This window comes from Dendrobium catenatum, unplaced genomic scaffold (genome assembly GCF_001605985.2).
Source record: "Dendrobium catenatum unplaced genomic scaffold, ASM160598v2 fragScaff_scaffold_847, whole genome shotgun sequence".
In the NCBI taxonomy this organism is placed as follows: domain Eukaryota; kingdom Viridiplantae; phylum Streptophyta; class Magnoliopsida; order Asparagales; family Orchidaceae; genus Dendrobium; species Dendrobium catenatum.
The window spans coordinates 6,749,432-6,814,892 of record NW_021319309.1 but is presented as its reverse complement, the minus strand read 5'-3'; the positions used below and the strand labels follow the sequence as shown (position 1 = coordinate 6,814,892).

Genomic DNA, 65,461 nt, shown 5'->3' with positions numbered 1-65,461 from the left:
CGCGGCAGGCAGGCGTGGGCGGGCAGGCGCGGGCGGCAGCTCGGGCAGGCGCGGGAAATGCAAAAATTCAAATTTTTTTGAATTAAACGGGTTCGCGGGTTGACCCGGCAACCCGCCGGGTTGCCGGGTCAACCCGAACCCGACCCATTTTTTAAACGGGTCGAATTTGTGAACCCGAACCCGACCCGTTTATCAAACGGGTCGGGTCCAACCCGGATTTTCCGGGTCGGAACCTGATCGGGTTTTCGGGTCGTGTCAAAAGTTGACACCCCTACTCACCAAGATAATCTTGATATCTTTATTCTTCAATATGATGATTTGTTGGTATGATGTCATTGTCTCTATTGTAATGTTGTTGTCAAGCAATATTTGATTTTAGGGTTCAATGAGATACTTGTGGGGCCCGAAATCCTTTTTCCATGCTAGCTTGTCAATTTATTAAGGTGGTATAATATAAGCTTTGATCCTTGTTGTCATATGTCATCATAGTAGACCCAACAATTTATAAGAATGATGTATCAATGATAATGTTGTTGGGTTCATTTTGTTAAGAATATCAATTTGATTATATGACATCAGAGTTTAGATTATCATAAATTTAATTTTAGAAGTTTTTAATTTGGCCATGGTCTCAAGATTAATGCCAAATCAAATCAATTTTATATTATATATAGATTGCCCCAATTTTCTGATGTTGATTTATGTGTTATGCATCCCAAAATGTACATTAGATTTTTGAAAAAAATTATAATACAAAATTTTGATTTATAAAATAATTATTAGATGCGACAATTATTTTGGACGTCAGTTTAGATCTTCCATTGGAGCTTTGTACTAACTTAAGTATCCTCAATCACAGTTTCAACATTCATTAAGGGCATCTCCAACTGAAAGCTCATTTTTTACTCCATAATACAGTAAAACTGAAAAAATGCAGTAACTCATTTACAACCGAACTCTATTTCATAACATAAAAAAAAAGTTTTGGTTATCTTCTTTTTCATATCTTTTTTAACTCTAATTTTTTTATATTTAAAAAAAATGTTTATGAACAGTGCGACGCCAATATTTACATCACACTGTTCACCTAGCAAAAATGCTGCTGAATCTAGCATTCGGTTGGAGTTTGCAGCAGACGACAAACACTCGTTTGATATTCAATTAGAGATGGCCTAACGTTGGCGCATCAACTAGAGCAAAAATTGGCACATAGATATTGTTTCAAATTCTTTCAATTTTCTCAAAATTAGTTGTATAGGCTCCAATGAGTTTCAAAAATGAAATTAAGTTCAAAATTTCAAAAAACGATGCAATAGACATGTCAGACTCAAAATCATATACATATTGGGTCCAGCATGCCAGCAGCAGCGTGCGGGCGTACGAATTCATATAGTTTCTCGTAAAAGTATATAATTCTGAGTATGCAGAATTTTTATCTAAAATTAGAGCATAAAATTCTCGTTCTCTATCTCATAAATTTTATGACGCACAATAATAATTATATTTATTTTAAAATAAATTTAATTATTTTAAAGCTCATCATGATATAAATGTGATGAGAACATCTTAACATAAAATTTTTACCTCCGGCTCAACGGTCACATATAATGATATAACTCCAGTTCCGGTCCATAATGCCGACAGCTTACCCTATTATTATTATTTCCCAATTGGATAATTAATGGTCGACTCTCCATCGGGATTCGCTTTAAAGCCTAGATTACAATAAGCTCCAATAAACGCCTTTCATTTCAAAGGAATTACCGAATAAACCCAATTACAAATGCTTGAAAATAAGGGGACAGATGGCATATCCATTCGCGTTGCATTGCGGCAAGGCAACCTATCTCGGTGTGGAACTTTTATTCTATCCAGTGAACGTACGCAGAGGAAAGTTCGGTTTTAGGCAAAAAAGCGCCTGTACAGAGGTGTAAAGGCGCTTTTTTGCCTAAAACCGAACCTTCCTCTGCGTACGTTCACTGGATAGAATAAAAGTTTCTCGGTGCGAGAGTGACGCAGATGGAGCTTGAAAGTTTCTCATAATAATAATAATAATAATAATAATTATTATTATTATTATTATTTGAAAGTTTCTCATTATTTGTCTTCATGAAGGCATAATTTCTTTTAATTATTAATGATTATTTTTAAATGAGTAATTCGTATGTTTGGGTTACATTTGGCTAAACGAGAATGTACGCGAGTATCTCGACCACACTATGGCATATTTATTTGAGAAGTGATTGTACGTAGTCAATAAGATATGTTTTTTATCAGAGAAATACTGCATGTTTATTATATGTCAAGATAGTAGAATAACTGCCAATTACATGTTTAAATGATCATGATCTTGAACAAAGTGGATGTAAAACCCTTAAGTAAAAGAATCTAAACTCTTAAATATCGATGTGTCTTTTGATGTAATGGTTGAAATTTCATTAAGAAACTCCATAGTTAAGTGTGTTAATCTGAGGACAATTCTGAGATGATTGACCTACTGGAAAGTTACACAACATGATAAAATCGTGAGCCTCTTAGGCCAAAGCCGACAATCTCTCGATAATTAAGAATTTGGGTTTTTACAGTGGCCATCTCATCTATGATGTCAACAATGTCGAGGGTTAATTAATTCAATTAAACTAAGATTGTCGTAGGCACGAGTGAGAGCATGTTTGTGAGATAGTCTCAGGAGTTATAAGAGCGAGCAAAATAGAGTGACACTTATGGTGCATGAGAGGGGATGCTGACAGCCTGACACAATGAGTTGTGGGTGGGAGATCAAGCTAGCAAGCACTCAAAGCAAACAAGTGAATGTACAATCAAATAAGCGTAGCGAGGGTGCAAGCAATACAAGGGAGTTACGCAGAGATGCAAGTAGTTTTAGAGAGTTAGGTTAGCACTTGAGAAGGTTAGCACTTGAGAAGATGAGGAGAGGCATGGTAGTTAGGGTTAGTATGATTTCTTTATGATTAAAATGTTAGAACACTACAGGAAAACCTGTTATTACCGGCGGACGTAATCCGCCGGAAACAATGCACAATCCGACGGAACCGTTAGTTTCCGGCGCATGTTCCGGCGCAAATATCTCCGCCGGTTTATGGTGCGTCGATAATTTGTTCGGAAATTCCGACGGTAATCGCTTGTTTTCCCGTAGTGGAATTTGAAGGCCTTTAAATAGGCATGAATGTGACTGAAAAGATAGAAATAAATAGTCACAAAATAATATATAAATAAAAAACTATAGAAATGTATAATTTTTTTTGGGCATAATGAAAGCTTAAACTCTATTAATAAATACAGACGAAAAAATGGTTTGAATTACAACAAATCATTAAACAATTGATCTATCAGAACACTTATAATTTTTTTTACTTGTAGCTTAAAAATATTACCTAAAATGACTAAATAGACCGATTGAAAAAAAAAAAAAACACAAACAAGACAATAAATAAATAAATAAAGGGATGATCTCACGATTAAAACAAATAAAGCAATAGAATGTTGCAAATTAAAATTTAAAAACATTTATAACATAGCTCATAGCTACAACCAACTGGATAGTTATACAGTAGCCATTTAAGAAGGCTATAAAGACATCAGAAAGATTCATCATCCACAGCCCAAACAATTAGAACATCCAAAGAAGAGGCAATGTGAATTGAAATTTTGGATAGAAACTTTAATATCATACATTTTTAGCCCAATGTTTGTGGAGAAGGTTAGAATCAATGGAAGAGCTATAGTGGGGTTAGATTAAAAAAAAAAAAAAAGAAGAATGATCTGTTTTAATTTGTCGGAATCTCTAAATATCCATCAATACATAAATAAATCCAACAAAAGTAAATATATACTATACACATTAGCATTTTTACATATTCATTCTTACAAAATTTAATTTACAAAAGTCATGATATAACATCAAACATCAATCTACCTTTTTAAAGCTCGTGACTATAAATAAATAATCTAAAATATAGAAAAAAAAATTTAAAACAGTGATCAGCCTCACTCTAGAGGGGTCTGACCACTTCCCAAATATGAAATCAATAAAATCATATAATGAGCTTATAAATCTTTACAGGTTATTAAAATTCTTTCACTGCATTTAATGCAAGACAAATGAATCAATATGAATGCCTAATTTCAATCAATATCAAATAAAACAAACTATCAGTATGAATAATAAATAATATGTGCAATCAAGATCAATCAATAATAATAACTCAATATAATCAGTAAAATCATAGTGTCTTAATAAGCAAAAGGGAGTCTATCAATCTAGAAAAAAATCGAAAAAAAGTCTATAAATTAATAATTTGTGTTGTACAATGAAATAAATATCAATTATCTATTAATTATATTCATCATGATGATTATATTATATGTTTCTATCAATCACTATGTCATATATAGTTGTCTGCTAATATGTCATATTAGTATGCTATATCAATATGTTTATCAATGCATTTAATATCTAATTATATATTTATCATATGATATGCCATACTAAATCAATCTCAATATAATATGATATGTCATGCCTAGTGGGGATCATTCCCTTGAGCCTATACTTTAGCTCTGGTGTTAAAATATTTTTGTTATTTTATCATGCTCTATTTTGGTAGCCAATGAGGTGAGTTTATTCATGTTATTAGATGATTTAATGTATCTTTATTTTTTAACATTCATCTTCATTTGATGATAAATGATATAAAATATAAAATTTATTGATAATGAGATAAATATTGTGTTATTTATGTATGTTATATATTTGAATCCATGTTATTTATTTTCTACTTATGACAATAAATAAAGATAATTTATGCCCATATTAAAAAAAATCATGGCTCCATCACTAAGCTAGAATAGAATAAACGTTTAGGATAAAAAAAAATGTTAAGAAGGGTAGAGACAGATCTAAAAAAGTTTGATTACAAAATATTAGAAATAATATTTTTTTATTAGATTTAAATGAGAATTTAATTTTTAATAGGACACAATGGATTCCACGTATTAGGATAAAGATTTGATGTTGTTGTTGTAAGTATTAATCGTGAATAATTTTACGGGCTTTAGCAGAACAAATCGACGCACCTTTTTAATTAAATATCATTTTGAAATAATAATGCTAATATAATATTTGGTAAATAACTAAATATAGCAAAAATGATATTATTAATTTTCACGTCGGCTTAAATTATAAGGATTTTCTTACCAAATTCCGTTAAAGAAGAGGCCTTCGCGGAAAAGGGGCCACAGAAAAGGGGGAGAAAGACAGATCGGGCAGGAGATCTTTAGAATGTGAGGGGTTTGATTCTGCGAGGATTCTTGCCTTTGCTGCACAGATAGAGCAGATCACGAAATATCGGTGCGTATATTTATCATCACGCATTCCGCTTTTGTTTCTACTCTTATTCTTTATATATTCTTAGCCCTGATCAGAGCCATTTCTCCTTCTCACTCTTTATCTTCAACATGGATTCTTCTTCGTTCTCTTCTGCTTATGATCCCAAGGGAGAGGGTGATGCAGGTGAGCTTCATGTCTTGGCTGTTGATGATAGCGTCGTCGAGAGGCTGTTCTTGGAGAGAATGCTGAAGGATTCTGAATACAAAGGTATGGATTTCTTTTCATGCAATTAGTTTGAATGAATATGCTACCACTCTGAATATATATATTGATGATATGAAAGATTTCGTATTATTGTAGCTTTTATTTTTTGAAGGGATAACGGAGTGAGGGAGGAAGGAGGGATTCGTTGCAGATTGATTGTTCGTAGTTATTAGGAGTGATGCCTTTTTTTTTTAAATTTTTGTGTTTTTGTATCGAATTGATGATTCGGTACTTGAAATAATGGTAAAGAAATCACTTATGTAACATTGTAACTACTATAAAGACGTAGAAGATAATGGTACTTTGAGCTCGTTCTTTCTATCAGGAACTTATTAACTTATAAAAGAAAACTTAAAAAACAAAATTATATTCATCATAGAGGAGCTTCAATTTTGGAATTATAAAGAGGCGTATTGTTATAGCCTTGAGGGTTCAAAAGAAGACTGTTCTTTCTCCTCGTCTTTTAAAATCCTTCTTTCTTGTTTCTCTATTTTCTATACATTGTAGATTATTAAACATAATCATAAGTTGGATTGAAAAAACGGTCTACTAATTTTTCAAAACTACTATTTTTCTTCCATTTGGTGGGTTTCAGTAACCACAGCAGAAAATGGAGTGAGGGCACTGGAATACTTGGGTCTTCTTGGAGATGCAGGAGAAGGCGCCCAAAATAAAACAGTTAGTATTGACTTATCTTGCAACTCTGTTTCTTTTTCACTTACAGAATGGAATCATAATTAACATTGTAACACAATTTTATGCGAGAACTGTACTTGACAAATCCTTAGGGGTTATGTTTGGTTAAAAGTATTAGGAGTGTTCTATATTCCATCTGAATGCATTTTATACTTTTTGATGTTTGGATTAAAGCAAAAAAAATGTGAGTAAAATTTTTGAGTGATTTGAAATATCTCATACCCTTATTTTTGATGCTTTTGAAAATCTCTCGAATTAGCCTATTTACAAATCTCTTGTTTGTGCCTCCATGCTTATCGTTTCTATCGTCTTCCTCACTCTTGGCCTTGCTTGTCATTGTTGGCCTTGATTATGTTACTCCCTTCATCGTCAGTCTTGCCTGATTCCATCATCATTGTTATTAGTTGTGTCCTTTTTTTGTCACCTATCTCAATGGTTGTGCCCTTATCATCTGTCACCGTTGACCTCCTCCTAGCCCATTGCCTTCTCACCATCATCCTCCATGGAGTCCATCCATGTCAATCTTGGCCTCTTAATTTACCATCACCTGCCATGCTCATCCCACCCCATGCTGTCTTAGTCACCATCTTCATCAACCTCAGCTTCACCCATTGAATTCCTCTCGCGCGTCGCCACCATTGCCGCCTGTCTTGCCTGAGTTCTTCAGGGATAGAGAGAGTTATTTGAAATGTATGCTAACAAACAATAAAAAAAAATCATCTCAATTCATTTGATTCTGTATTCAACAAAATTATTCATAACATTTAAAATACAATGCATTTTTTTTTTCAATTCTGTGTTTATAAAATGCATTCATTTTAAACACATCCAATGTAATAATTCTGTTTTTCTATACAGACATTTCTTTGTGTAGAGTATTGACTAGATCAAATTGTACAAATAGTTATAGATATATACAAAGCTTTTCTTTTTCTAAAAATATAGCCGTTAACTTGTTTATCGTTTTCTACAAGTGAGCTAGAATACCCAAGTGATTGTAGCTCGGATATGGAGATTAATTTAACGTTTTTATTAGAATTTCAATTTAAAATTCTTTATATATTACATTGCATTCTTATTATGGTCTCTCTAAGTGGATTATACTGGAGGAAGAAGGCATATTAGTATATGATTGACATTATCTTATATGATCTGGTATGATTTTATTTCTTAGGACTTGAAGGTGAATCTGATAATTACGGACTACTGCATGCCAGGCATGACTGGCTATGAACTGCTGAAGAAGATAAAGGTATTACATTAATGAGATTTTGCTAAATGATTGGTGAAATCACAGTATAACATCTCAAATAAGGCATCTCCAACCGAAAATCTCATTTTTCACTCCCAAATGCACTGTAACAAAAAAAAAATGGTGTGATTCATCTCCAATCGAACTCCATTTTGCGCCCAGGTAACTATCTTTCTCCTTCGCGCATTTCTTCGACAAATCTGGTAGAGACAAAAAAATTGCGCAGGGGCGTTGCACTGTTTACCTGCAGCCAAATACCATAAGTTTTGCCGTTCGGCTGGAGCTCGCGAGTGACGCTATTCATGCTTTTGGAGCTCGGTTGGAGATGCACTAACAAATGAATGAAAAATATGAATTTAGAACACCGATCCCAAATAGATGGGATAAGACTAATAATTATAATGATGATGATTTACGTGCTTCAGTAGCATTTTTTATATGTAGCTATCCACCTAAACGCCAACAAGATATTTCTACTAATATTGATTATTTGGTCAATCAAACATTCTGGCTTGTCATAATTATTGCGTTCTAAATCATTACTTGTTGGGATTGGTCATTTTTGCTGGTTAAAGAAGTAAACTATCCAGGCTGGGTTTTGCTGAACCCTCTAACCCAACCCTTAAGTGATAAGATTTTATTACGCTTTTAGGCTTATGATAGAACCCTACTTGCAGGAAATATCATACTTAAAGGAGATTCCTGTGGTGATCATGTCTTCAGAAAACATCCCAACACGAATTGAGAAGTAATGCTCACTCTCTGCAATCATATAATTTCTTCCTACTCATTGAAATTAGTTATACTGGTAGCCTAATTCTAGTTCTATTATTTAATAGATGCTTAGAGGAAGGGGCCGAAGAATTCATGTTGAAGCCAATCCAACAATCTGATGTGAAGAGACTGAGATGCCATGTGAAGAGCCTCAACCAGCCTTCCCCTGGCAGGCTATGCCTGGGGAGATAAGAGAGCTTACTGCGATCTATGAAAGTTTTAATTTGTAGTTCTTTTTTCCTCATTTGAATATTTCATGGTTTAATCTTGTTTGTGAGAGTAATTAGACGGGACCTGACTAAGAAGCTTTGAAATAATTTGATGCATCATCAACTTTATCTGTTAGTGTTGTTTTAGTAAAGACAACCATGGAAATAAAGTTCCAGATTTCATGTTTGTTAAGACGCCTGTGAAAAAAGAAGTAAAAGCTTGCCTGTAAAATAAAGATTTGCGGAACGTTTAATGTGCAAGTTAAATGTCATGTGCGTATGTTTAACGTGCAATATACATCAGCTAGTGTTGTTTATAGGTGTTTGGTAAACTGTAAAATCATTATTAAGGGGGTGCATGGGAAGTAACTTCTAGTGTAATGAGCAACTTTCCTATGCTTGTTCCCCATATTTATTTATTTTGGTAGTTTGAGTAGGGGTGTCAATTTTTGACACGACCCGAAACACGACCCGAACTCGACCTGGAAAAATCCGGGTTCGGGTCTGTGATGCCCCAAGATCAAACTTGGAAAGAATGTCAATCAATTACTCAAACAATTTACCAGAGTTATCTAAAACTTTCGATTAGACAGTCCATCAAACATCTATAAAATTTGATTTTAAAATTATTTTCTCTCTCATCAAAACGAGCTGATTTCTTTAAATCAGTTGTCTGATCGGCCCGGCCGATCGCCAAATCGTCCCGGGACGATCAGACCAGAAAAATCGTTCTGGACGATTCCCAGAACTATTCTCAGGCTGATATTGTCTACAGTGCCAATCGGCCTGGACGATTTCCAATCGTCCTGGACGATCCTGAGAGGAAAAAATCCAAATCTGAGAGGAACAGTAAGGGAACGACGTCTCACAGGGTCAACCCGAACCCGAAACGGGTCGGGTTTGGGTTGAACAAATCAACCCGTTTTAAAAATCGGGTCGGGTTCGGGTTGACCCAGCAACTCGAAATTGACCTGAAAGTGACACGAAAACTCATATTTGACCCGAAAACCCGAGATTGACCCGTTTTTTATCCGATTTTGACCCAAAAATTAGCAATTTTAGGTCAACTTCGGGTCATTCGTGTCGGGTTGGGTTGACCCAGACCTGAATGGGGTCGGGTTCTAATGGGGTCGAATATTGACCCGAACCCGACCCGCTGACCCGAATTGACACCCCTAAGTTTGAGGGAATGAGAACATGGTCAGGTTAGCCTTGTACTCTCTTCATGCAGGCTTAGGTCATCTCCAACCGAAAAATTCAATTTTCACTCTAAAATACAATAATACTTCAAAATATAGGAACTCATCTTAAACCGAACTCCATTTTTTAATACAAAAAAAAAAGAGAAGAATATTCTGTGTATATTATTTATTTATGATACTTTATTTTATATTTATTTTTAATCATATATTTAATTTATCAATTTTTTTAATTAGACTTACTATAATTTTTAATATATATATATATATATATATATATATATATATATATATATATATATATTGCTTGATAAAATATTTTGAAATATTAATATGTCCTAATTAAACAAACATTTATTAAATAAAATGAAAATTACATTAGAACACATGAATAGGGACGAAAGAAAAACACAGGCAACTAAACATTCGAATTAGTATATTAATCACACAAATGATCAATAAAGCATTTCAAAGTGCGATGTTGGGATTTTTATTTCTGATTTGTTTATGGTGAGCGATAAATTCTTAAAACCGAGTCTTTTTATCCAACACCATTTTGACCTCCAAGGGTGGCGCTTCTCTCGCAACTTGAACTGGTCCACTTAGATTGAGTTTATCTTCGATTATCCTGTTATGTAAAATTATGCATGTAGTCATTATATCATGTAGCACTTCTTTGCTCTAAAAATAAATCGGTCTTGCCACAATTGTGAAACGGGATTGGAGAGCACCAAAAGCATGTTTTACATATTTTCTACATGTTTCTTGTTTCATTGCAAAATATTATTTCTTTGGAGTATATGGTTCTTGAAGAGTTTGCATAATGGACTATTTTGGATATATATTATCAACAAAATAATAATCTATGTTATACTCTTTTTCTAGAATGATGTAACGATATGGAGGAGCTATAACTTGACTAAGATTGGATAATATGTGAGAAGACTCCAACACGTTTATATCATTATTGGTGTCTGATTGTAATAACTTGTAAGTCAAAATACAAGTTATTACACTGGTATACCGAAGTAAGCATTGAAGAAGATGAAGAACAGCTGAAGTAGAGAGAAATAATATTTTGTATATTGTGTTTCAATAGCAGTGATACAAACCTATATATACTAAGGCTCCCGGGTTGTACACGGGTTAACCCAAGAACCTAAAACATGTTTAAATGAATATTACAATTAACCTAAGCTAACATTCCCCCTCAAACTGACAAATAGGTGCAATTGTTAGTTTGGATCGGAGAAGTTTAAATCTAGCGGTCGTAAGCGGTTTAGTAAGTATATCCGCAATATGATCGATCGTGCTAATATGTAGCAACCGGATATCCTGTTTTTGGATGTGATCTCGGATGAAACGTTGATCGATTTCAATATGCTTGGTTCGAGCATGAAAAACTGGGTTGTTGGCTAAAGCAATTGTAGACATGTTGTCACAAAAGATGTCCACCGGTGAGTCATGAGTGATACCGAAATCTGCTAGGAGACGCCGAATCCAAATTGTGTCCGCTGTTGCGGAAGCCAAAGCTCGGTATTCGGATTCAGTGGACGATCTTGAAACTGTGGTTTGCTTTTTCACGGTCCAGGAAACTATGGTTTTGCCGAGAAATGTACAGAATCCTGAAGTAGATTTTCGGGATACTGGATCGGAAGCCCAGTCTGAGTCGGAGAACGTGTGAAGCCGAAGGTCCGATCGAACAATAGGTAGACCGAATTCGAGCGTCCCTTTGATATACCTCAGCAATTTCTTGAGTTGAGAAGAGTGAGATTCGGACGGATCGTGCATGTGTTGAGAAAGCGAGTTGACCGCGTATGCTATGTCCGGTCTCGTTAACGTCAGATACTGTAGTGATCCGATGAGCTTGCGATACATAGAGGCGTCAAAAGACTCCGCGTCATCTAATTTTGCCACTGGAAGTTTTGTAGAAGATGGGTTAGAGACCGAGTTGCAACGTTGCAACCCGGCCATTTGAACTATAGAATAGGCGTAAGCTGATTGGGACAGAATGTACTTATCTGGTTTGGTGTCGATCTTGATGCAGAGGAATTGATGAGCGATACCCAGATTTTTCGTAGTGAATCGAGAATTGAGTTGAGACGTGAGTTTTGTAATGGCTTGAGAATTATTTCCGGTAAGTAGAATGTCGTCAACATAGACGAGCAGGTACATTTCAATGTTGTTTTGCCGGAATACTAGAAGAGAAGGATCCGCTTGACTATGTGTGAAGCCGAGTTGAATGAGAAAAGTTGTGAAGGTGGTATACCACTGTCGCGGAGCTTGACGAAGGCCGTAAATAGCTTTGTTCAGCCGGCAAACATAGTCAGGATTTGTTGAATCTTCAAATCCTTTGGGCTGCCGCATAAATACGGTGTCGGTGATATTGCCGTGAAGGAAGGCGTTTGCCACGTCGAGCTGATGTACCGGCCATTTGTGGAAGAGAGCAATAGTGAAAAGAATTCGGATCGTTGGTAGCTTTTCTACGGGACTGAACGTGTTGAAATAGTCAATCCCATGTTCTTGTTGATTTCCAAGAGCAACGAGTCTAGCTTTGAAGCAGGCTACTGAACCGTCTGAAGAATGCTTAGTTCGGTAAGTCCATTTTGAGCCGAGAACTGGTTTGTTGATAGGAGGAGGGACCAACGTCCATGTTCCTTGTCTTTGAAGAGCAAATAATTCTTCAGCCATGGCCTTTCGCCATTCAAAATTCTTGCTCGCTTCTGTATAAGAAGTCGGGTCGGTTTGCTGTTGTTCGTGATGAAGTAAGTTAAGTCTAGTAACAGGTTTTAAAGATCCTGTTTTGGCCCGAGTTGTCATGGGATGGACTTGGATGGTGTTAGAACATGGCCGAGTGATATCTTGTTGGAGAATAACTGGTTCGGGATTAATAGGCGGCGGGATTGTCAATTCGACAGGCTCAGGTAAGGGGTGTGTGGAATGAGACACTGCTTGTCCCTGATGAGCCGTAGGATAGGGAACCAGTAGCGATGGCGGGAGATCCAGAGAAGCTATATTTGAGTCGAGCGTGTTCCTGTTTAGAAACGGAAAAGAAAACTCGTTAAATTTAATGTGTCTCGATATTATTGTTTTATTTGTTACCTGATTGAGGCATTTATAGCCTTTCATAGTATCAGAATACCCAAGAAAGGTGCAAGGTGAAGATGTCGGAGATAATTTGTTGCGTTGAGTAGGCGGATTGAGTGGATAACACTCGCATCCAAACGTCCGAAGATGAGTATAAGAGGGAGTAATACCGAACATGCGTTGGAGAGGCGAGTCATAGTTCGTTGTAGTTGATGGCATACGGTTTATAAGATAGACTGCCGTATTAGCGGCGTCCATCCAGAATGTCAGAGGTAAGCCGGCGGTGTGAAGAAGAGTGCGAGTTGTGGAAATTATGTGACGGTGTTTGCGCTCCGCAACACCGTTTTGCTCGGGGGTGTAAGGACAAGAAGACTGATGGATTATGCCCGCCTGAGCAGTGAATTGTTTGAAGGAATGATTTATGAATTCGCCACCTCCGTCTGTGCGTAAAATTTTGATTTTACGGTTCGTTTGACGCTCAATTTGCTTGGTGAAATTAATAAAAATGCTTGTTACATCAGATTTAAAAGTAAGCGGAAAAAACCAAATATAACGAGAGAAATCATCTACAAAAATTACATAGTATCGGAACCCTTGGTTAGACAGAACCGGGGATGGTCCCCAAATGTCTGAATGCACCAGTTCTAATGGTGCTTAGGTTCGACTAGTAGAACGATCAAAAGTGAGTTTATGTCCCTTACAAGAAAGACAAGAGTTACAAATTAAAGGTAAAGTAGTAATGTGTAAACTAGGATTGGCATGAGAAATTTGCTGAAGAATGCGATGATGGGGATGGCCAAGCCGACGGTGCCACAGTTCTTTGGATGCCGAGGTAGCACACAGAGCTGTGGAGTGATCAGACTCAGGCCGAGCTGCGAGCTTGTATAGTCCGTCTTTACAAGGTCCTCGAAGGAGGATTTGCTTGGTCACCCGATCCTTAAAGACAAAGCCGTTATTGTCAAAAATGATGTTAATCGGATTATCTTGAACCAATTTTGAAATGGATAGTAAGTTATAAGATAAAGAAGGAACATGAAGTAAACGAGAGCTATTTGAAATAGCGAAACCAGTCTCGCTATTTTTTCATAAAAAAACTAGCTTCACGAGAGTACTTCGCTTGTGTTGTGCTGCTTCTCGAGCTTATGTCAATAGCAACTTACTGTTGGGGGTGGGAAGGATTCCCGATCCCGAATGGGCAATCAGGATGGACCTTCCGTCCCCAATAGTTACAGAGTCGTTTCCGGAGTATTCGTTGTATTCATCTAATCGTGAGATTTTGTTCGTCATGTGAGAGGAAGCTCCGGAATCGATGTACCAATCGTCCGACGGGGTGCTTGTATTGTTGACAAGCAGAGCATTGTTGTTCTTGTTTGTTGTCGACGTTGGAGTGTAGTTGATGTTCAAACGATGCCAGCAAGAATCTGCCATGTGACCGCGCTTCTTGCAGATTTGACAAGTAACGATCGTGTTCGCTGACTGTTTGTTCGGCGGAGCTGAATCTGTCGGAGGACGAGTGCGAGGGCGTCTGCCTCGTCCTCGACCCGCGTATAGAGCGGCATTTGAGTCCGGAATGGTTGGAAATTTTGAAGCAGCTGCTTTGAGATGAATCTCTTCACTGATCAAAAGAGCATAGAGAGTATCGAGAGATAAGGCATTTTGCATTGTGCGTATGGTGGTGGTGAACGATTGATACGCCGGCGGTAGCCCATTTAAGATGTAAATCATGACGTCTTCGGAATCGACAGACGATCCGGCGGACGAGATTTGATCCACGATTTTCTTGACCTCGGTGAGGTATTGCATCATGGACAGATTTTGCATGGAGATATTGTGTAGTTCATGCTTGAGCTGGATAACCTTCGATCTATTCGATGATTGAAATCTTGTATGAAGAGTGGACCATATCTCATAAGTCGATTCGAGTTGAATCACGTACGGTAGAACCGGGGGAGAGATCGTGGAACACATCGCCGTTGCGAGATTTTGATCCGTAATCGACCAAGAATTGCTATCTTGGTTCGGATTTGCATTCTCGACGGATGATTTTGGTTCAAGAAATCGAGCAAACCCGTTTGCTTTGAATAGTTTTGCGATTTGGGTACTCCAAATCGGAAAGTTGTCCGGCGTTAGTGAATGAGGAACAAGAAGTTTGAGATTCGATATTACGAATTTGAGTGACGGAGAGACGCCGGGCGTGGAAGTTGCTGCTCCGGTGGTGTCGCCGACTGCCGAGATGGAGGTAGAAGAAGAATTCGCCATTGATCGGCGCTGGTCGCAAAACCAAGAGACTCTTGATACCATGAAGAAGATGAAGAACAGCTGAAGTAGAGAGAAATAATATTTTGTATATTGTGTTTCAATAGCAGTGATACAAACCTATATATACTAAGGCTCCCGGGTTGTACACGGGTTAACCCAAGAACCTAAAACATGTTTAAATGAATATTACAATTAACCTAAGCTAACAAGCATGTCATATCCAAAGATCATAATTTATTATGGCTTCAAGAATAATTGTAGGTGATCCAGTACGTCCTATGTATTGCCCAACTCTCCCGGTAGAACAAAATTTCCACTTTTAGTGCATACAATCTAAACTGTCCAACATTTCTTAAAAAACACGTTGTTCAATAATGTGGATAAGTCTAGTCACATCATTGATTGTTGGTGATCTTAAATATTGCTCTCAAAATATCTGCATTATTGTTCGACAAAATTTCTTCACACTTTTAATTGTTATTGATTCACTTATTCTAATGTACTCGTCTATGACATCTGCTGGTAGTCCATATGCTAGTATATGAAGGACGGATGTTACTTTATGAAGGGGTGATAAACCAAGCTTACTGGTGTGATTCATTCATTCGTGGAAGTAGTTATCATGTGCTTTACTGCATCAATTACATATAGGAAAAATGTTAGAGACAATCTATATCTTCGTCAAAACATTGTATCATTATACAATGGTTTGTTTTAGAAGTAATCTTGAAACAATCGACAATTTGTAGCCTCATGTTACGATTGATAAAAACATGTCTTATAACTTAGCCTCCCGTATAAATGTGGTTAATAGGTCTTGTAAGCCTATAATAATTCCAAATGTCAAAGTTGGGAGAGGTGTTCAAAAAGATTTGTTTATTTGCATATTCATATTATTAAAAAAATAACAATGAAGATGCACACATGCATTCAACATGTTAAAAATAGACAAATTAGTGGTACTTCAAATAAAGATATTGTGAGTATTAATTATTTTAATTTTAAGAATATGTCTTTTTTATTTCACATCTTATTTTATTATAATTGTAACAAAGAAGATTGAAAGCTTAATCATGTGTGGAACATTATTAAAAATTTTAAAAATTTTCAAAATGGCCAATCTAGTGCTCGACAGGCATCTCATATGTCGAGCTTTGGTATGACTAATGACTCATCAGAGTCAGAAAATCTAACCCATGAATATGCTAAAAAAACTATCTCTTAGAATCTATGTTTTCTCTAAATTTAGATGATAAATAATATTATATTTGTGGCTCTCAATTTGAACGATCTATTGGGATGAAGAAGGTCAAATTAAAAAGAAAAATTGTTGAATAGATGCCAATCTTTATTAATATCCTGGAAGATGAAAATAAACAATTTATTGAGCAATTAAAAAATAAGTGCGTAGAGACAACATCATTTGGTGTTTCAAACTAAGAACTATGACTTGAAATAACTCAAGGAAGAAAATAAAATCTTGTTTCAAGACTTAAGATCCATACAAAATGCTAATGTGAGTGCATTTGTTCAAGTTGAACAAGCAAAAATTTTACAAAAGTGGTTCAACGACAACAAAATCAATTACAACCTCCTTCAAACTCATTTGGAAAATATTTCAGTTATCTTAGAGGAACTGATACCAATCTTCTAAATTATTAAATTGTAAATACTAGTTATTTTAATTTTTGTTCTCTGAACTTTCTGTATTTGATTTTTGTAATATTACTCAATATCCTATATATATATATATATATAATTGTATCTTAATTTATATTTTAATATTGTATCATAAAAAATTAATTACGTAAAAAAATATTTTAAGCTCTAAAAAAAAATGTGTCCTATTGTGTTGAGTTGTAACAGACAAATCCAAAGATCTATTTTGAAATTGTTTTAGATTTTTTGTCAATATTCATTGAAAAAAAAATGATAAATTACAGAGCTACTAAAAGATTCAACTAATGAAAATCTCATATATAAAGTTTCTTTCATTTCATCAAAATAAATATCTAGACTACAATTTATGACTACAAACAAGGTGTACAGAACTGAAAATTTTACTAGTCATGACTGTACAAAAATCAAAATAAGAAATTACCTAAGACCTCAAATTTGATCATGAACTGCTAGTTCACAACCTCCTTTCCTTTCCCAGATTCTAAAAATTAGATGTAAAATCACAATGAGCTACAATAGCTTAGCAAGTCACACAAACCAATCTAAATTTTCAAATAATCTTTTATCAAATATTTTGTTGAATATTTAAAGCATTACATATTTGGTTTGAGCTCACTTATTCTCCAGTCTACATGTATTAAACTGAGCTTTTTTTGGTTACATTTGTAAGTTTGTAATTATTTATTCTTTATGGTAATTAATTTTTCTTTATAATAATTAATGGGCATTGCTCTTAAATTTTTCAAAAAAAAGAAAGAAAAGAAAAGAAGTGTGAGTACGAGAATGGTTTGCCAGTTTTATTGCATTGGACCAATTTCAAATTGCTTCAGAATATTGTTATTATTATGAATAAAGAAATATTTATTATACCTGAAATATGAAAATAAACAATTGTGAATAGACGCCAATCTTTATTAATACCTAGAAGATGAAAATAAACAATTTATTAAGCAATTAAAAAAATAAGTGCGTAGAGACAACATCATTTGGAGTTTCAAACTAAGAACCATGCCTTGAAAGAACTCAAGGAAGAAAATAAAATCTTGTTTCAAGACTTAAGTTTCATTCAAAATCCTAATGTGAGTGCATTTGTTCAAGTTGAACAAGCACGAATTTTACAAACATGGTTCAGCGACAACAAGATCAATAACAACCTCCTTCAAACTCATTTGGAAAATATCTCCGTTATCTTAGAGGAACTGATACAAGTCTTTTAGATTTTTAGATTGTAAATACTAGTTATTTTTATTTTTTGTTCTCTGAACTTGTTATGTATTTAATTTTTGTTTTTTATTTTATTGAGGAATAATATTACTCGATATCCTTTATATATATATATATATATAATATGGATATCGATTATGCTTAAAAAAAAAAAAAGAAAAAGAAAAAAAAAAGAAGAAGAAGAAGTGTGAGTACGAGAATGGTTTGCCAGTTTTATTGCATTGGACCAATTTCAAGTTGCTTCAGAATATTATTATTATTATGAATAAAAAATATTTATTATATTTACAATGAATAATATAAGTAATATAAAATTTAAACAAAATAATATAATTTTTAAAGCGCTCGTAGCCATAGAACTGGTCTCACTGCCCGCGCCCAAAACGGATAAAACTCAAAAACTAGCAGGCAAAGCTACAGCGGCTAATGGCTTCACTTCACTCATACTCCTCTCTCTCTCCTCTCTCCCCATCTCCTGACCACTGCCCAATCAAGCCTCCCTTCATCCCCTTCGTTTCCCGCACCGTTGCTGTTCTTAACCTAGGCTCGGCACCGGCGGAAGAAGGGAAAAATCCCATCTCTAGTGCTGTTTCTGGAGGCCGAGAGGGAGGCAGGGACCAGCGGAGGGCAGTGAGAATTGCTTGGGAGAAGCTGGTTCGCTGGTCCCGCTCGTGGCGCTCTAAGGCCAGGAGCGACGTTCTCGAGCAGACGAAGAAGGTAGAGGGATTAGACTTTTGGTGGATTCATGCGAGTAGATTATGTTTGGAGTGGATTCTTAGGGGTTGTTCTGATTTCGATGAGTAGGTTGCGGTTCTTGGTGGGGGATCCTTTGGTACCGCAATGGCAGCGCATTTAGCGGGTAAGAAGGCCGAGATGGAGGTGGCTATGCTTGTCAGAGATGAACAATGTTGCCATCTAATTAATGAAACTCATCACAATTGGTGAGAGGTTTTGATGGATTCTCATCTTAGGTTTTCTGCCATTTTTGTTTTTTTTTGATGAATTTCTAAATGTTTTTTTTTCTTTTGTTTTCACCCTAAAAATTTCAATTAGTATGCCTTGCCGTATTTGTTGCATCTTGGAATGAAAGATTATTCCAGTTAATCAAAATTTAAATATATGGTTGTGATGCAGTGAGCCTCATTTTCGCGTTCTACAGTAAATGTGATAAATGCAATAGATACTCAAAATAAGTCGTGCCTTCTTTGCTAGTCAAACGACTATAACAACAATACATAAATAAAATTTCCTTGAGGTATGACATGAATCATATCACTTGTTGATGCATCTGATTGATTTTGGAAAATTCATAATCATGACCTTCTTACAACCCTTCAAGGTTGTTTTTGGATTCGTTTTCCTTTAATTTATGTTGTGCATTGCTTGGGCAAGAAGCCATATGTAGGCATATGCAGAAGAAATTGTTACATGTGGAGTCTGGGTGTAGCTCTGCGTCCGGACTCCAATGAAATTATGATATGTGGATTTTACACGTGGATTTCTATATATTTTTTCTTACAACCCGATGACTCGACCCGATCCAGAGGTGAAATTTTAAAATCGTGAGATGAAATTTTAAAATCGCGGCAGACCAATAGACTGTTCAATGTTCAATGTTGACTTGCAAACAACCAACCGACACTGATCCATAATCACACGATCGCACGATAGCTCCCACGTCACTAAAGCTATCGCCGCCTCAGTCGTGTAAAAGGAACAAAGAAATAAAAGAGGGACTTACGCTCACTTGCCATAGGAATTCCTGGTCGCTCTCGGCATTTCTCGATTTTTGTTGTCAACTCCTCTCAATGCTCGAATTTGAATCTTGCTCCCGATTGCGGCATCCACACGCTTCGATCCTGTGATCAACGTGCAAGTTGGCCGCCTCCCTGTAGCCCTTGCAATTGCAAACTCTAACTACTGTAACTATTGGTCACGAACACCTATAAACAAGTAAACAAAAGTTAGTACAAAATAAATAAAATTAATGCTGTAAAGAGTAAAGCTAACTATTGAAATTAACTGCTAAAGCAAGTACTGAAAGAAAAACAAGATACTGTAGGAGAACACTACTGTTGGACTAGTAAACAACCGAAAACTACAATCTAATGTCACACTAGCAAACAACCACAAACAAGAACCTCTACGAGTATAATCCAACTTACCCTAAACATACACCTATGAGCCACTTCTAATGAAGCAGTAAGTCCCATGCATTGGGGAAATAACCCTAAAACCATTCACACAGAATGCCAGACAGCTTAGCTTATAAGGCTAAGTTGTAAGACCTACCAACCAACAACTTCTAATAGAAGCTATAAGTCTGACTTCTAGGGAAAATATCTATGTAGCAACCTAACCCTATACCCCTTTATAGGCTACTGCAAATTGAATCCATAAGACCCGCTACACGGGCAACTTCCAAGCGAAGTCGTAAGACCCGACCTGAATCCAAAACACAAACAACTCCTAAATGGGGTTATAAGACCTAACCTAAATATAAAAAAGTGCGGGAAACTCTTAAGCAAAGTCATAAGCCCCAACCTAAACCAAACCAAATTAAAATTCACATCTCTTTGTTTTAGTTTACTCGGGATTCCTGAGAGGAGACAACCAATGATTGCTAATTAGATTCCCTGGACACTACAATCAATGATTGTTAGCATTGGTAGACTAAAACCCACGGTATACCTAGGACGACGGAACCATAGGATCTTGATCGGGTGTACCTTCATTCTCCCAATAACCAAAACTAAAACACTTGCATACTAAAACACTTCTTGCATAATTAAATATTATTTCATCCTTAATCGAGAGAGCTTTTTTACGCGTTAGAATGGGTAATTAACTATGAGGGTTTGGGCTCATAGTAAGTGAAACCTCAGAACTAAATAAACCTTAACACTACCTTCAAGAAAAATATGGTTAATTTAAATTCCAATCTACCTCGGGAATAATGGAACTTAAAAGCCTAAGATATCGAGGGTTTGTGTGTTAGCGCAACTTTTCAATTTTCTGAGGGTGAACATTCAAGTCTTCATGGATGTTTGCATATCACCGTTCAGCCTCTGCATCCTATGAGCAATTCATCTCTTCGAAGAATGTAATGTCCTTCAAACCAGTCCTCATATTCATCGCATGTTTCTCATTTTTTTCTTAGCATCAAAAGTTTTATTCCGCTAAAATCCTAAAATTTGAGAACCTTTTGCGTGTTTTTTTCTTAAAAACAAGCGCCAATTGAATTTGCTGGGGCGAGTCGCCAGGTCGTAAGAGAGAGAAAAAAAATTAGAAATTCACGTGTCATGCTTTCATTGGAGTTTAAACGCAGAGCTATGTCCGGACTTTATACGTTATAATTTCTCCATATGTTGAGGAAGTGTTGGTTTTTTTTTTTTAAAGTTTTTTAAGTTCTCAATTGGTACGAATGTCTTGCAATTTGTAACAACAGTAGTGATTGTTCCTGTTCGTTTTAATTTATTTTAAATTTATCTTTTCAATTTACTGCAGCAAGTACTTCCCTGATTTTAAGCTTCCAGATAATGTAGTGGCAACCACCAGTCCAAAGGATGCTTTACTAGGAGCTGATTTTTGTTTGCATGCTGTGCCAGTTCAGGTGATCGAAAATTTAAATTGTACTATGTGATATTGAAGTCTTAGTCCATATGTGCCTTAAAGGCTGCTTGATAATATTAAGTTCTTAAGTTTGTTGAATCAATGTGCTTCAATTCTATTACCGGTGTCTTGTTATTAAATATCACTCTATGAATCTTTAGCAAAAGAACTTACTGTTATTATATTATGGCAGTTCAGTTCGTCATTTCTTGAAGGAATTTCCTGGCATGTTGATCCAAATCTGCCTTTCATCTCTCTTAGCAAAGGCTTGGAATTAAATACCTTAAGGATGATGTCCCAGATAATCCCTCAAGCACTAAAAAATCCTCGCCAGCCATTCATTGTGCTTTCAGGCCCTTCTTTTGCAGTGGAACTGATGAAGAAATTGCCTACAGGTTCATTTGATATTTTAGACTGCATTAGTAGTATTTTCTGATATTCTGGCAAGAGTGGAGAGTTTGAAGCATGAGATAGTTTATCAAGATTATGCAAGTTTAATGGCTGCCTTTACTCGTACATTGTTTTCTTAGTGCATATTCTTAAATACTAGTGACTGCTGGGTCAGGGTTTTTTAATCAATTATTCAGAACTGCTTTTGGTTTTAGGTTCATATTTTATTTCAACTTGCATAACATTATTATACACATTTTGAATCTTGTAGCAATGGTTGCGGCTTCAAAAGATAAAAAGCTTGCAAATGCTGTTCAGCAACTGTTGGCTTCCCCTAATCTGAGGATAAGCTCGTCCAGGTGGATAACCTTCTTTTCATTTCATAAGTTTGAATTTATTGAAAGCTGCACTATTTCGTTTCACATTGTTCCTTTTGTTATAACTTCCTTCTATGTTACTTTTTTGGCTTTAGTCATCCGTTTTTGCTTTCCCTGCATGCAAAAAATAAAGTTTAAATTTTTTGTTTTTGGGTTTTCTACGGAAACAAACTGTCACAAGGATGAGAAGTATACATCTTCTGATATTATTTTGAGCCTACTTTGAAAATCAAGGAAAACTAGGTAGATGAAAAACCTTTGCTTCATCATTACACTTATTTGCTTGATTAGACAATTCGGTTTGAGACATGTAGACTATACTTAATATTGGACGCTCGAATGTTCATTTCTACTTTCAAAAGTCGGTACTAGCTGCAAGTTTGACGCTAAATCTTTTCTAATTGTTTCATCCGGTTTAAACACATAAGAAGATCTAAATCTCACCACTGAAACTCAGATGTTATATGTTTAGATGTAATATAAACAGAACTTTGGCATTTTGATATCAAACACAGGATCTGTTGTGATTCACTGATTCAAAGCATTCAGAGAGGTTGAATAAACCATGAATTATTGCTCATATTTTTGGAATCAAATGGACTATAAATGGCACAAATTAATAATAAAAAATGAGCTTTCAATCACGACAATTCCAACGACAACAAGAATGCCAAATTCAAGCACGTTATTGTGTGCGCTAATTAGTAACTTCACTAATGATGACTATTGTCAGACCACTGACAAACTTTTGCTATTCATTGTTGACCCTAAATCACTCGGTTAAGCATGTGTAGTCATTTTTTTAATCAAGGGAGGGCATTATTTGGTCATTAATGGTTGTTAAGAATAGAGAATATTCCAGTATAATTCTTTATATCGATTGAAATGCCCCCTCAAAATTTATAAATAATTCTCCCCATTACACACATTATGAACTACTGAATCAAAAGGAATTCCAAAACTCTAATCACATCAAGAATCTCATCGGCTATTGGTGTTCTTGGATCCTCTTCGAACCATCAATTCCAATCATCTTGATGACCCTTGCCGTCTAGGAGTATGACTATCCTATTCATGTCTAATCAAATACACCATTGTTCTTTACTACCTCAAATCTTTGATAATTTTGATCGTCTTGCTTGCATGTCTTTCTAGGAGAACTATTTATGAACAACTTTCATAGTTGCCAACATCAGTACCTTTGAATTCGTATTCTAGAAAAGTGGACTTTTTTCATATTTTAGGCCTTTTATATTATATTGGCATCTTCTATAATTTATGGAAAAGATGATAAATTGAATTCTATATTATAACCTGTTTGTGCTAGGCCCCATTATTGAATCCAAATTTGTTTCTAGGTGATAATCAAATGTTACTTGCAAGATTGACTACAAAAAATAGAGAAGTAGAAAGAGAAAGAGGTAGAAAATAAGAGAGAAGATCTATGATTTTATTTTTCATCAATAAAAATATTGAGACAAATAAATTATTGGCTCGCCCCCCTATTTATGGGTAGGAGTCGAGGCAAGACTAAATTACAAGAATTGCATTAAAAGAAAAATATATGAATGAAATAATATTGTCTAATAAAATCTTGTCGTAAAAAGAAAATATGATAATTATATATCTTTAATTACATGAAGTATGCATAAAAACTTTCCAAATATAAGATGAGCCCATGTATAGCCATTAATTGATATAGTCTAATCTGATTGACGTATGAGATTGATATCTTTTAACCAATTGAGTTGACTTGAGCTAAGTATGAACAATTTGGGGCATACATTTAGTTCTCCAATTTTTATGTTTCTTTTATGAAATCTAAAAGAATATGAAAATTAATATATCAAAGTTCATCTGCCCAAATTAATATCCAAAAATGTGTTGAATAGAAAAATGTCCAATAACATGTTGAAAAATGTTCGAGTGGCTTCCAATTTGAAAAATTCCTCCAAGTGTCACTTGACCTTTTATCTCTTATTTCTTTTAACTAAGTCGACGCCTAAGATTGGTCTCACCTTTCCAAGGCTTCTGTCTTCACAGGGGTAGCCATCTAGACTCACCGCTTGAGTCTAAGTTTAAGTCACTTTGATCCCTTGCTTAAGTTAGTCTAGCTTTTCCTTATCTAGCCGAGCTTCGCTAAGGAAGTAAGTTTCTCCAATGTAGATCTAAGGTGTCAATATGTCAGCTATCTAGCTTGAAGTTGACTGACTTCAAATTTGGAAGTTGGTTCTTGAAGTTTTTTTTTTTTCATCTATTCTTCTCTTAATATTTTAAATATAAAATGTCTAAGAGAGGAATGAATTTACCGAGATCTTGAATTTAATTTGGTCTAGCACCAAATTTCTTGAGTATTTGATGAGTATTTGCTAGATATTGAGTACGTGAAGTACAAAGCTCCAATTGTTGAGTTACTCGAGTATATGATTAGCTCTCCAAGTATAATTTGATAAAGTCCCATATTTTTCACTTTGCATGCACTTGATTTTGCTTCTTTCAATATTTTGTTTTCCTCTATTTTGTAGTTGCAAAACATGGCTTTTGATCCTTGACATCATTCTACGTTCATCGTACCTTTTAGGATGTTGAATCCAATTTTGTTAATTGGTGATAGTCGAACCTTATTTGCAAGATTGGCTATGAAAAGTAGAGAACTAGTAAGAGAGATGGGGAGAAAATAGGAGAGAAGATCTATAATTTTGTTGGTAGAAAATAAAGATGTTGAGATAAATAAGTTGCCTTTTTAGGCTTGCCCTTTAACCCCCTGTTTATTGGTAGGAGTAGAGGCAAGGCTATATTACAAGAATTATATTAGAAGGTAAATACATGAATGACATAATATGACCTAATAAGATCTTGTCACAAAAAGAAAATATGATAATTATATCTCTTTAATTACATGAGATATGTATAAAAGCTTTCCAGATATAAGATGAGCCACATGTAGTAATTGATTGATGTAGTTTAATCTGATTGACCTATGGATTGATATCTTTTATTTGAGTTGACTTGAGCTTAGTATGAACAATTTGGGGTATACACCCATGATTGTTTTCTTAAGTTTTTCGCACGCACACACACACTTTTGTATAGATATAATTTGTTCTTTTCATTTGTCTGATTTTGTGTTGATTGCTTTTTAAAGATGAGACATTAAACTCTCACTCTTTCTCTTTTGGTGTGATTTCTAGCATGCATCAATCTGATATTGTTTGTGAGATTTGAGCCTACACTTGTTGATTAATTGAGCATCATCAACTATTTGAGTAGAAAGAGTTTTACACCCCCTTTTATGTTGTCTAAGCTTGGCTCAACTCATGCATGCATGCATACCCTCAGTGCTAGCCGACGTTGCCTTTGCAAGAAAATACTATCCTTTTAAAAAGATGAGACTCAAGAATTCTTAGTGTTATCATTTATCTTAAAAAAATGCTCTTATTTTAATATATGTTTATTTGGCGATCTTCTTTTGTGACATTGTATTATTTATCCTATTATAAATAGGAGATTCTCATACTGAATAAACATACAAAATCTTTTTTTTTTCTTCTAGCATGGTATCAGAGCAAGGAAACCTTAGCTGCCGCATCCGAACTTGTTGCTCATGTTTCCACCTCTGATTAGCTCATATATATTTACTAAAGCTTAGGCCAATTTAGTTTTCAAAATTTAAAATAAGTTGGGGTTAACTGATATATATATATATAGTCCAACTTAAATGGAGTATTACCATCATCATTTATTTTAGGAAACTATTCTTATTATGACTAGTGATCCAAATTTAGTGGTCGTCTAGGAGATTTTTTTTCTCCTATTATAACTAAGAGACCCTCCTAGTATCCTACTAAATGAATATTTCAATTGATCTAGCCTTAGCCTACACTATAGGTAGGCGGGGCTTGATGTAACTCTCCTTCAAATGTTAAAGATGATCTAGCTCTTATCTATTTTACAGGAGGGCATGGCTTTCATCCACTCTCCTTTAAATTTTAAAAGCGGTACACTGGCTTTAAATGCAATGAGGCGTGTTCTGCGCTACACTCCTTCAAATACTTTCAACGACTTGATTTTATCCTATGGTTGAAATTTAGTCACTTGATGCTGTTAAAAACAATTTATGGCTGTTTGAAGTAGCGCAAAAGTTGAGTTTTGAACAATGACCTATAATATTTGTGAATCAATGAAGTTGAAAATATTTCTTGGTGATTTTTTCTTTCATGGCGAAGAGCCAATAAGATTACAATTTAGACTATGGTATAACATGATGTCAACATAGTCCTGAAACGTTGCCAAATTGCATATATTCTCATGAAGGCTCTTTCTCGGATAAATTTTGAAGATTTAAGCTCCAAGTTGGTAGTAATGTACGTCTACCTTTTAGTTTGCTGGGAGTGTGTTGACTGTAACAGCCGCTCCCCACCGACATACCCAAACGACACAACTGTCCCCGGTCCCACCTCGCAACGATTCGTCCACCGACTCAAACGATAGAAACCGTCGCCTCTCATGACATAAAAAAAAAAATCGGAGCCCACAGAGTGTTGAACTTCGTGTTGTTAAGAGACAGATTATGGGACTCTTGGGTTTTCCTTAAATGGATTTTGGTCGTTTGTCAGCAGATTTCATATTTTCGTGTATTTACTTGTTGAATATTTTAGAAGGCTTGATTTATTGTAATAAGAGGAAAGGAGTGATTCTTTTTCTTCTGTAAATAATCCCTCACCCTATTCGGTAGATTGCTGGAATAAAATATTCTCTTATTCAAATTTTTTAGTAGTAAATATTAAATTAGTCTAGGCTGTATGAAAGTAAGGTGGAGGAATCTAAATGAAGATTGAGATGATTCTAAGAAACATTAAAATTTTTCTAGGTAAACAGAAAATTACTTTTTTTGTATGGCCCCAATTCATGAAATCTTGACTAAGCTTATTTATGAAATTTGACTGAGGCATATGACCTGTGATCCTTTAGTGATGTTACAGGAGTAGAAATAACAGGTGCGTTGAAGAACGTTCTTGCTATAGCAGCTGGTATCGTAGAGGGTATGAATCTTGGAAATAATTGTATGGCTGCCCTTGTTGCACAAGGTTGTTCGGAGATAAGATGGCTAGCGACTAAGGTATCAACTATATCTATTCTCTTCTGTCTTGGTATGTTATGTGCTGGCATTTTGCAAGAAGGCTGTTCGACAGGCTTGATTTTTTTTTTTTATCCTCTTAATAAGTAAGAAATGGCAGAATGCTTTTAGCCAGCTTGTTGTATGATTTTGTTACAGTAGATATGGTGTTTAATTTGGAAATTAAAAAAAAACATTTTAATAAAGGTAGCATTTGCAAAATTCCTATAATTTCCCTTTGACAAGTCAGTATTGTATACTTACCTTTCTGAAGTGATCATTAACTTTCTTCTAACGGACAAGCTTCTTTATGATATGTAGATGGGAGCGAAGCCTACAACACTGACCGGCCTTTCTGGATCTGGTGACATTATGCTTACATGTTTTGTAAATCTTTCACGGAATAGGACTGTTGGACTGCGTCTTGGATCAGGGGAAAGACTTGAAGACATTCTAAATTCAATGAATCAGGTGAAACCTTATCTGTTTGATGATGGAGTGCTTTATTTGTAAAGCCGACTTTCACTATTGCTTTATTGAATTTATATTAAGCAGGTGGCAGAAGGTGTATCAACTGCTGGTGCTGTTATTGCGCTTGCTCAGAAATATCACGTTAAAATGCCAGTGCTTACTGCTGTTGCTCGTATAATTGATAACGAATTAACTCCAAAAAAAGCTGTTATGGAGTTAATGAGCTTACCTCAGGTTTTTTTCGATTCTTTGACTATTGTCCATTTAGGTTATGTTTGGGACGGCTTGTTTACTACTTCTTGAAATAACTTTCTAGTACAAAAATTTTAATTTTTATACTAAAAATTGTTTCAAGAAGCAATAAAAAAGTCATTCCAAACGAAACTTTAATGACTAACAATCACTTTTAGTTGACGTTGCCATTGAAATCAAATCACTACGACCATTCAACCGGGTAGATTTAAAAAATGCTGATATGTTTGGAACACCAGTCTGTGACGGATTTTGTTGAAACTCTTACTACAGTATGTTTGCTTTTGCTCGTGCCATTTTGCCTGGTCATCTGAGGGCCGTTTGTTAGGCCAATAGCTTAGGCATTCTAGCTGAGAGGCATTAAGGTCTAATGGGTGGAATTAGTTGTTGTCAACTCGTTATCGTGGCTATTCAAATTTATCACTCCTTTACGGAGCTTTCTAGAGGCAGAAATGTTAGCTCTAGATAAGAGGGTCCATGAAGCTAATTACCTTTTAATTGTGCAGTCATAATGTATTTAGCTTTTAGTTATTTGTTACGCATTTTGTTAAACCATGCAATTGTCATTAAAGCCACGTGGAAGCCATATAACCACAAACTGATTTATGTGGGTGATGGGGACATCAGATTTCGACATGTGTACCATCGCCGGGGACGGCGATTGACGGCTTCGATTCAGAGCCTGTATTTTTGATGCTTTAGTTTTCTTTTCATGATTTTATTTCTTGTTTTCCATTTGTACCCCTATGAGGGATGTAGTGCTTATTGTAGCCCGAGGGCATCTTTGTCTTTATGCATTTTATTTTATTGTAAAGCCTATATAAGAGGCTCTTGTCATTGTATTTGGATTATTGCTTAATTATTAGATCTTTAGAAATTGCAGACAAAGTTGAGATGTCTAATGATGATATCATTCTAGTAAACATGACTATTTATGCTACTATAGAACGCTAATGCAGCTGTCGTTTATCCTTACTATTCTATTTATCTTTCCTGTTTAAAACTTGGAAGTCTTTTCTTCTACATCATTGGGTACATATGCTTTGCAATTTGTTTGGCTAACTTCACTTTTTGCAATACCTGCCAAGTTTGCAAATTCCATTGTTTTATTGATGTGACCAACTTTGACTAGGATCAAATTAAAAGAATGGGATGCATCTTGGAAGCAAAAACAAAAAAAAAAGAGAAAAAAAAATGCAAGAATACAAAAATAGGGGCAGATTTTTTATTATCTCTTCAACAATAATGAAAGATACAAGTGATCTACTATTCGAAAGATAGATCAACTCTTCCACAAACCCAAGATGATGCTAGGAAACTCACAACAAGCCGTATAATAAACTTCAACAAAACATAAGCTCAAAATCCTAGACCAAACTCCTTAAATATCTATAACATATAATACACACAATTACAACCTTCATAAATAACATAAATATAATTATAAACCTTCCTAAACAATTAAATCCTTCATAAATAATATAAACACAATTAAGAAACCTTAATAAACAATTAACCCTTTCTAAACAAATAAACACAACGAGGAACCTTCCTAAATAGCTCCCCATTGAATAGGAACCTTCATAAAAACTCCCCCTTGATTAAGAACTTTTCTAAACAATTCCTCCTTAATTAGGAACCTTCATAAATAGCTCCCTATTGATTAAGAACCTTCTTAAATAGCTCTATCTTGATTAGGAACCTTCCCAAACAGCTCCCACTTAATTCTTTACATAATGAATAATAGCTCCCCGGCCTAGCTGTGGCCCCCTTGGCCTATCATAATGTGAGAGACAAATTTCTAAAAGGTTGCCAGACCTCTATTCTATATTATGTGGTATTCAGATTCTATATTGCTTCTACGTACATGACTTCATGTGTGCTTCCCATCTAGCCTGAGCAAGAGTAGCAAGTTCTTCCTATCCATCTTTTCCTCCAGTCGAGTGAGCATTCTATGTGTACAAGTCAGGTAGAAATCGAAGGGGGTAAGGGTTTCGTGTGTGCATTATTGGCCGAAGTTGAAACGAGAGGAGTGGGACGGATGAATGAAGTTGGCTTCTTGTGAATGAAGTAGACGAGCCAAAGGCGGTTCGTTCATTCCCTTCCTGTGCTCGTGAAAGGATTGAGCAAGAAAGAGAGCGAGGGAGAAGAAGGAAGCACCTGTTGGAGTGAACAAGGGACGGATAGTTCCTGCTTGTGCGTTCCTTTCGGCCGATCCAAAGACAAGCAAGCAAGGGGCTGGTCATGCGATCGGCTCGACCAAAGCAAGCAAGGTCCGTTTCAGCGGGTTGTGAGGCCGAGATCGGGTGCTTGCCTTGTTCATGCGAATCAATGTGTTTTATGTTTAAAAATTATTGGTTCTTAGAAGAAAGATTGTACGAAGTTGAAGGAGAAGGGAAAGAGAGTTTTCTCTGAGGAGAAAGAAAACCTTATTGTGGAAAGGTGTGAAGAAGATTTTGATGTATAATTATTTGCAGTTTCTTATAATTTGTACAGAGATAACTCATGCTTGATTCTGGACACTGGTGTTACCTATCATATTTTTCTCACTCTAGAGTGGTTCTGTTCATACATGGAACTTGATAGCGTTGTAGTGACTATGAGAAATGATCAACCTTGTCATACCATTGGTGTATGGAGCATCTTCATTAGGCTGTATGATAGTACTGTGAGAGAGTTGATTGATGTGAGACACGTTCTAGATATCAGGAAGAATTTGTTGTCTATTGGGGCCTTAAAGACCAAAGGCTATAAGATAGTTATTGAGACAGGAGCTCTGAAGATATATCATGGAGCGCTGGTTTTTCTGAAGGGAGTTCGTCACCACAACCTTTACTATCTTCAGAGTAGTATAGTAACTGGAATGGCTGTTATGGCCGATGTTTCTTCTGTAGCCACTTTACGGCTTATGCAGCTAGCTTCTGTTGGAGAGGCTTCACTTAAGGCTTTGGTGAAGAAAGAATTGATCAAAGGAGTACCTGCAAGCTCGATTTATGTGAATATTGTGTATTTGGCAAGAAAACACATGTATCTTTGGTACCGCTATCTATAATAAAAAGGGTATCCTTGAGTACGTTTACACATATATTTGGGGTCCGACAAAGACAACATAATTGGATGGGGCGGAAATATTTTCTCTTTTATTGATGATTACTCTAGATATGTTTGGGTGTACACCATGCAGCGTAAGCGCAAAGTTGGCAATCTTTATTGGTTTCAGGCATGGAGTCAAGAACTTCAAACTTTATGATTAGAAAGAGAAAAAGATTGTCATTAGCAGGGATGTTACATTCGACGAGGCAAGCATGTTGAGGCCTCGGAACTCAAAGCAGGTGGATAGTATTATTGGAACCGTAGATGCATAGTATAAGTTGAAGTTTGGTGCAACTCTATTTGTTCCACAGAGTCCGATCACTTCTACTTAGGTACCTGATTTAGTTGCAAATCAAGAGGTACATATAGACAATAATCAGAAAGATGTAGAAGACGATGTTGAGGATGAGGTTCCTACTCAAGAATCTATAGCTAGGAGCAGGACCAGGCGCCATAATATCCCCCAAAGCCTGCTTGGTTGAGGGATCACATTGGATTTACACTTTTAGCCACAAAGGCTGAAATTCCCGATCTCTACAAGGAAGTAGTCGACAGTCCAGGTGGTGATGTTTGGAAAATGATTATGGATGAAGAGATGTAATCTTTTCAGAAGAATGCTACTTGGAGGTTGGTGAAACTTCTTTTAGGAAGGAAAGCTATTGAGTGCAAATGGGTGTAGGCAAAGAAGGAATGATCTCATGGAGCTGATGTGCAGTATAAGGCTAGGTTGGTGGCAAAAGTCTTGCACAATGGGTAGGGATTGATTATGATGAGGTGTTCTCCCTAGTGGTTAAACATCCCTTGATGTATGTTCTCTTAGCACTTGTAGTACACTAAAGTCTGATTCTGTAGCAGCTCGATGTGAAATTACATTCTTAAATGGGGAATTGCAAGAAGAGATTTACATGTTATAGCCGCCTAGATATGGAGCCTCAAAAGACCTAGCTTGAAGATTGAACAAGTCTTTATATAGGTTGAAACAATCACCACAACAGTGATATAAGAAGTTTGATCGGTTCATGATATGAGAGGAGTACACAATAGGCTACTATGATCATTGTGCATATTTTAAAAAAACTGACCAATAATGAGTTCATCCACCTTCTATATATTGATGACGTGTTGATTGCATCTGTCAGTTAGACTGAGATCAATAGGATGAAGAAGCAATTGTCCAAACATTCTGAGGAGTTGGGTGAAACTCGTAGAATTCTTAGCATGGTGATTCTTAGAGACAAGGCAGCTGGTAAGGTTTGGATCTCACAAGGATCTTATGTTCGAAAGGTATTGAAAAAGTTTGGGGTTGACAACTCGAGTAAGGTTGTGAGTCTACCCATTGCATCTCATTTCCAATTGAGTTCAGATTAGTGTCCTAAAGATGATCGGGAGAGGAAAGATATGTGATCAGTTCCTTATGCTAGTGCAGTTGGTAGTATGTTGTATGTCATGGTTTGTACTAGACTAGACATTGCACAAGCATTTAGTATTGTGAGCAGGTTTATGCATGATCTGGGAAGGAGCCATTGGTAGGCTGTGAAGAGTATTTTGAGGTATCTGATGGGTACAATTGATATAGGCTTGGTGTTTGAGAGGTAGGCATCTGTTGTTGATTTGTGTGTAGGCTACACTGACTCAAATTATGTCAGTGATGTGATAGGTGTAGGTATATGAGTGGTTGTTTATTCACATTGGCAGGAAGTCCAGTCAGCTGGAGATCAATTCAGTCTATTGTTTCTGTCTACTATGAAGGCTGAGTACATGACAATCACGAAGGCGATGAAGGAAGCAATGTGGATGTAGGGCCTATTGGATGACTTAGGAGTTGAGCAGGAGTCTCTGAAGATATTTTTTGACAATCATAGTGCGATATTCTTGGCCACAAATCCGGTTTATCATTCTTATACTAAGCAAATTGATGTAAGGTACATTACAGGAAAAACACGCATTTCCGAAGGCCAAAATCCATCAGAAAATTATCTTTCATGTGGATTTTCGGTTGGAAATTGTTCGAAGGTAAAACACACTTCAGATATACATTTTCGGCAGAATAATTCTGCTAGAAACCTTTTCGGTAGATTTCCTGGCGGAAATGTGTCCAAAGAAATGACATTTTTTTAATTCATTTTTCAGCGGTTTAGCCGCCGGTCATTTTCACCAAAAATTTGCCGACAGATAATCGACTGGAATTTTCGGTGGATTTAATGCTGGAAAATTTGTCGGAATTACCAGTGAAAATTCCGGTGGATAATCCACCGGAATCGCCGGTAGATTTCTTCTGCAGGAAAGCTAATCGTAATTCGTAGTATCGAGATTTCCGATGGAATATCCGTTAGAAATTTGCCTGCAACCTATAGTAGAAAGAAAAAAAAAACACATTTTCTTAATTATTGTAGAACACAACACTCCTGCAATCATACAGTCAAAACATACATAGATTATCCTCATATTTCAACATTGAACAGAAACATTGATGCTAAAGTAATAAGATATTTGATCAGAAAAAAATATTCTACAATTATCAAACAGTTCTAAAACAAACATGAAGTTTGTTATACAATAAAAACGCAACATAAAATCTACAAACATATAGTATTAACACCTCTAGTAATAAAACATAGTCTACTCATAATCTATTTCTTCATTCTCCTCCTCTGCCGATGTTGGTTGCTTTCCACTGAACTGCTCCATTTTCTTTGCATCTCCTCCAATATCTAACTTTGCTGCATTTGCATGTCAGCTTGTGATTTTCGGACTTAATCCTGCTCTGTTGTAAGGGTAGCCACCTGTTGGCTATATAAACTATCATGGCTGCTTCCTGAGAAGTTGGAGCAACCAGAGATTTGCCCCTCATACGCATAGGCTTGTGAGCCTAATACATAAACTCGTCTTTTCCACACTTCATCTACTGCTTGCGACCAAGTGTGATAATCAGAATAATCTACAGATCCTCAAGAGGATCCCTCATCTGTTCTAGCTTGGCTCTCTCGAAGACTTGTATACTCTTCATACAAAAGTTAACATAATATAAATCAATTTATACATGACACTTAAACTTTTAAACTTATATATTCACGTAGGCCCTCCTTGCTCGCTCATCTACCTATTGCTAGTCCTTCTGCCGCTTGTGAGCATGACTATGCAACTCAATAGCGGGTAATTCTCTACTCAGCAGCTCTCTCTGCAATATACTTATATTAGCATTCATAACTAAATAAGTTATTAAAATTTGTTAAATTTTTTATCAAACGTCCCCTGTACTTAGTGTATTGAACTGCCCCTGGAAGAGTTGCCGGAAATTTCGATGGGTATGAGTAAGCTGACGAACATTACGGTGGAATGGTTCAGACGAAATTTTCACCGGAACATTTCGGTGGCTTTAAGTAGACCGGTAGGTTCTCTAACAGATTTTTCATCGAAAGAGCCGACGAAAATTTCAAACTAGATTTCTTCAAAAAATCCACTGGTATTTCCGTTGATATTGTCGGCTGTCTTATATCCATCAGAAATTTCGCCAGAAAGAAATGTTTTTCCTGTAGTGGTATCACTTTGTTCGGGACTTCATTGATGAAGGAAATATTCAGTTGAAAAAAATAGATACGAAGGAGAATCTAGTAGACATTATGATACGATTTGGAAGTGAAAACAACACAATAAACAAGAAGAAGTGCATGAACACAAAGATAGGGGTTGATTTTTTATTAATTCTTCAACAATAATGAAGATACAAGTGATCTATTATTCGAGAGGTAGATTGGCTCTCCCAATCAATGTAGATGTCGCTAGGAAGCCCTCAAGATGAAAAACTACATTAAACAAACAAAACACCCATACTCTCATAACAAAATAACTAGCCTTAAATAAGCTCTTCCTATTTCCTTCTCAAATAGATTTACTCTCTTAATTAATTCTCTCTCTTACTTTGAATTCAAATTGGAGTTAAAACAACAATTAATTCCCCTATTGCCTTAATTAATTTTTGTCTTCTATTTCCATTTAAAATTAAAATTCTTTCCTTCAATTCGAATTAAAATTTTCCTAAATAACTTCCCCTTAATTCCTCCTCAATTATAATTAAAACTCCCCTAAACCCTTAAATAACTTCCCCTTAATTTCTCCTTTCATAATAATCTATAGCTTTATTTAGCCCCACAAGGGGGGCCGAAATCCCCACTTAGTGCTGCTGAGAGTTTCGCCCAGCCCAAGTGCTGATTGGGCCCTAGCTAATTCGCTTGGTTGGATCAGCCTCTCTGCTCCCCTTCTCCCGTCGTATTAGAATACTAAGACATAGTTAGTGTATGATATATTAATTAACCTTCCAGAATTGTTAACTATTTGGTTCTTTGGTATTCTTGCATATTTGGCATGCATGTATGTCTGCAGCAATATAGATTTGTGTGTATGTGTTAGTGGCTTTGTTCGGGATTCCATATGCACACTAGTATAAACGAAACCCATCAGATGGCTGTATTTTGTGTATTTATTTATGTAGGAGTGTGGTTATAAGTATGAAATTGTATGTATCCTCTTTTTCTACCTAGTTATATATGTGACTATATATGTGTTTCTCTCTCTACCTATGTCCTATTAATCATGTCCAATCTTAATAGATTAAGGGTGTCCATTACCCGCATGCCTAATTTCAAGAGTAATTATTTCATTTTAAGATGAGACTTGGAAATTGAAACACAAGACCGTTTTATATATATACAATTACATTTATTATTGTGCTAAACTGACAATTATTTGAGGTAATGGTACGGAAGTATTTCTTGTCAATCGACTGTTTTTTAACTTAGTCCGAGTTCTTTGCCAATTTTGTGTGTTCGAGGAAGATTTTCCTTCATTGTTTACATGGTATTTGTAAATGTTGATGATCTGACCTGCACATTTATTTGTTTTAAGTTCATAGCCACCCGATGCCTGAGAGAACTTCTATTGATTTTAGTTACCTGATGCTTTGTTCAATTTCAGGTTGAAGAAGTTTAAAGCAAATGCAACTGGGGAAGTTTTATTTTTTTTTTATTTTACTGAAGACTTGAAAAAATACATCCCTTTGTTCAACTTACGTGAAGTTCAGGAGCCTTTTTGGGACAAAATGCACATGCATGGTCTTCTTTTCCTGCAAAATTTGCAGAAGCTTGAACTTACCGTTAATCTTAATGAATACTCTTTAAACATGAACGAAATCACCTCAGCATTGAAAGGGCTATTTCATCATGATTTTTTACATTAACGTCGGTATATTTTGTAAAATGTTTAAGAGGTTGTTAAAGAAGTAATTTGATGAGTTTTCTATCCAGAATTTGGTTTGATTGCCCCAAAAAGAGTTTTATTGACATTAAAATAGGATGTTACAACTTATACTGACAATCACGGAACTCTGAAACTTACCAGTAACTACAAACTAATAGTTTACAGGAATCACTTGGTGGGTTTATCAGAAAGTAAGTGCAAAGCCTAACACAGAAGGAAAAGGACTTCTTTAAGAAAAAGCAACTGCGTATTAGCAGCTGCTTCTTCAATCTCCCTACTTACTGTAACAGAAAACAAGATGCTGCAAGTCTCTTTCTACTAGCTATATACATCAGCAACTAAAGACGCCTTATAGCCTAATTTTGAAAGAGATCGTGATCAAAATTCAAAAATTCCTCATAGTCCATGAATTCCATGCCATAATTCATGAGTGAAGAGTACAAAGCTAATGGTAGTCCATTGTGTTCTTGCCCAAGCTCTGCTGCCGTTTGCTCCTCAGATTTTTTTATATCAACCTTAGGCGAAACAAAGTAGTCAGAAGCTGAATCAGCAGAGGTAAGATTGCTAAGAACTTCTTCCTCGCTTTCTTGATTGAGAGATGGGAAAGAAGTTAGAGTCTCTTGTTTAATATTTTCTCCATTGCTTGATTCGAAGCTAATGATGCAGAGCTCTCTGGAAGGAGTAATAGTGGCCTTTTTTGCGTCAACGCACGTATGCTCGCCAAAGTAGGTGATGACATACAAGGAGGGATCGTCCTCTGATCTCTGCACCTGCTTTGAGGCCTTGCAACCTTGATCAAACTTGTGTGTGCATCTGAAGTAGCTTCTGCAATAACATGACGCTTGGTAAGTGATCCATTTTGCTCTCATTTAAGTATTTCAGTTATTATTTTTTTAGGGATAAAAATTTGTTAAATTTCATTTAATTCGGTGATTAAAAATTGATCTTGGCCTTAAGTATTTAAAGTGCTGAAACTATTAGTAAACCTTTATATTACCTTGGGTATTTGGCACTGAAGATATCCTTTTGCCCATATTTCCTCCATGTATGTCCGTCATCAATTGTGTTTGAAGTAATCCTTGTCCATGAATATGGACTCCCTCTGCTAAAAAAGAGAATTATAAAAACAATGGATACTCTCACTTATGAAAAGTATTAAAGCAGTGTAAAAAATTCTCCTAAAAGTTCAAGGTAGTATTTTCAAATCTTTTAATTCGTTGTCGGTAGAATTTACCAAATCTAAGAGAGAAAAAAAACACAGAAGAGGATGATTAGTCTGTTCAATTACCTTCTTCTGTAACCTGCTTTCCTTGTGCTCTGCATCTTGCTCTTTCCTCCTACACCCTCCTTGTTACCAGTAACACAAGAAGAAGGAATATTCCCCCCAGACTCCAGCGCAGCCATTGCTTTACTGATCCTGCACATAATCTCTTCAGCAAGAAGTCCGGCCGTCGCAGCCTCCGGCCGACCGTTCTCCGACGAAGCAGCTTGAAGCAGAGAAGCAAGCTTGGCGACGGAATCCAGCCCCCGGGCCAGCTCTTTCATGGCCGCGCTCTTCCAGATCGGCGGCGACAAGATCTCTTCGTCTTGGGAACCCATTCCTTGCGCTTTTTTTTTTTGGTTTTGTTACTCGGTAGCTCTTAGTTTCTCTCCTATGTGACTGGAGAAGGCTGGGCTTTGCTGATTGGATTTATTGTGAGAGAGGCATGTGGGTGTGGAATAAATTAACGGAGAAAAAGGAAGCAGCTTGGAAAAGAGGCAACGCGTGGAAATAAAAGGCTTAGTAGAGTGCGTCATCTGCTCGACGTCATTTGGTGTTGTCAGCCATCGATGATCATCTGGGAATTCATTTTTTTAATCTTAAGTTAATTGGTGGATTATCAGGTTGCTATTTGCAATAGCTTCCCCTCCTTTTTTTTTTTCTTAATTCAAAATGAATTAAATTATGACGTAATATTTATAATTTTATTGGGTATTGGCTGGATACAAAAATTGGACAGTGTTGGGCTAAATGGCAGGGCTGGATATTTAATTTGAATCTTGATATATACTTAAAAATTATCTAATTGAGATAGGAGTAGGGATGCATATTTGAATTAAAAATGTTTGAAAGTAAATTCAGGATTATCTAAAATTTGATTTTAATAAATTTATAGTCAAGTTAAATGTCTCCATGAGTAAAATTCATTAATATCAAAAGTGATATTATTCAATTCCAAATGAATCAAATTAAGACGTTTGAAGCATGATTGAAACTTCGGTATATTAATTGGGAGATCAAAGGATCCTTAAATCTTGCATGTCTATTACCAAATCGAGCATCTTGATGAGATGATTCTAACGAGCTTAAAATTACTAACTTTGTTATTACAAGGCATTTAAATGATCAAAGAAATATCTATGATCAAGGAAATCAATTTAGACCATTTGATAGTGTTTTAGATTTCAGCTATATTTATAAAAAAGTGTCACTAAAAATTGTAAGTAGAATAGTCACTCCTAACATGAGAGGGGGATGGGAAATAAAACTTAAGATTGGACCTTGACATAAAAGCAAATAGAGCTTCACTATTGATGCACCACCATCTCTCAACTACATTTTTTGGATCACCATTGTCCAACAATTATTCTCTAAGTAGCAATTCCGGACTTGTAGCACCCACCATTCCAAAACTCAGCTAATCGACTTAATTTTAGTATAGTCTTTCTTTATGAGTCATGTTGTACTAAATTAATTCTAGATAAGTCCATAATTTAATTTGGGGGAAATAAAATGCAATTCGCCAAAATGATCAGGGAACGTCATAACGTTGGGGGCATCAGCGATGCGACATTGAACTCTATGTTTGGGGGTTGGTTTTAGGGATGGGTTGTGGCGCTGTGAGGCGCTGTCGTGGTGCTTAGCTCATTTTTCATGAGATTTGGTGAGTGTCATGGCACTAGGTCAAAATGAGTATTTTTCAAATAATAAATATCTTAATCCATTTGTTAAATACCTAACCCTCAACCATCCTTGCTGGAGAAGAGAAGGATAGGAAGAGGAAAAAGAGGAGAGCAAGGAGATCAGAGGGTTTGGAGGCGAGAACCAAAAAAATTGTCCGTCAACCTAATTAAGGAAATTATCCGGCTCAAGGTAGGAAACCTACGCTTTATTTATGATTTCAATGCCAAAGTTTCTATAAAATGGCATGCTCAAAAAAATGTCTTTCTAAAATGTGGGGAAACTTTTATTGTGTAATTTTTAGGATAACATTATGCACTTTATTTTGAACAAGTTGATTATACTAACGCAAATTTCAACCAATTGATTTACTCTATTAATTTCTAAATTTTTTATATAAATATGCCACTTCTAAAACTCCATGTAGTTGACAAAATATTTTAAATTAGCATTTTATACCGTTAGCTAATTTACTAATATTCTGAAAGATTTGAGTAGGTATCTAAAATTTAGGGTTTTTTTTGTAGAACTAGACATTGTTAACACTTTATTTTAATTCTTTAATTATACATTGCACATGCATCATTATATATTTCATGGCATTTTGGTGTAATAACTTGAAAATTTTGTAGAAATGATTTTAAATTGAAAATATGAAAATTTTGAAAAATTTGAGCTGGAGTGTTGCGACGTTGTGCTTGCAAGCACAACGGTGCTAGGAATCGTCAAGAAAGTGTTGCTACAGTGCTGAGCTCTCTGAAATTTTTGAAAATAATTTGACGCAACAGTGCATTGTTGTTTTATATGCAGTGTTGTGGCGGCTAGGTGTGGGAGTGTTGCGGTGCTAGGCATTAAAATATATATATATATATTGAGATCATTAAAAGTTTAATATATCAGAAATAAAATAATCTAAAAAGTGATAACATTTAACTCAATTTAAGGTAATAAAATTTTGATAAAATAAATGAGAAATTGTTTTATTTGAGATGGCTTTTTTATTGCTTTCAAAATTAAATTTTAGTACAAAAATTTAATGAAAGTAGTGAAAAAGTAATGATCAAAAGTTATTCAAAACTAAACTTTAGACTTGATTTGGGATAATTATCTTATAGTTTTCTAAAGCATGAAATAAATTGTTATACTAGAAAACAGCTTAAAAAAAATAATAAGAAATTTGTCAAAAATGAAATCATAATCATCTCAAATAGAATTGTATAATTTAAACAGAACTGTAATGGACGAAATTGTTTATAAAAGATACTATTGGCTTAATTAATTTTAGCAATAAAACTATAGCTGAAAAATACTATATTTGTTTTACAAAATCATATAGTGCCTGCTTAGGAGTTATTGTCACCACGTCAATTGTTAGTGGCAACGGTCGTCTCTAAATTAGTAAATTGTTTAAATAAAAATCAAAACTTAATAAATAATATTATTAATGAGAAACAATAGCTACTTGAATAAATACTGTCATTCTCTCCAATTAAATTTATAACCTTCCAACGTGGATTCACGAAGCAAATCATGACACATCCAATTTTGTTTTCCAAGCCAAAACATTTTCCCATTTAATAAATCACCCGTTTATTTTTACACTGTAATTCTTTTTAGCCAACGGTTGCGGGCTGAAATATAAGCGGAGATAGAGTTAAAATTTTTCGTCTCAGTGTTGTACGAATATCTAGCACACAAATAGAAGATAAATGAAAATCAAGATTTTTACGTCGAAAATCCTGAAAAAGGAAAAAAAAAAAAAAAACACGGGGCCATGTCTATCTGAAAAATATTATAGTAGTGTTTGAATTGATTACAAGTGACTCACTTGTTCCCAAAATCAAGGACGATCAATTTACAATAATCAACCATCGGGTTGAAATCCAGTTACAAACGGAGATCGGAAATCTGGCGACGTTTGGTGGTCGCGAGCTTCCATTGACAATATGGCAGAAATATGACGTTAATTGATTGTTGGGCAAAACTCTGGCGTTAGTCGGCGACTGGGCAGAACTTCAGTGTTAGTTGGTGGTCGGGCAGAACTACGGCGTCGATCAACTACCGGGTGGAAGTCATGCGGTGGTTGAGGACGTGTCTGGTGGCAAGAGAGCTCTCTTGCTTCATTCTCTCCTCTTCTTGCTTATTTTCTTTCTTCTCTTCTCTTCTTGTCCTCTAATTAGAAATGAGAGGTCTATTTATAAATTTATGAGAGTGACATGATCAATAAATATGAGGAAAATCAAGGGTAAATTGGGAGTGGTTTGAATGTACAGCCGGTGTTGAATCCCTTAATCGTAGACCGGTTACTGGGCATTTGAATGTCTTAATAATATTGGAATTTGATGATCTTGGGCTCGTTGGATTCATCTCGTCAAGTCGCTCGATTCGACTATAAGCAAGTCACATTTGAAAACTATTTGGCAATTCAAATTATGAATTGAACCTTCCAAATGCACATCGGGTATTTGATTTGGACCTATTTGAGCTCGTATCACGTTGAATTTGGTGTTGTTGGGTTCATATTTTCGATATGTTCAGCTCAACTATAAGTTTGCTGAAATCGGAGTTCATATGGTTTACGATTTAAATTTTGAAATTTTCAATTTCATTTTTACCTCGAGATTTGTGCCCAATCAAGATAATTTTTGATGATATATCACCAACAAAACATTTTTTTTCTTTTGAAACGGGGTATCTACCCGCTGCCACCCCCAAAAGAAGGCGCGTGGCAGTGTAACTAATCCCTCGGTGAGCATACCAGCAATCAACCTCACAGGTGCAGGGCCACAGTTATTTTCTTCTCATTTACAAAGTCTCGCCCCATGAGAGAAAAGTAGACCATGGGTTGAGAGTTCCCAATCGAGCTCGCCTACCAACTTCAACTAAATCAGGCGGGGTAGCTGGCAACTTGGGGCTGTGGATCGGCTGGTTTTGTTGCAAGACAATGATGGCAGCTGCTAATCCTCTCATTGGATGGCCTTGCGGGCAACCAAGGGAACTCTGGCCGGACATGTTGGCTCTATGTTGATTTATGTGCTTGATTAACAATCTGAGTCATATTTTTTTAGCTTTTGCCTCTATTTTGGTCGCTTCCTTGCTTTGTTTCCTCTTCTATTTTGATTCTTTTTTGGGAGGTATAAGTTTTTGATTGGTCCTCTTCTTAACTTGTTTGAGGTCTGATTTTTTTTATATAACTTATATGTAACTTTCATATCCTAAATATATATGAGCTTTGGCCCTCAACGAGGCGTGGTAGCCTACCAAATATTCCTTAAATATAATTAAAGCCTCGACTGTTCCGAGATCTGATGTCGCACAATATTTAATAATTTAGGGGCAGTTAAATAAAGTGAGAATTGTTGGTGATTTAGAAATATATTTTGGAGCATATTTCTCGCGACGTACAAAGCAATGTGGATGCGGATTTGGTCCCACATGTGATGATGAAGTCGACTATAAAACCACGTTAGGGGTTTATATTATAAGTATAATGCAAGTGGCTCAATTTTTAATGCTTAAAATTCAAAGGGTTGCTGGAGAAATCTCAGAGCTTAATGCGCCGTGTTCAAATCCACGCCATTTTGCCACCAACGAGATTTAATAATTAAATGAAAATCTTATTCAACTATTTGATCCTTTCATTAACTACCGAAAGAAATATTTATTGCAACTCGAATGAGATGGGGAATATGGACAAATAATGTTTAATTATTTAAGGTTTCTTCTCCCTGAAGTTCCTATAATCCTATCCTATTAGTTGAGTCTTGTTCGGGCAAACTCAATAGTACGCAAGTGTTAATAGCACTGTAAACTTATTGTAGCTTTTTTGTCATAGTCGAACGAGGTCAGAAGATCGTAGTCGGGCGGCGATAGTTGAAGGATCATAGTTGAGTGTCAGAGAACAGAAGGATTATAGTTGGGGGATTGAGGTCAAAGAATCATAGTTGGACGATCATGATATATATGGTCTATATTGATTCCTTTGATCATGAAGTATTTTTTTCAGCGTTTAACTAACTTAATAAAGTAGAAATATAGTGATCTTAGGCTCATCATATTTGTCTCGTCGTGCTTCTAGATTTCACTATAAACATGTCAACTTTGGAGTTTAGATGATCATTAATTTAATTTCAAAAGTTTATGTTTCAAATATTACCTCAAGATTCATGAAGATTATTTAATTTTTTTTGGAGTCATATCAATCATATTTTTTATTTGTGCACCAAATGAGCAATGGAAAAGAAAATTGTTATACATATACAACTTGGTTTTAAAATCATGAGCACAAACGTGAAGGTTGGCACACATTTATTTATTTATTAGTAATTATTTATATTTATTTATTAGTAGTTATTTATCTCATTAGAAATAGAATTATAAAGAACAAATTATTGCACATGATGTCATTTTTCATGCTTGATATTGAATCTGGCATGTATTCATATTATCATTGTCGCACCCTTAAATATTCACGACTATAGAGAAATATAAAGTTTAATGTCTTAACTTTGTATAAAGATCCAACACACAATCAGATAAAAGAAAAGGGTGTAGAGTTCATGAGGGACACCATAATTTTACGTGAAAACTTCTAAAAAGGGGGAAAAAACCATGAGGCTTGGCTCAGTTTGAATGAATCAACTAGTGTTTGCAATCGATTACAAACGAGACCCTTTCTTGGGGGGAAGGTCATGTCTTTGTGTAACAAATATACATCATATAGAGTGCATTACATGGTAATGCACAGATTTATTATTATTGTATTATTCTACTACTCATGCTATGAATTGCTACTGTTACTGATGTGATACCCCAGAATCAATAGTGAAAGGATTCGTCTGACATTCTGATCGAACTCCATTCCAGTTGCCTTGCTCGGACCTGAAAATTTTAACCACATATAATGAGCTTACAAAGCCCAGCAGGTCACCAAAGCCTACAACTGAAATCAAAGCACGGTACTGTTCCCATAACTTGTTTCAGGACGATATTTTGAACAGTGCAGATCGGCCTGGCCGATCTCACTATCGTCCCGGATGATTCTGGGAGGAAAATCCAAGCCAGAGAGGAACAGTAAGGGAACGAGGTCTCACAACTGATATATATACTGATACTATTTGATATTACTAATTCACTGTACTGATATTATGCATGTGATATATTGAGCATGTGATATGGATCGTCTGTATAGCATGTGTACATTCATATATGATTTGATTTGATTGTCTTTACTGGTATTTTGATTTGATATTTTATCTGATTTTTTTAATGATTGGTATTATAGATACGACGATTGCTTTATAGATTTGATACTCATAGTGGTTTACTGCTTTATTTACTTCTATAATGTAGTGTTTTACTATTTATAGATTCTACTATTATGTGTGAATTTTATCGTTTCTACACTGATTCAATGATCATATGAATGTAACAGCCATAGTTTAATTGTTGACATACATATTGCTCATTTATCGTGCTTTAAATTCAGTTGTGGGCTTTGACGATCTGTTGGCATTTTTAAGCTCATTATATGTGATTAAATGATTTCAGGTTAATTAGGACAGAGGCGCATGAGTGTGAGGGTAATCAAAATTCTTTATGTTTTATTTCTTTGTGTAGATCATGAGTAGTGTATATAATATTTTGGGAATGAATACAGATGTGTATATTGATGTTTTAAATTATAGAATCTATTTTTGTTTATTATTGATAGATGTTATTAGTTAGCTCTTGTTATTATTTATTTAAAGGAAAAATGAATAATTCTTCCAATTTAAATTTTGGGGCATCAAACGATTTAGATCAGAAAGATAGTTATCAGACAAGAACCTTAATCGGCAAATGATGTAGGCCAGAAAGATCGTTATTTGGCAATGAATGTCGGAAGAAGAGTAGTCGGTAGGTGATGGAGGTCGGAAAGGCCGTAGTTTGGCAATGGAGGTTGAAAGGATAGTAGTCGCCAAGCGACAGAGGTCAAAAGGATCGTTATCTGGCGACGAAGGTGGGAAGGACTGTTGTTAGACGATGGAGGTCGGAAGGACCATAATCGGGGATTGTTGAAGGTCAGAAAGATCGCTATCGGGTGACAAAGGTTGGAAGGGCCGTAATCGGTGATTGACGAAGGTCAGAAAGATTGTTATTAGAAGACAGAGGTCAAAAGGACTATAGTCGGTGAGCGACAAATGTAGGAAAGATCGTAGTTGGGCAACCGTTGTCAAGAGGAAATACGACGATAATTGGTGGATGGATGTAAGTCCAACAATTGTTGGTGGATGGGCAGAAGTTTGACAGAAGTTGGTGTTCGGGTGAAAGTACTGCGATAGTCCGACGACAGTCGGTGGTCAGGTGGTGGTCGAGGAGGAGCTTGGTGGCAAGAGGGATATGAGATTTCTCTTCTTCTCCCTCTTCTTTTCTTCCTCGTCTTCCTTGCTTGGTCCCCCTACTTCCTCCCCCCTCAATGAGAATGAGAGGTTTATTTATATTTTTTGGGAGTGACATGACAAGTAAATAGGGAAAAGATTCAGGGCATGCTATAAGTGTTTTGAATGGACAACCGATATCAACTCTTTTGATCATGGACCATCTGACAAATATTCGAGGGTCTTAATGATGTCAAAATCCGGCGATCTTAGGCTCGATGGTTTCTTCTCGTCGAGACCCTCAATTCGACTATTAGCATGTCACGTTTGAAAACCATTTGGTCATCCCATTTGTGATTTGAACCTTACAAATGCACTTTGGGTCTTCGATTTAGACACATTTGAGTTCGAATTGGGTCGAATTTGGTGTCATTGGGTTCATTTTTTTGAGACATTCAATTCAACTATAAGTTTGCAAAAATCAGAGATCGAATGGTCCCAAATTTAATTTTGGAAGTTTTCAACTTAATTTGATCTTTAGATTCGTTACCATCATGATTAATTTTTGATGATATATAAATTCTATTTTTAACTTATTCTAATCGGCCTCTCCTATCATTCCTATTATGCGAGAATATGGATATGCTTATTCTATCCTATTCTACCATTATTCCTTCTATTGCGATAAGTCTTCCTCTCGCATATGACTTTATGTTTGCCTTTATTCTAAGCCGAATAGACTTCATAATTATTTATTATTTAACTTTACCGGTTCAAATCATATCAGATGCATGACATTTAGATATTTATAAAAAGCCCAAATTATTAGGTTGGAAATTTAGGCCCAAAACTGAACCATGATTGGAACAATGTAGGTCAACCGGTAACCTCATGCCATGAATATTGATAGATTTATTATATATTAAGTTGCATCCGTATGTGTATTATTTATAATATATAATATTTTGTAATAAATATAAATTCTTTATCTAATATAATCAGGGGCGGAGCCAGAATTTTTTTGATGTGGGGGCACAAATCATTGAAATAAAAAAAAATTTCTCAACCTTTTTCATCCGGGCTTTAGACATGCATTAGCGGGGTTTTTTTTGTTAAATTTTTATACTAGAAAGCTGATTTAAGAAACATTAAAAAAGACGTGCTAAACGAAGCCTAAATTCAATTCAATTATTTTACTCACACATTTTCATTTTCTCTTTCAATTCCTTCAACCTTAACAGAGCCTAAATAAATGAGCAAACACAAGAGTTTTCTCAAATAATAGATATACTTTTCTCAAGAATTGTTTTAAAATTTTTTGAAATTATGACATTAAATAGTGCTAATTTTGATATAACTATATAAGAGCAAAATCGGTTGCTTAACAAATTAACAAATGATTGATGAATGAAAAAAAATCGAGAAACAAATAAAAATTGCACACCTTGGATTTGCCTTCACTGCTCTCCGAATTCTAAATACCTAAACGACTTCCTTGTGTTTGGAACGGTGATCCCGTCCGATTTCGTGATGGATTTCGTCGGAATCGGAATCGGACCTTTTCTGATACCATGTAGAAGAGTTCTTCTAAGAGAACTTAGATCGACTGATACTAACAGACAAGAAGAAGTAAAGACAAGAAGGAAATATTATTTTCATCTATGTTATGATCCAAAATTCGTCCTGGTACGATGTGTTCTCTGGACAAATTTTGTACAGACGAAATTAAAATTCGTCTCGGGCGACTTGCTCTCTGGACAAATTTCGTACTGACGGATCGTCCCGACGCTCCAGGTTCGTACAGACGAAAATGACAGATTTCTTCACGAATTTCTTTAGTTCGTCCAGTACTAAATCCAGTTCGTACAGACGAACTGCACTAAAAAAATCAGCTTTTTAAGGGTTTTACAAATAGTCCCTTCATTTTGTGACAATCCAGCAATAAAAACTCCAGGAGTCGGTGGGGCTTCAGGCATCGCGTAACTACTCATTGGTCGGCCAGTGAGTAGAGGAGGTCATCGGACTTCCTGGCTTCTGGTTCAAGACTTCGGCTTCCATCTGTGCGGTATGCGTAGCCTTCCACGAAGATTTCAAGTATTAGGACTTCCCCAAGAGCAAAAGACGGAGGTCGTCCGACTCATCCGTTTCACGAATGAAAAGCAGAACGTGCGTTCGGGCTTTCGCGAAGAGCCGAAGACGGAAGGTCATCCGTTTGATGCGTTAAAAATAGAAGGCGGGATTGCGATTTGGGATGAAAAAATAAATCTAATAGTACTATTTTAATTTAATATGTAATAAATGAGTAAAAAATATACTTAATTAGAAATTACTAATACAGTCAGTGGGGGCACGTGCCCCCAGTGCCCCCATGCTGCATCCGCCCATGCTAATATTACTCAACAAGCAAAAAAGTTTACTACTGGATTTTATTTATGCCTATTTTCAAATTTAACTATAATTAATTTTTATTCATATGCACTACATTTGCTCAAGCTCATTAATTATTATTTTTATTAATTTAGAGTCAAAATTGAGATTTAATCCGGTCTAAATAATTATATTTTTTTAGGTCATCATGATGATATGAGCATTTTATCATAACAAACGAGATGTTTGTGAGCATACATAATCAAGTGAATCACTATTTAAACTTATTCACTTATATGACATGCTTTTTAAAATTTTGTTCAAGCTAGCTCAATTATATAAATAAAATACCGTCAATGATCAATATATGAACTAGTATTGACTGGTTCATTGAGTGTACTTGCTAGTTTAAAACCCTAATTGTGAGTATCATGACACTCGAGATAAAGGGAGAGATTGCATTTGTTGGGGGAGGAGCAAAGATGCTTTAAAAAAGTGTGCACAAAGGCATGTCATATTTGCATAGCAAGTAAGAGAGCATGCTCGCACTTGGGATTGATTCAAGATGCAGGATTAAGGTGGGTAAGTGGAGTGATATCTTTGATCAATTAAAAATTGTTAGGTGTTAAATAAGTAAATACGAGGTGTTTGTTATGTATGAAAATTGAGAAGTTTTAAATTATGTGTATGAAAATCTCTAAAAAAAGGTATTGGAACTCAAAAATAAATAAATAAATCTTTCCTTCTAGAATTTAATGCAAGTCGTGTTGGAATCCGGGAGACAGAACTTATGTTTTGATGACAACAAAAATTATTGCATATTGTATTTGTTTTCTCCAATGATTTATTATCGTGTATATATTTTTTGTATATACTAACATTTCATGTTATGAAAACACCAAGCGCTATCAAAGGATGAGAGCTCAAGATTGGGTAGTATAGGATTGGTGCTTTTAAGAGTTAGTATTTTCATTTATTTAATTCTTATATTTCTTGAGTCATGAGTCATGTAAAAGGCATATGTCAACTTGGCAACCGTGTGCACACACATCGGAAAGAAAATGGAGTAATCTGATTTCTGTGAAGATTATACTGTAAGATCTAAGTAGAATAGGAATTAATTAAGAAAGAAGTTGAATTAATTAAAATTAGAACTAATCGTATTGTATAATTCACATCATACAGGATGATAAGTAGAAAATTAGTTTTCTGTCGCCAATCCCAAATTAGAAAATATTTTAAAATTCTAAATATTAAATCATTGTACTATAAAATATGCATCGTACTGTTCGATATCAATAAATTTTGCATAATCTCATTATGTAATTAGGCAATCGAATCAAGATTAATTTATCATTAGGATCGTAATGTACAATGTCCTTAATCGTATTGTATGACTCGATTTTCTCCCATGATTATATTTAATCTCCACCAATCGTATCGGACCGAAATCCTATTTAATTGAACTGATTGTATTGTACGATCATGATCTCGTACTAGACAATCCGTTTAAGAAATTGAACTAATCGTTCTGGACCCCTACGCATCGTACATGACTAATTGGATAAATTAAGCTAATCCTACTATACGATCCACAATCGTACTGTATGATCTGAAACGACAAAATTGAAATTTTAGATTTTTTTAAGCATTGTATTTAAAACTTTCATTAGACTTTATAAGAGTCTTTTTGGCAATCATTGAGTTTTTTTTCTTCTCAGAGAAAGATTGAAGAGATAGCCTAGAGCTTGGAAGAGAAATGGGGAAGTTTGTATGTGAGAGAGAAGATCCTTGTGGTATTCATGGGAGTGTGAGAGGGAGTTTCACATAGTTTCTCCGATGAACTTGCACTTGAGTTCTTCCATACATTGAGGTTTTTCTTGAGGAAAGTTTTGGGAAGAAATCTCCTTTGGATTATAAGGGCCCAACTAATCGACTGCACCAAAAAAGGTGAAAGTGGTTCGAGGTTCTCTACCTTTACTAGGTCGATCAAAAAAAGGATTATGAGGTTTGTTGCCTTCAATAGGAGGGTGAAAAAAACTTTAATATTCTCAGCCTTCACCAGGTGGATAAAAAAGGATTCTAAAGTTCTCTGCCTTCACCAGGAGTGTGAGAAATATTCAAGATACTCTATCTCATCATGAGGGTGAAAAGATTCTAGTACTCTATCACACTAGATTGGTGGAAGAGATTATGTAAGAGCTTCTCCACATTATTGTGGGGGATAAATGAGTCATGAAAAGTTTAATGCAATACTAGGAGATAGGAGCGGAACCAGCCCAAAATTTTAGGGGGGGGCAAACTTATAAGGCATATATGTCGGGGGTCCAAGGGGGCAGCGCCCCTGGAACAAATTTTGGTTCGAAAAATATTTTATGAATTCAATGATGAATTCTCTTTACTATTTGTTAGGGGCAATTACCTAAAGACCATAGTATTTTAAATTTTTTTAAGGCGGGCAATTGGCTAAAAACCCTTGTAATAAAGACTAAAAAATGAATGAAAAGAGATAAATTACTTAAAAAATCATATAATCAATTTAAAAAAAAAAAATTTGAGGGGGGGGCAATTCCCCCCCCTAACTACCAAGGGGTTCCGCCCCTGCTAGGAGAGGAGTACTCTGAGGAGTTGACGTATGTCAAGTTTTGACCGCACCACTATAACATCTTGTGTGCTCGTTCTACTTTATTTTTTGTACTTTTATTTTTCATGCATTTTTATTTTCTTACACATATGCTATTATTTCAAATCTCTGTGTTGTTTATCAAGTTGTGATTGGTTTGATTCTTATTGAAAAATATATTGTCATTAATATTTATTACGAAAATTGAAAATAATAAAATTAAAATTTTTTATTAATAAGTTCTTCCGGTTTCATTTGTGATTTGTTTACATAATAAAAAAGATTTCATTGAGATTTTTTTTAAAAAATAACCAATTCAATCCCCCTCTGATGTGCCTAGGGCAGTTCAACAAGATTTAACAACCTCACTTTCAAGCCGAAGTATATAATAGGTGGATCTTGTTCATAGTTTCTTTGGCAAGTGCCTTATTCAATAAATTTAACATCCCTAAAAATTTTAAAATTTCATCTAAAAATAATATAATATTTATTATCATTTGTTTAGCGCTATAATCAAAAATAAATTTAAAATCTTTGATGGGTGAAGTTGGACGTTCAACTTATAAAAATAATAAAAAAAAATAATAAAAGCATGATAATTCCTATAAAATTAAAATATTATTATGCAAAATATATTGCTTGTGAATATGGAGTCAATGAAGTCATGCATTAATGATATAGCACTATTCAATATTCATAATATTTTTTCCTTAAATAATTAAAATATGTATATTGAATTAAAAACATCTTTAAAATAATTTAATTATCATTTTTAGATAATTAAGTTAATTAAGACAAACTCACAACGCATATTACATAGATAAGATTTAAATCTAAGACCTAAATCTGAAACCTTTTGATTAACCACTGAATCTAAACCACCTGTTACATCTATCTCAATTTGTAGCGAAAAAAAGCGAAACGGACAGGTAATAATGCTTCTAGAAGATATTCTTGTGGTGGCGGGCATGTGGGGCCTGCTAAGTTTCTAGAAGACCTCGTCGAACTTTGAAATTTCAACTGTATTAATTCTGGGTGTTTGTTTTGCTCTACCAAAAAAGATTCTGTCTCATGTGCGCTCAGGCTTAAGAACTTGACATCTATGTCCTCTACCTAGCAATAAATGCATCGCAATAAAAAATTTAGTCCAAGTCGACTATCCTTTGAATTGTTTTTTAGCGGATGGAGGAGTGGCTTCCTGCCTGAAGAAGAAAAAAAATCTTCCCATCTGATCATAGCTAGATTTGCCAAAACATTCTTTTTTTTTTTTAAATAGGGTGTCTAATTGCTATCATCTCCGAAAGGGTGCTTAACGATGTGATTAATCTTCGATCGACCTAGAAGAGGCACCCATCCCAAAAACTTTCTATCCCGTAGTTGGTTAACAGGCGCTGCCACTTGAGGGGAATCGGGGTTCCCAACCGTACTCAACCACCAACCAAGCTAAGCAACGGTGGTTTCCCAAAACATTCTCAAAGAAAAATTTTTTTTTATGCTTGCTTTTTTTTTTCCTTAAGAAAATGCCGAATTAATGATTAATTAATTAATCTTATAAATCATTATTTAATTAGAGATTAAGATAAATGAATATTACTTCGGACATCACTACTAAAAATTTGATGTTTCCGCAGTCATTTATATCAGCAGTTTTCAAACCGCTGCTAAAGATAATTATAAACAGTGTTGTAATCCTACGGCCGATCCACGCTCTCTTAAGGGTGGGCAAACGCCCACCCTAAATAAAAAAAATTACTGTACTGGAGTGGCAATAAGCCTTTGCAGCGAACGCAAATACAGCGGTTTCTAAACCGCTGCAAATAAATTAGTAGGTGTTTAAACAGCTGCAGTAGGTCTTAAAAAGTGCCGCAAAAGCCTTATTTATTAGTAGTGCATTAACTTATAATAATTATAATAAATTTAAATGTGCTTTAATAAAACATATTAAGTTTTAATCAAATTTATTCACAGAATTTAAAAGATATTATACATGATTATAAGGAATCGTGTATGAAAGTTTTTAAATTTATTCATTTAAAAATTGATTATTTATAAAACTATTCGAACATATTTTATTAGTTAATTAAAAGATTATGAATGAATTTTAATCGTGCTGAATAATAAATAGCTTGTCTCACATCTTATTCCTTGTATGTTTAGACCCAACCAGATCTAAAAATATTTTTAAAGCAAATTTTTAAAAAGAGGTTATCTTTCCCTGCCCTATGTATTAGGAGCACATTATCAAAAAATTAAGTAGAAGTTTCTGACATTCTTATCGGGTGAGGTTCTATTAATATTAAAAAAAATTAATGGCAACTTTATCAAACTGTAAGCAAAAAAAAAAAAAAAATCGGCAATTCGCTCACTTTTTTTTGTTTCATTGGCCAAGCTCGCTTCATCCCGTGTGTTGTTGACAAGCAGCCTAAAGGCTACAGGTGAGGCTATAAAATGAATCATTCAAAGGGGGATGATATGTCAAATTGATGGTGTTCAATGCCTTTATAGATTGATATTTGATACGTCCTCAAAATTGATTTAATGGAGCATGAATCTCGAGGCATATTCAAGTTGGAAACTTTCAAAATTAAATTCGGGATCATTTGAATTCCAATTTCGGCAAATTTATAGTCAAACTAAATATCTCAAAGAGACGAACAAAACAACACCAAAATTGGTCCAACCCAAGCCCAAATGGGTCCAAATCAGGGGCTTGGACCACATTTGGAAGGGTCAAAGTATTATTTAGATGATGAAATGATATCCAAATATGACATTCTCATAATCAAATCAAGCGGCTTGGCGAGACGGATCCAACGAGCCCAAGATCTCAAAATTCCGACATCGTTAAGGCACTTAAACCTTTAAAAAACTTTCTATGACCAGAGGAATCAATACAAGCCACCAGATGGAGCACTTCAAATCTGCCCCATATTTTCTTTATATTTATGGGGCGTGTCACTCTTGAAAATCTATAAATAGACTCCCACTCTATATATGGAGGGACCTTTTACTAGAGATTGGAGAGAGCTCTGAAGCTTCAAGAGCTCTAGCACCTCCTTCGCTCCGCCGACGACTACCGCCACGCTTCAGCCCGATCTTTGTCGACCGCCGCTGGATTTCAGCCCGACCATCGTCGGACCACCGCCCAGCCACCGACTGCTGCTGGACTTCAACCCAATCATTGTCAAACAACAGCCTGGCCGCCAGACCTTTGCTCGGCCGTTGCCAGACTTTCGCCCGGCAGCCGACCGCAACCGGACTTTCTCCTGGCCATCGACCGCCGTTGGACTTCTACCCATCCACTGACCGCCGCCGGACTTCTGTTGGACCATTATCAGACCACAGCCCCGCCGCCGACCGCCGCTAGACCTTCTCCTGGCCGATGACCGCCATCAGAATTTAGCTCGACCTTCGTCGGGCCACCGTCCGGTGGTTGATAGCCACCGAACTTCCACCCTGCTGCTGACCGTCAACTGACTTCCACCCAGCCACCGCCCGCCGCCAGACTTATGCTTGGGCGCCGACTGCCGCTGGACTTTAGTCCGACCTTCGTAAGACCATCGCATGGCCAAAAATCGTTGTCGAACTTTAGCCCAATTTTTGTCGGACCACCGCCCAACCACAGACCGCCGTTGGACCTCCTCTCATGACCAACCATTGTTGGTCCTCCACCAGGCTACCAAGTACAGTCCTTCCGACCTCCCTTGCTAGATAACGGTCTTTCTGACCTCAGTATCCTGCCGATTACAATCCTTCTGACCTCCGTTTCCTGATACGGTCCTTCTAACATCCATCATCAAACAATGGTATTTCTAACCCAGTTCTTCTGTTGACTACGGTCCTTCTGACCTCCTTCGTCAGACAACGATCTTTTTGACCCACGTCTCCTACCAAATACGATCCTTCCGACCTCCATCGCCTACTACGATCTTCCTGACCTTTATCTTATCGACTATTGTCCTAGGCTCCTAGCGACTAAACAAACATGTCTATGTTAATTAATGTAACTTCCATCATGTAATGCGTTCTATATGATGTACATTTGTGAAATCAAGCCAATGCCTTCTCCCAAAGAAGGGCCTCATTTGTAATCGACTGTGAATACTAGTGGATTTATTCAAACTAGGTCATACCCCGTGGTTTTCCACCTTTTCAGGGGTTTCCACGTAAAAATTATGGTGTCTCTTATGAGTGCTACACTATCTCTTTCATATACTTGTGTGTTGGATCTTCGTACAATGCTAAGACATTAAGCTATATATTTTCTCTACTGTCGTGAATATTCCTGGACACAACAATATTCAACATAGGATATCTCATCAATGTCATGTGAATTTTTGAATGAAATTTATCTGCTATTTGACATTATTCATGATTAACCTGGAAGTGAAAGGAAGAGAAGCAAATGTGTTACTGCTAGCTATGTGTGGAATTTTATTTTGTCAATCAATTAGGTTGTATGTTGGCTTATAACTCAATTCCGTCGATTGAGCTCACCAGGGAAGGGGCGCTCCACCTTAGAAAAATTTTCCATACAATCGTACAGAGTTTGTGGCGCTAAATGCTCAAGCTAATATGTGGCGCTTTAGTCCTGGTTGAAGATAGAATGCAAAGCGATGAGGCAGCGGTGTCAATGCATTGCAAGTCGGGTCAGACATAGAGTGGACGTTTTGGCGATCCAAACCCTGTGGCCACGGTGCTGCGAGTATAGTTTTAATGTTTAACTTAAGAGGTTGTGTCCCTTGGTTGAATTAATGTGTCTCTTTGACAATTATGTATGTAGAAAGATGCAAGAGCCAAGAGAGATGCGAAATGAGCAACTTAAAGAGTTGGGCTTTTGCTTTAATTTCTTTCGTGTTGCACTCTTAATGCTAAAATATAGAAATATGAGCAACTTTTAAAAATTTGCTCATATTTTAATCGTCTCCAACGTGTTGGCGTTCGAGTTGGTTGAGAAAAAAAAAAAAAGAAGAAAAAGACTATAGGACCAGCACTCAATGCTTAATAAGGCTGTTGCTATCTTAATCAATTAGTTCGAATCTAAGCTCTTTTTTTTTTCTACCATAAAACATGAAACACCTTGTTGGATAAGGAATGCGATTTTTGCCATTCCAGTTAGCCAAATTAGTCTCCCCTTCGACTATAACTTGTCATGTTGTTCCGCAGAAGTTTTAAGTTACATTAAACATGCATGCAGTCATGGGCGGATCCACCCATGGCTTAGGGTGGGCAAATGCCAACCCTCAAAAAAATAATTTAAATATTTAGAGGAGAGATTTTGAAATATTTTGAGTATTTTGGGCATTTCCCCCCCCCCCCCCCAAAAAAATTTTTTTTCCCCCTTTTTTTAAACCCAATTTTTGCCCTACTTTTATCAATCCTAAGCATATTTGTCCATATCTCACAAAAAAAAAAAATTTTTTTGCCCTACTTTTATCAATCCTAAGCATATTTGTCCATACCTCACAAAAAAATATTTTTTTGCCCACCCTAAAAATAGAAGCTGGATCCGCCCATGATGCAGTGTACGTTACCGTTTTATTTTATTTTTAATGTGTTATAATATATTTTTGATAATTTAGGTGCATATTACTTAGAATTTTATAATTACCTACTTAATATCTAAACTTCAATATTTACTTAAAATATTAGTTAATATTTTAAAAATCACACATAAATTCATGTTCTTTATTGACTTTTATATATCGCTAATATTATCATCATTCCTTGGCAAAATTCATAGATCTACTCATGGCGCTCTGGCCCTCGATTCTTCGCTTTTTTTCACATATCAAAGATCATTTGTCCTCCTTCATGTGTTGACGGTCTTTTACCAATGAGATATTGTTACAAGATTCGGCCATGAATTCTTTGTCTTCGTCCTCCTCATGCCATCTGGAGCAAGAGTGGAAGGATAAGATGTGGTTGGTAGTGGAAGCTTTGTCGTAGTGGGGAAGTTTAGCAAGAAAGTGTTGGACCAGTGTTGATTGTGAAAGAGATGAGGCATAGAGTACTGTTCAATGAGATTTAATGAAAATCTTTTGTTGAATTATTTTTTTAAAAAAATCTTTTAAGTTTACATGGCAATAAATTCTATCATTAAAAATAAATATCAATAAATATGCTAATCATCAATTTTTTAAATTAAAAATACATTGCAATATGTTTTAGTTATGAAGCATTCTAATATAAGTTTCATTTGGGATTATTTTTTACTTTTTTAAAGTTATTTTTTAATACAAAAATTTATTAAATTAGAAATTTATTTAGTAAAAAATTATTTAACAAAAAATAATAAAAAAACTGTCCAAATGAAGCCATATGCTACGCTTGCAGGTTAGCTGAGAATTCAATAACTAGCTAAAAATTTTGGCCTCAATTTTTTTCTTAAGATTATTGTATTCATAAACAAAAACCGTTTGTGATTATTGTATTTTTTTTTTACTTTTCATTTTTTTGCAAAAAAAAAAAAAAAAACGCAAACGTTTCCAACGCTCACCATCCGAACGAAATTCATTTTGCAATTGGCCCACGAGCTTAATAGGCCTAATCGATATCTAAAGCCCATAGTTTGCGCACCCCATTACCTTATTCGTTTTCAATTTTATTCAATACAGCCCGCATCGGCTTTATTTGTAAATCCGTTTTAAGGGTAAAAATTATCAAGTAACGAATGATAGTGGAGATATGATCCATGAATCAAATGCTCGGCTTATGAATAAAATGCATATATTTTAATATTGTATTCTTTTATTTATGATAAATTTTTTATGTGATAATTTTTTTTTTTAATAAGAATGAATCTGATTAGTCTTCTGTTTAGGGCGTCCTAAAATTCTATTTAAGAAGGAGATTAAAATCAAATAATTACTAAATTCCTCAAAAATTATTCAGAATTTATTTGGTTTTATTTTGCATTAGGAATAGATGTATTGACAAAAAAAATCACCTGACCCTTAATTCACGCTCGTACTCTTTTTTTCTTTGCTAGGGTTTTTTTTTTCTGAAGAGTTGCTGGGGTTTCCCCGCCCTGCTGGGGCCTCCCCCTTGCTGGCGCTGACGATCTTGATGATTTACAGGGAAGTGCTCTATGCCTTTTTTAGTGTATTATTTGGTTTTTTGGGTTTTCGCTTTGTGTTCAGTTTTCTTCTCCGGCGTGTGTCGGGATGGTGCCGAATAGGTTGTGCAACCCCAGTTTTTTAGGGATTCGACTCATTCGCGCTTGTTTTTTGAAGCGCTTGCGGGTTCTTCTTCGGTTGCTAGCTTTCTGGAGCTACAGACCTCTTCTTTTCGTGGCTTTCCTTCCCTTTGGATTTCCGAGCAAGAAATAAATGCTTTGGATGTTCCGTTTCAATTTTCCTTAGTTGGCTTCTTCCCTCGAAACTTCCCTTTCTCAGTTCCATTCGCAGATTCTTTTTCAACCTTAAGTTGAATGGTGAAGTTTACGTCACCTTGCTTGAGTCGTCGCGTGTCAAGCTGGCTAATGATCTTGATTACTGCAGGGTTTTTTTTATCATAGATCCTATCTTGTTTACAACTGTTACATGAAACTCACAAAGTGGTCTCCCATTTTAAATGTTGGTGTTGAGTCACCGGTCATCCCGATTTGGATTTCCTTTCCGCTATTGCGTCCTCGTCTATATTCCCCTCATATTCTTCAAGGTTTGGGCTCTATTTTTTGGAAACCTTTCAAAATTGAATTGGCCACTTCTGTTGGATCTCGGCCTTCCTTGGCTCGTGTGTTGGTGGAGCTTGATATTACTAAATCCTATCCAAATCAGGTTTGGTTAGGTTCTGAGAATTTAGGTTAGGTGCAGCAAGTTGTTATGGAAGAATTCCTTCCCATTTGTGCTTCATGTAAATGCATTGGTCATGTAGTTGGGAATTGTTAACCTCTTCCTTCGACTGATTCGTTAAATGCTTTTGCTTAACCGGATTTGAATTTATCTTCCCCTTCTTCTTTACCTCCTGTAATGCCTATCCTCACTGTGGGGGAGGATGCCATCCCTATCGAGTTGGGGACTACTTGGCATGTATCAGAAGGCGTTGATGGTTTGGTTGGGGATATTTCTATTTTTAATGTTGTCCCTATTCCTGTTGTTGAGATTGGGATGGAACCTGATTCCCTTGCCCCTAATATTGTCCTTATTCCTGCTGTCGTGGTTGGGATGGATGGAACCTAGTTCCCCTGCCCCTCGGTTGAGTGCTAATGAGGTGGAAGAATTGAATTGTGGTGCTAATCTTAAAGCTAGTTTTTCTTGTGTGGATGTTGTGGCTGATCTGAGAGAACTGTCCGTGGAGGTTAATTCTGGGGATGTGTGCCTTCTGGCTTTGTATCTCCTATCCGAGAGTTGGTTGGTTGTGGTGAATCTTCTCCCTTTATATCTGTGGAATAGGATGTTATGTCTTTTTTTTTCTTGTTAATTTAGATTCGAATGTGTCGGTCAATGTCCTATCTCAATCTTGTGCTAATACTGATTTGGAGGGTACTTCCACTTTTATTAATGTTCCTATCTCTGTTATGTCTAATAATAAATTGAAGGCTAATGTGGCTAATTCTGTTAATAACTATGTTCTGATTCAAACGGATTGGCTAGTTTTGAATGATTCCCTTTCTTCACCTTCTCGGGGAGAGGAAGAGAAATTTGATGAGGTGGATTTGGCATTTCGTTTTATTGATCAAGGTAGTCCCAATGTTGGTGGTAAAAGGCGTAAAAGTAAAGGCAAAAAGAAATAGGCTTTGGCATATCTTATTATTGTTACGGTTGTGGTTTTTGAGGCCTTTCTGGATGATGATGAGGAAGCCCCCATCTTCCCCCTTGTTGGCTCGGCTGGTTGGCAATCTGGGTGCTTTGGCTGTTTGCTTTTATGGCAGTGTAACTGTATCCTATAGATGGTTCATGGCTGGCCACCGGGGTTTGTTTTTGTTTTGTTCTGTCCTTTTGTGTTTTTTGTTGTTTTGTTGCGTTGGCTATTGGCCGATTAGTGTTGTGATCCTTTTCTTATATGAATAAATTGTCTTTGTTAAAAAAAAAAATAGATGTATTGATCGGTGATTATGAATTGTATTATTTAAAACTTCGTTTGAGATAACTTTTAGGCATTGATTATTTGTTGTTTTAAAAAAGTTTTGTACTAAAAAAACTGATTTAATTGACCATGAAGTAATTAATCACAGAAGAATTAATTCAGTTTTCACTTGAAACGACTTTTTTACTGCTTCTTGAAATAAATTTTTAATAAAAAAATAAAAATTTTATACTAAAAAAATGCTTTAAAATGCAATAAAAAAACCATCCCAAACAAAACCTCAATCTCCTTCCTTTGTTCTAAATAGTGGCATATATTATTCTATATAAGATCGACGAAATAACCATTAAGAAAACTAGAAATAAAGATCATTTTAAACATAGTGTGAAAAAAAAAAAACTTAAAGAATTGAAAATGTTTTTTCAAGCACATAACATTTCATTTACTTTGATAATAGGATAGAGAAAAAAAGGCATCTATTGTATAATAGCCAGTACAATGTTGTTTTTATTATTAAAAAACAAAAACATAACCCCCTCTCACAACCGAATCAACCTCTCTTTTAAGTGTGGATAAAATATGATTGAAAAAATTCAATTTTGGGTATGAAATAGAAAATTGATTTTTTTATTTTTTTTTACAAATTTGTGCAATTGCATTTATTGAACATAGCTCAGTTCGTTTGAAACTATTTACTGGTCGCTGGTTGAGTTGCCGCCTCACTCTTCAAATTAGGATTTGATTGGAGAGAAATTATTATGTGCGGTCACTGAACGGCGTCCAAAGAATAATCATGATATATATGCGTGTGTATGATATTTAGTCATGCAAATTTTAATTTTTTTTAACATAGTATTAATGGCCAAATATTTTTTTAATTATTATTTGAAGAAATATGTCTAGAAGTTATTGTACCTCCGCTAATTTATAAAAGGAATCAAGTGATTTAGGGTTCGTTGGATCCTTTTCGACAAGACACTCAAATTGAATAAAAACATACAAATTTAAGGAACATTTGGCCCCTCAAATGATATCATCAATCTCTAACTGTACTTCAACGACTTGATTTAGGCTCACTTAAGTTTCATTTGAAACGACTTTCTTACTGCTTCTTAAAGCAGTTTTTAAAAAAACTGCTTTAAGAAGCAATAAGAAAATCATCCCAAACAAAAGCTTAAACTCAATATCATAATTTTTTTTTCATTACATTTGTCTCATCAAAATTTTTGTTTCGACTACTAATTTGCTTAAATCTAAATTTGAATGATAATCCAGACATTAGCTTTGAAATTTTAATTCAAACATTTCATTAAAATTATGATCAATGACTAGAGAAATGCAATTAATGCTCCACCAAAAAAACAGGAAATATCCTTAATTGAAATCGCCCATTTAAACTAAATTAGGTTTTAAAACCTTTAAAACCACAGCAAAGCATCTAATAAATACAATATGAATAATTGTAGAAAGGCTAACAAAACATATTATATATTTTTAAGCAATATTCTTCATAATATTGATTCATGTGAAATTTATAAAATAATTTCAACAAATAAAAGGATTCATATATGACATATTATTAATTCAAAATCATTACAATAATAATTTAAACCATTAAACAATCTATAATAAACACATATATTAATTCTAACACAAAATGCAAATAATAGAAAATAATTAGAACATATACAACAGTTATATTTAGCTACTCGAGGTTATTAAGGACTTTTGTTCATTTGTCTATACCTTTTTCTTAGTTAGGGCTTGTTTAATGTGAGTGGAGCATTTTATAAAGTTGATTATAAAGCTAATGTGAGGAAAAGAATTTTGTTACTCTGATTGCAAAAAATTACTTTTCATCACAAAACAGTAAGAAAGTACTATGAGAATAATAGTGAAATTAAGGCTTCGTTTGGGATGACTTTCTTGCTATTTCTTAAAATAACTTTCTAATACAAAATTTTTAATTTTTGTATTAATTAGCTACTTTAAAAAGGAATAAGAAAGCCGTCCTAAACGAGGCCTAAATTGTAGTTGTTTGATTGAAAATAATAACAACAAAGAAGTTATCTTAGGCTTCATTTGGGGCAACTTTTTTTTATTGTTTTTTAAAATAATTGTTTAGTACATTTTTTTTTTTGAATTTAAAATTTTTTGTATGAAAAAGCTTCTTAAAAAACAACAAAAAAGTTGTCCCAAACGAATCCTTAAACAGATAATTAATAAAATATAATATTTGCAATTCATTTCAAATATAGTAAAATGATTTTATTTAAGCATATATATATATATATCTTTCATAATCTAACTAATAATTTATAAAACAATTTATAGTAAATATATTCTATTTAAATAAGCATGTGCTCAACATATATATTTATATACAATTAAAGCATTGTTAACAATAATAACTACAAAGTATTAATTAATACATCAAGATTCACTATTATCAAGTAATAAAGATTGAAATAACTTACAAACATAAGATCACTTAAATCAAGAAGCATAATTTCAAAACATAGATTAAGGATTTAATTCATATATCTACAGCTATTTGTGAAGATAATTGTAAAGCTGTTGCGAGAAAAATAAATTTTTTTAAAGCTATTATTAAAAAACAACTTTCTAGTGCAAAATTTTATTGAAATAAAAAAAAATATAAATCAAAAGGATGATATAATTATAATATGAAAAATAAAAATAATAAAAAAGTTGTCCTAAATAGAACCTAATTTTTAGTAATCAGAAATCACCATGCATGAAAAAGTTAATCATTGAATATATTTGAAGATCAATATATTATAAATTATAATAATATGTAGAAAAAAAAATTATAGGCCAAGAAATACCAAACAAGATAGATAGCTAGCAGCCAACCATCTATAATAAATTGATTACCTACTTATTAAATTAAACCAATCATCAATAGTAAGGAGATGGTAAAGGTAATAAGCTCTCTTCCCAAGCCGACCTACTGCCACTTAATCGTTCTATCAAGACTTCCATCAGTTCTGCTCCCTCACCACCAACAACACCACTTCCTCCACCACCTCCCATCACCTCCTCCCCCCGTCCAATCCCCACCCCACCATTCCCTGCAATCCACTCATACTCCCTCATGCCCTCAATCTCCACCCCTTCATAACCAATCCCACCAACCTTCACATCGATCTCCTCCATCATGATCGGTGGCAACATCAACGGCCCCAACTGATGCATCCTCACCTGCAAAGCCTTCAACTTCCTATCCACCAAGTCCAGCATATCATCCGCTTCTTCTTTGCTCAAACTATGCACTGACCTCCCCGCCAAACACTGTCGAAGACAAACAGCCGTGCTCAGCTCCTTATTCTCGTGCTCCAACCGACGCACTTGCTGGCTTAGTTTCACCAACCGTTGCTCAAGAAAGCTTCTTTGGTTGACCATTTTCTTGTTCTTGTCTATTTCCGGCATGTTCGACAAGTCTGTCAGTATCTTCTTTGCTTCTTCCACGGAAGGAAATACTTCCGGTTGCTCGGTTTGAGGGGAATACACGACGGCGCATGCAGAGACACCACAAAGGATCGACAGTTCATTCACCTTCTTCAGAAGCCCGCGGCGGCGTTTCTTCAATGTGGCGCGGCGGGTGGCATCGTTGCTTATGTATGCGAGGGTTACTTTCTTTCTAGCCATGATTTCTTGAGTTCAGACCTTTGAATATGCTTCCAATACATATTTATAGTATAAGAAAGTTGCTTGATTTATGTAATTACTTAATAAATTGAGAAGGTAATAATGGAATTGGAATTTAATTGCATTTAGATAGGGATCCAACGAAATATATCTTCCAAAATTAAAATTGTGAGCAATTTTGAAATTGAGGGGATAATGGCTTATTGGGAAAGGTCGGAGGATTGATTTGCTAAAATTATGTGAGATTTGAAATTAATTATAATTGCAGTAATCTTAATTTGTAATTATAGTTATCCGAACTTGATTTGCTAAAATTGCGCCGCGCCCATGATTTCTTTTTGCTAACTCTCGTTCGCACTCGTTCTATGTGACTCTTTTTAAACATCATGCAGTATTGTTTATAGACCTCTCAATATGGGACCCGACCTGAAAACTTGATCCGAATCCGACCATAATATTTCGGGTTTGGGTTGACCCGAACCCGAAGCGGGTCGGATTCGGGTCCAGAAAATCGACCCGTTTGCAAAATTGGGTCGGGTTCGGGTTGACCCAGAAACCCGGAATGACCCGAAATCGGCTCTGCCCTAGTCTGCCCGACTGCCCCGTTCCCCAGCTACCTCGCTCTGCCCGGCTCTGCCCATTGCCCAGCGACCCCGCGTGGCGCACATCGCATAGGCGTGTGCCGCGTGCCCGGGGTGCCCGCCTACCCGCAGCCCGCATCGAGGCATCGAGCCCCACGCGCGGCGTGACCTCTCCGCTTTGTTCACTCACGAGTCGCGTCGCCGCTTGCATCGGGCCCGCTGCCTCGTAGCCCTCGCCGACACTGCCGCTGCTGCACCGCTGCCGCCGCCGCACTGCTGCCAGCCTGCCTTTGCACCGTGCGGGAACTCGAAAAATTAACCGAAGCGGGTCGGGTTCAGGTATGAAAAATCTACCCGTTTGTGAAATTGGGTCGGGTTGACTTGAACCCGAATAGTACCGGGTCAATTCCGGGTTCGACACGAACCCGACATATGACCCGAAATTGACAGGTCTAATTGTTTATGGTTTTTTGTATTATAACAGCGCAAAATGAAAAAAATTATATTAATCTATTTTGTACGTACTTCAAAATGAATTTAACTAACAAAAAAACCTCATTCTAGCAAAACCAAGTGGCTAATTTCCTTCCGTATTTTAAAATTATTGTGTTTTGTATTGTAGTAGCGGAAAAAAATACTTTCATATAAAATTCATATCATGCCTGCAATTTTTTCCATGCTTTTTACTAACGATTGTGGAAATAGATTAATATAAAAAGGTGAGTCTAATTCGTATCTTAAAGATAAATTAAATCAATATCTTAATTACTAAATTAACTATAATTACAGTAATCTTAATTAAGTAGTATTAAATAATTTCTAAATTAATCCATAATTAATTAACAACAAAAATTAAATAGATATGTTAATCACTAAATTAGTTGTAATTGCAGTAATCTTAATTTCATAAGATTATTTAATTTTGATCATTAGTAAACAAATTATAGTTATCCGAATTTAGTAATTAATTAAATTTATAACTAAATTAATATATGTTTGCCCCTGATTTCGTAAAAGCAGGATATCCTACTTTAAAATCGTTTACCTTTATCTTAATTGCTGGACATGGATGATCGGTTTTTAATGCTTGAGTATTGTCATATTTTTAGTGCAGCTCAAAAATTTTTTCTTTATCATTGATAGAAACTTATTCATTGATGTATAAGTAATCAGCTACAGAATAACATACAGCCAGAGCAGTAAATAACTGGAAGAGAGAAGCAAAAATATAGCGAGCAAAAGTCCAAAGAAACCAAAAAGAAACAGCAAAAAATACAAGGAGCACTCCAAGCGAGGGCTCAGAAAAGGCCGAGGCTCCCAGCCCCCCCAAGCA

The 65,461-nt window shown here is 35.5% G+C and overlaps 4 protein-coding genes across 6 annotated transcripts in view; 2 read left to right on the top strand and 2 right to left on the bottom strand.

Annotated features, from left to right (window-relative positions):
* The first annotated feature begins 5,247 nt into the window (after positions 1–5,247).
* Positions 5,248–8,737, top strand: LOC110101505 (two-component response regulator ARR17). The gene is made up of 6 exons (XM_020829420.2): positions 5,248–5,368; positions 5,433–5,614; positions 6,207–6,289; positions 7,482–7,559; positions 8,237–8,307; positions 8,399–8,737. Exons 2-6 carry the CDS (start codon positions 5,476–5,478, stop codon positions 8,523–8,525), a joined length of 498 nt encoding a protein of 165 aa, XP_020685079.1. The 5' UTR covers positions 5,248–5,368; positions 5,433–5,475; the 3' UTR covers positions 8,526–8,737.
* A 9,627-nt stretch (positions 8,738–18,364) lies between these two features.
* LOC110101511 (glycerol-3-phosphate dehydrogenase [NAD(+)], chloroplastic) lies at positions 18,365–36,855 on the top strand. Of its 2 annotated transcripts, none has more exons than XM_028696864.1 (9): positions 18,365–18,708; positions 18,796–18,932; positions 21,499–21,604; positions 21,797–21,998; positions 22,265–22,352; positions 27,342–27,489; positions 27,808–27,957; positions 28,042–28,191; positions 36,721–36,855. In XM_028696864.1, the coding sequence occupies exons 1-9, from the start codon at positions 18,418–18,420 to the stop codon at positions 36,748–36,750; spliced, it is 1,302 nt and encodes a 433-aa protein (XP_028552697.1). In that variant the 5' UTR covers positions 18,365–18,417; the 3' UTR covers positions 36,751–36,855. The 2 variants fall into 2 exon arrangements, with proteins under 2 accessions (XP_028552697.1, XP_020685088.1); XM_020829429.2 differs by lacking the exon at positions 36,721–36,855 and adding an exon at positions 36,274–36,597.
* Positions 34,654–38,289, bottom strand: LOC110101512 (WRKY DNA-binding transcription factor 70). 2 transcript variants are annotated; one of them, XM_020829433.2, is made up of 3 exons: positions 37,844–38,289; positions 37,553–37,660; positions 34,654–37,380 (listed from the first exon to the last, which is right to left on the bottom strand). In XM_020829433.2, exons 1-3 carry the CDS (start codon positions 38,152–38,154, stop codon positions 36,912–36,914), a joined length of 888 nt encoding a protein of 295 aa, XP_020685092.1. In that variant the 5' UTR covers positions 38,155–38,289; the 3' UTR covers positions 34,654–36,911. The 2 variants fall into 2 exon arrangements, with proteins under 2 accessions (XP_020685092.1, XP_020685093.1); XM_020829434.2 differs by having other exon boundaries at positions 36,610–37,380; positions 37,553–37,657.
* Positions 38,290–62,762: 24,473 nt separating this feature from the next.
* LOC110101525 (agamous-like MADS-box protein AGL80) overlaps positions 62,763–65,461 on the bottom strand; it is a 5,982-nt gene continuing 3,283 nt past the window's right edge. Inside the window, exon 2 of the mRNA XM_020829451.2 lies at positions 62,763–63,576. Within this exon, the coding sequence (XP_020685110.1) occupies positions 62,798–63,547 (750 nt within the window). The 5' untranslated portion in view covers positions 63,548–63,576 and the 3' untranslated portion in view covers positions 62,763–62,797. The remainder of the gene's footprint in view (positions 63,577–65,461) is intronic.

Bases quoted from the DNA above. Each gene is read 5' to 3' on its own strand.
- LOC110101512 (XM_020829433.2), bottom strand. From the start codon at position 38,154: ATGGGTTCCCAAGACGAAGAGATCTTGTCGCCGCCGATCTGGAAGAGC. The intron at 37,661-37,843 runs GTAATTGAACAG...TCTCTTTTTTAG, and splicing joins AAAGCAGGTTACAGAAGAAG to CAGAGGGAGTCCATATTCAT. The intron at 37,381-37,552 runs GTAATATAAAGG...ATGTTATTGCAG, and splicing joins TTCAGTGCCAAATACCCAAG to AAGCTACTTCAGATGCACAC.
- LOC110101511 (XM_028696864.1), top strand. From the start codon at position 18,418: ATGGCTTCACTTCACTCATACTCCTCTCTCTCTCCTCTCTCCCCATCT. The intron at 21,999-22,264 runs GTTCATTTGATA...TGAATCTTGTAG, and splicing joins GATGAAGAAATTGCCTACAG to CAATGGTTGCGGCTTCAAAA. The intron at 27,958-28,041 runs GTGAAACCTTAT...TATATTAAGCAG, and splicing joins TTCTAAATTCAATGAATCAG to GTGGCAGAAGGTGTATCAAC.
- LOC110101505 (XM_020829420.2), top strand. From the start codon at position 5,476: ATGGATTCTTCTTCGTTCTCTTCTGCTTATGATCCCAAGGGAGAGGGT. The intron at 5,615-6,206 runs GTATGGATTTCT...GGTGGGTTTCAG, and splicing joins GAAGGATTCTGAATACAAAG to TAACCACAGCAGAAAATGGA. The intron at 8,308-8,398 runs GTAATGCTCACT...ATTATTTAATAG, and splicing joins ATCCCAACACGAATTGAGAA to ATGCTTAGAGGAAGGGGCCG.